Source organism: Gadus morhua, chromosome 13 (genome assembly GCF_902167405.1).
Source record: "Gadus morhua chromosome 13, gadMor3.0, whole genome shotgun sequence".
NCBI classification, from domain to species: Eukaryota; Metazoa; Chordata; class Actinopteri; order Gadiformes; family Gadidae; genus Gadus; species Gadus morhua.
The window spans coordinates 26,642,679-26,714,767 of record NC_044060.1 but is presented as its reverse complement, the minus strand read 5'-3'; the positions used below and the strand labels follow the sequence as shown (position 1 = coordinate 26,714,767).

At 43.9% G+C, this 72,089-nt stretch overlaps 1 protein-coding gene and 1 long non-coding RNA gene across 2 annotated transcripts; both read left to right on the top strand.

Annotated features, from left to right (window-relative positions):
• The first annotated feature begins 32,685 nt into the window (after positions 1-32,685).
• On the top strand, positions 32,686-36,850 carry LOC115557801 (uncharacterized). Its single transcript, XM_030375902.1, has 6 exons — positions 32,686-32,935; positions 33,374-33,464; positions 33,627-33,718; positions 33,936-34,038; positions 35,030-35,375; positions 35,707-36,850. Exons 1-6 carry the CDS (start codon positions 32,740-32,742, stop codon positions 36,277-36,279), a joined length of 1,401 nt encoding a protein of 466 aa, XP_030231762.1. The 5' UTR covers positions 32,686-32,739; the 3' UTR covers positions 36,280-36,850.
• Positions 36,851-48,584: 11,734 nt separating this feature from the next.
• LOC115557855 (uncharacterized) lies at positions 48,585-49,716 on the top strand. The gene is made up of 2 exons (XR_003979268.1): positions 48,585-48,746; positions 49,634-49,716. It is a non-coding gene; the product is annotated as an uncharacterized LOC115557855 (long non-coding RNA).
• Positions 49,717-72,089: the final 22,373 nt, after the last annotated feature.

Genomic DNA, 72,089 nt, shown 5'->3' with positions numbered 1-72,089 from the left:
TAGGACGTCATCATGCTTGATGACGTTTAGGACGTCATCACACAGACATTCCAAATCAGCTAGTGCTCGTTTTACACCAAACGCAAGTTTTAGCCACTGGGGGACCATCGGCAGGCTAGGGGAACTCATATTTATGTTAGAAAACCTCATAAAGTGAGGTTTTCTAACATAAATATGAGTTCCCCATGACATTTTCATGTCATGGGACCTTTTAAAGAATACATAAAATAGCATGTCATGGGACCTTTAAAAAAACAGAAAAATACTGTTTATTTGAATTTTCCTTTTGCCCTTTTTCGGCTTCAAAACCAAATCAGAAAAACCAAAAAACGACTGTTAATTGTTTTTTCTGATTTTGTTTTAAATCTGAATAGTCAAAGAACGAAGCATACACGGATTCAAATAGCTTTTTTGTTTATTTATAATTAATTTAGGTAAATAAGGCTACCAATTAGAGGTCACTTAGTGCACTGTGGCTGATTTACTTCATCTAGCGCCATCACTGAGTAAATTAAAAAAAAATTGAAACCATGGCATCACTATATTTTGAACCATGAAACATGAATTTTCTAATGTTGGACCTTGAAGTTTGACTGACTGTCATTTGTACTTACAGGATGATGGCCCAGGTTTTGCAACCAATGACGGAAGCTTTGAATGCTCAGGTGAGAAAGATGAGATAAAGAGTTTGTAGTAGTTGCGTAGAATATTATACTGAAAAATAATTCTTAAAGCTAAGGTATATAGTGGTATATATAGTGACTGAAAAGTCACGATTACTGCTTTTCTTTAAACCTGCGCTGTGTCATTGCATTTTGTAGACAACATGTAGAAAGATCAGGGGCCTCATTTATAAACGTTGGCTATGCCATTTCTCACACAAAAAATGTGATTTATAAAAACTTGATTTTGAGGTGGTGAATTGAAGCCAGATTATATAATGATCCTCTCACATTTAATTTCCCTTAATAACAAAAATTATGGATCCATGTTATCCTAAATATATTTAAATAACTGATGACATCATCAGTTATAGAAATCCAAGATGACCCATAACAGACCACTGATAGATTTCAATAATATATTGTAATATATCTCCAAGTATGACAGTTTTTGCAAAGACCATTTATGGTTGAATGTGGGTGTGTAGAGGATGAGATAGTTCTATCAACTATGAATAATTTGATGGTTACATGGAATTTTAAGTCCCATATCATGTTGAATTTAGTAACTACAGGTTTTGCCAAATGATGCCACTATTTTCAGCATTATTATCAAATACTTCAGGGAGTTTGTTGATTTGTTTTCCCAAATGGAGCATTCTCATGGGTTTTAGGCCTAGAACTACTTTAGGAGGGAAATAAAACAAATGGATGGAACATACAAATTTCACGAACAGCCTGAATTTGGCATTTGTTAGTTCATCTTGAACGGTATTAACATTTTCATCTTCTGTAATTTAGTTGCAGGTGCTGCTGATTTGTCAGGTGACTTCGATCCTGAACAGAAGAAAGAGGTAGGATATGTCATCATCTTTGGGTTCTTAAAATCGACAGGTACACCAATTACATGCATGTTTTTCTATGATAGAAATCAAAACAATGTATATACACACTGATACAATCTATAGACATTAAAGGACCCATGGCATGCTATTTTATGGATGCTTTAGTATAGGTGTTAGTGGGCCGCTAATACAGTACTTGAAGACGTTCAAGCTTTGGTGCAGAGTAACAGACACTACGAGCCAGTCCCACAATGAGTGCTCCACAAACGCGTTTTTTCTGTGTCTGTCCATTTAAATGCTAATGAGGAGGAGAGAGGCGGGTCCAGGTGGAGGGTGGGGGTGTGGCCCTGACCCGCGGTACCATGCGCTATTGTTTACAGTGGAACACTGAACATTCCTTGAGCTCTATATCTAAATATTATCATATTATATTTAGATATCTGTATAATATAATATATTATCATGGTCAAAAGCTGTTTGCGCCTCTGGATGATATTATGATTCTCAAACGACTGCTCTCGGGTTCTCAGACGCCCCTGGTTCTTCCATTTCCACGTCAATATTAATTACAGAATATGAACCACGAAATGGAGGAGAAAAGGATTGTTGCCCAGGATTGTCCGTCGGAGCCCCGCTGCAGCGGGGCTCCGACGGACAATCCTGGGCAACAATCCTTTTCTCCTCTGTGTCGCGGATCCCAATTCCTTCTCAACCAACCCGACGCAGTCTAGTCTTCACTAAATGGGAGCTTTATGCAAGCTTGCGTTATTGTGTTGCGTGTTATGCACCATAACACCAACAGCAGAACGGTTATCCAAATTACAAAGAACTTGCGTTACAGTGTGTGTATTCACACACACACACGTGGCGCTCCTACGGTCCTAGCTCATTGCGTCATTGGCGTGCCAAATTCTCTGGGCGGGCCAAGCAGAGAAAGGGGAGGTAACCTGGTCCTGTATGACGTCATACTTGACCGGAAGCCAAATCGAAGCGTTTCAGCAATCCTTTTTTATTTTACCAAAATCCCATTCAAAAAATTTATCGATTTTGAGACGAGGGAACTGCAATTCCCTTGTCTCGTCCCTGAGTGCTAACTCAGTTCCGGGTTTTAGGACTCATTCCTGGCACACACAATTGTGTGTGCCAGGAAACATACAAATGCCTCCAAACTGCTCATGTGCTTTAATCCAAGTAGAAGCCTACACATGCAGGGTTTACTTGAATATATGTCATTTACACCATGTTTTTGGCCACAAATGACCCAAGTTTTATGGGAGAATGCCGAAAACTTTTCCTGTGAATCTCTGGGAGGATTTATGGATTCAAAAGATTCACCCGACCTTCCATTAGTGTGAATGACTGCATTTTCATTTTCACTATTACTTTAAGAACACAATCACATTATGATTTTTGACCAATATGTTTCCAACCATATATTTCATAATCAAAACAAAACTGTGACATGGCATTTGAAATGGAATACAACTGTGATATTGTTAGAGCGACTACTGCAAGCCACCACAACAAATCGCGATGATACTAATCTTTGCAAATCTGCATTGAAGCTTTGAAGCAAACAAATAGCTGCTTTCATTTCTAGTGGACTTCAACTGTTTAAAAAGTGTTTTCTGATGTTTATTTTTCAGAAAATACACCAGTGTTCAAGTGACAGTGAGGGTACCGTTATCCTTGACCCCACTCCAGCTGATGTTTGCAAGGACACAAGCGTACCTGAGCTCAGAAGAACGGACAGTGTATTTGTAAGTTAATTTGCAAAACTTCACATGCTTTCATTTGAGTGTCTAAACTTGTCCTGTATTCAGGAAGAACTGTCTGACAGACATTTTTTTTGACACTTTGACAAGTCTAAAATACCATTACAATAATTGATAACTTTATTTGAAGGTGTCTACATAAGAGTGACACGACACCGTCATAACTACGACATGACACTGTCATAACTACGAGATGACACTGTCATGAACTTTTCATAAACGTTATGAACATGTTAGAAACGTTATATGAATGTTGTGTGTTCTCATTTTTGTATGTGTAACTGTTTAATGTCAAATGTTGTCTTATTTGCGTTTATGCCTTATTTGTGTATGTTGTCTTATTTGTGTTTAGGTCAAATGTAGTATGTTGTCTTTTTTGTGCAAATGGATAATTGTTGTCTATCTGTTTGTTGTATAAATCATAGAATAAAAAAATGATCACAAAAAAAACATGTTATAAACGTTTAAAAAGTATTTCTTAAAATCTAATTTAGCGTTTTTTGTTGTTGTTTTTTAGCTTACAAGACAAATGCTGCGATACTTAGAGGAATCCTCATCAGGTTTTGAGTTCAGTGAGGATGAATGGGTCCCTCAATCTGCTGAAGAAAGCGATAATGACACGTCAACTGTTGAAAGTTTAATTGAAGATATAAACAAACAGTGCAAGGATAAGAAGCCGAAGATGCCGAGATCATCTTCAGCTAACTCTCAGGATGTTGATGTAGAATGTCCAACCAGTCAAAGTCAAGTCAAAGAGAAGGCATATGACAAATGACAGTGACAGCAAAAGACAAACGACAGCAAAAGATATTAATCCTCACAAGGATAAGAAGAGGAAGGTACAGAAAATGCGTGAGACAGATTCTAGTTCTCTGGCTGAAAACGAAACTGGAGAATCCTCATCAGCTGATAGTTCTGATTTGAAGGTAATGACGCTAAAGAAGAAAGTGCATGGTGGCCGACTGTACACGAAAAGGTTCTACTGCTTGTTCTGCTCTAAATCTTTCTGCAAAATGGCACGTCATTTGGAATCCAAGCACAAAGATAAACCAGAAGTGGCAAGAGCAGTTACATTTCCAAAGGGTTCTAAAGAGAGCAGAATACAGTTCAGTTTATTGAGGAATAGAGGGAACCGTGTGCATAATAACCAGGTGCTTAAAAAAGGGAAAGGAGTAGTTATTCCCTGTCAACAATCCAGTGTACCTGTAAATCCCAGTGATTACATGCACTGTGTGAACTGTGAGGCTTACCTCAAGAGAAAATCACTTTGGAGGCACATGCAGAGATGTCACCTACAAAAAAAAGTCAAAGGTTTAAAGCCAGGAAAAACAAGAGTTCAGGCCCTTTGTGCGTATACTCAGCCAGTTCCAGACAGTGTGAATGCAAGATTTTGGAAACTGGTGCTTAACATGCAACAAGATGATGTTACAGATGTTGTCCGCAAAGAAGGAAGCAGACTGAAATTAGGGGAACACCTCTTCAATAAGCATGGGCATGATGTCACAAAACATGATTATATCAGACAAAAGATGCGGGAGACAGGGCGACTAGTTCTGCAAGGAAAGAAAAATGGCCAATTAAAGGTGGTGTCAGATTTCTTTGTACCAGCTAATTTCCCTCATGTGATAGAAGCAGTGAAGAATGTGGCTGGTTTCAATGAGGAAACAAACACATACAAAACACCATCGTTGGCGTTGAAGTTAGGCCACAACCTCAAGAAATTGGCAAACATAATTGAATGTGAATTAATGATCTCAGGTGGTGATGATGACATCAGCAATGTGCGGCTGTTCAAACAAATCTGTGACACTAAATGGAATGAGTGCGTGTCTTCCCAGGCCCTCAGGACTTTGAGTGAGGCTAAATGGAATGCACCACAACTTCTTCCCTTTGCTGAAGACGTGAAAAAAATGCACCAGTATCTTGACATAAAAAGGAAGGAGTGCCAAACAAACCTTGAAGAAGAACCAAATAAGAAGCACTGGGCAGAACTTGCAAAGACGACACTTTGTGAGGTGATCCTTTTTAATAGGAGAAGAGAAGGAGAAGTGTCCAAGATGTCCCTTGCTGCTTTTACATTGAGAGATACTTCTTTGACTCATCCAGATGTAGAGCTTGCTTTGTCTGACCTTGAGAAGAAGCTTTGCAAGCACTTCCATCGAATAGAGATTAGAGGCAAGCGAGGTAGAAAAGTCCCCATCCTCCTCACACCTGATATGCTGGCATCGATGGAGTTACTTGTCAAGACTCGCCGGAACTGCGATGTGCCTGATGAGAATCTGTTCATGTTTGGGAGACCACAAGCTCTCAGTCACTTCAGAGGATCAGATGTTGTTCGTCAGGTTGCTCAAAGCTGTGGGGCAAAACAGCCAGAAGCAATATCCTCTACTAAATTGCGGAAACACATTGCCACTATGTCCAAGGTCCTCAATTTAAAGGACAATGAAATGGATGACCTTGCTGACTTCCTCGGCCATGACATCAGAGTACATCGCCAGTATTATAGGCTACCTGAGGGGACATTACAGCTGGCGAAGATAAGTAAGATTCTTATGGCCCTGGAACGAGGACAGCTGTCTGAATTCAAAGGAAAGAATCTTGACCAGATCAACATTAATCCAGAAGGTAAAATAGGCCTGTGTAAATAACTGTGTAAATAACGAAATAAATATTTCTTTTTTTCTTTTACATGTGTAAATAACTATGCATTTATGTATGTATTGGCAATCAAGGGTTTACCTCGATAGAGAATGTTTGGGCGACTGCCAAAGAGATTTTATCAATTACTAAAGTTATAAATATACCAGTAGATTGAATTATGCAATGTGGTTTTACAACCAGAAGATTGTGCATGGAGCTCTTTTTGGTGGAAAGTAACTATTAAGACATTGTACCCTCTAGCATTGTATAGGGATGTGTTCATATTTGTCAGGCAGCCCCAGCTCCGTTTTCTTAAATGGTTTATGTTATTTGGTTATTTTCCATGTGGTTGCTTGTTTCCCAGAGAAAATGGCTGTCGACAGTGATGCATCAAGCATTGAAGATGAGGATGACATGACTGTGCCTCCACCTTCACCTACAAAATCATCAGCTTCATCTTCAAAAGCATCAGGTATGTACTGTAGGCAGCTATTGAGAGGGAATAAGCACACTAATGACTGTGTTCACTGTGTTGAAGATTCAATACTAAAAGAGAGGGTAAGGCTGTATATTAAGGTTGTTGTAATAAGCATTAGTTAATAGGTAATAAGTGCCTTATAAGAGGTTTATTAACATTATTGGTTTTATAAGACTATATACGTGTTAATAACACCATTATAATATAGTCAATACCAAATTATAAGACATTTATAAGAATTTATAAGAAACTTGTTAACAGTTTGTAGATGCTTAAGAACATTAATAAAAGCCTCATGAGTATCTTATAATTGCTCATAATAGCCTTACAAACAAATATTGAGTCAACTAACCCACCCATTATGTCATTGTCATGCCTTTACTAATCTTTTTTGTTGCTACTTATTACAAGGTTACATATACTACATATATTGAAGATCTTCTCAGATTTGCTCATGTTTTTAATAGATGGGTCAGATGAAAAGATGCCACTGGTTGGGGAGGTCTCCAGAGATTCACATACAACAAAAAGTAAGCTGTTCAAAGTTTTTGGCTGTACCGCTTAACAGCGATCAAGGACACCACTCAATATAATGCACTCCAGTACCCCACCACCTTTATCCACTATGATCTCAACAATAGACATGAAGTACAATGATCTTTCTGACAATGTCAACAAAAACTGAGAATGTAAAAGTAGCATTTATGGCAGAGCTGTTGTATTGGATTAAATTAGATTGCACAGGTGTAAATAATGAAGTGGCTGGTGAGTGTAGATTTTCTGCCATTTTGAGGGTGCACTCACACTAGGCCATCTGTACTGTGCCCAAGTCCGTTTCTCCTAACCTTGCTCAAGTACGATTCCCCCCCCCCCTATTGTTCTCTGGCCTGTGCTCACACTAGCAATCGCCTAGTGTGTCATCCAGCTCAGGTTGCGTAACCGTGCGTGTGCGCGTGTCGGCTCATTAGCATCTGTACCGTGGCCTGAGCACACCTCTCCCAAGTGTGCTCAGGCCACGGAATGGAAGTGGACTTGAGTACGGTTGGCGCACTCACACTTCCCAAACGATCTAGACTTCAGCACGGTAGAGGTTTGAATCGGACTTGGGCTTGGTACAGATGGCCTAGTGTGAGTGCACCCTGAGTTTGGTCCAAATCTGTTTTTTCACTAGTACTCCTACAAATTTTCAAGAACAGTAAATTAATGTCTTACTTTATTCAGGGTCATCACAAACCAAAAGAAAAAAATGGACCAAAGAAGAAATCCAGGCAGTGGAAAAAACCCTCATGTACCTTATCAGCTCTGGAAAGGTTCCTGGGAAAGAACAGTGTTTGAAGTGCATTGAGGCTTCACCAAATGCTCTTCAAGATAGGAAATGGGAGGGAGTCAAATTCTATGTCAAAAACCGCATAGATGCTTCAAAGCGAGAGAAACAAAGTGAAAGGTAAGCTTTGACTATTGCTTTCGGAAAGCTGGAAGATGTTTTTGTTTTTTGCTGGCGTTTTAAATGTTGAAATATACATGTGTTACGTCCCCCTGGTAACTCTTACCATGGCGGTCCCGCACCACACCCTGTGGTGGGGGGGGGGCACTGTTTTCCCACTGGGCCATTCGGCTTTTCCCTCTTTTCAGCAGGTGCACCTGATTGACTTATTGGAGGAAGACATCCCGCCTTTCGGTCCCTCATCTTTATCTTGTTGCATATTCTCACTACACCAGTCCATAACACACTACACATAGTTAAGCTGCCATTTACACTGATACTTAATTTCCTTGTTAGGGTTTTATACTTTCAATAAATACATAAGAACTTGTTCACTGCGTGTCTCCCGATTTTTTATGTCATGCTTGAGCCATGCGGTCATAACACATGTTAATTTAGAATATACATGTTAGTCTCAGCTAACACACTCAGTTGGTGTTTACAAAAATCTGTTTTTTTTAGATGACTACTATGTGAAACTTTACTTAAATATAGGTATTAGTGGGCCACAAACACTTACACAGTATTCAAACACGTCCCCAATATTCAGCCGTGGTGCAGAGTAACAGCCACTCCGAACCAGTCGCACATTGAGCTTCCCCCAAACGCGCTGTTTCGGTGGGCGTGTCAAGGCAGGTCAAGGAGGGGGGTGGGGGTGTGGCCCTGAGCAGCGCTCTGTTTACGGTGGATGTATCGCAATGGCTTGTAGAAACCCATATTATGCATAGATTGATGTGGAAGTGGAAGAACCAGAGACGTCGGAGAACCCGACGAAGTCCTTTGTGATTCATTATATCGTCTGGACGTGCACACAGCTTTTGGCGGTGAAAATATGTATTATTTCATATAGATATCTATGTATTCAATTATATTATTTAGATATAGAGCTCCAGGACTGTAACGCAAGTGTTGTATACTTCCATGTTATTTGGATAACTGTTCCGCTTTTGGAGTGATGGCGCATAACACGTTGGACTCTCGTCTCTGGTATTTCTACAACGAGACTCGTATTGGGGGTTATCTCAGCCAAGGTTGAGAATGAACTGGGGGAAAGGAACTTTGGCTTTGACTCCCTGAAGTACATGAACCACGACATGGAGGGGAAGGGATTGTTGGCCGCGAATGTATCCCGCTTGAGCCCTGCTTCCCGCCGCCTCGGCAGCGGTCAGCGCTAATCACCGCTAATCACCGAGGCGGTGGTCCATCGGCAGCAAGGCTCCGGCGGGAGTCGACCGCGGTCAACAATCCCTTTCTCCTCCATGTCGTGGTTCATGCCTACTTCAGGGAGTCAAACCCAAAGTTCCTTTACCCCAATTCATTCTCAACCATGGCTGAGATAACCCCCACTACGAGTCTCGTTGTGGAAATACCAGAGACGAGAGTCCGACGTATAACAAGGAAGTGTACAACACTTGCGTTACATTCCTGGAGCTCTACATCTAAATAATATCATATAATACATAGATATCTATATCAAATAATACATATTATCACGGCCAAAAGCTGTGTGCACGTCCAGACGATATAATGAATCACAAAGGACTTCGTCGGGTTCTCCGACGTCTCTGGTTCTTCCACTTCCACATCAATCTGTATTAGACAGAACCGCGCGCTGCCTGCTGCCTGCTGCCGGCGCGAGGCACCACCGCCGCGAAGCACCACCGCCCGGCAGCGGGCAGCCGGGCGGTGGTGCTTCGTGGCGGTGGTGCCTCGCGGCAACCGGCGGCAGGCAGCATGTCGCAGTTCATGTACTTTGATGTCGCTCTGCCATTGCATTCAAAATTCTGTAACTAGCCTGTTACTACGAACTTAGCAACTACCGTACACGTATTAGCATTTAGCACTAGCTCAATCACGACTCCTTCAGAATTTCTGTGGGTGGTTACGAACCAACCAAGTGGGCAGTGCCTTGAATAATAATTTGACAACGCTACGTAGCATTGTCACCTTATCCAGATCGGCTCATTTCTTCTGCCTTTTTCCTTGCATAGGCTATTGCGTACAGCAGACAAACTGCATAGATTTCAAAGTTACCACTATGTTATTTAACAAACAACAGTACCACTATGTTACCACTAGGCGCTCATAGAAAAAAGAGCAGAAAAAAATAAATACACACTTCCAGAACACCCAACCTCATGGGGACTGCAGTACCACTGTGTTACCACTAGAGGCGCAGAAATATACACACACACAGATTTTTGTCAGGATTGGTCCACATGGGGACTTTTTAGAAAACTGCATGGGCCATGTTTAAATACTGTTTAGGAGCCATTGGTGGGGCTTTGCCAGTGGGGACCTCATTTTTGGTCCCCACGGGGACATGAGTCCCCATGGGTCTGTGTGCATTCAGGTCAAAGTCCCCACGGGTATAGAGGAACAAGAACACACACACACACACACACACACACACACACACACTTACACACACACTTGACTAAGTACACGGTATGAGGTATAGGTCGAATCAATACCAGCGAAATTATTTAGGCTAAAAGCCCACTGCAAACACAGTAAACAACACATATAGGCCCTAAAGCTACTAAAGATAAAAATTGTATTTGTTAGTCACTCACCGTTTGACTTCTTTACGGGAAAAGTATTAGTCCTTGTATAACGTGCGCTTTATAATTTCACCTCTTGTGACCGTTCAAGCCCACAGCAACAGTCTGGCTTGGTGAATTGCACTGCTGGAACTTAGCCTACATCGTCTTTTATTTTTGGTTTCATGATCACACATGTGGAATTGTGCCTTGGCCTATTCGGCATATTGAACCGTCGGCCTAATGCGCCTCCTTTTTGAAAAGTCGGACAAACGGACCTTCGGACCAATGGGTTCCGTTTTCGGAACATTGAACCGTCGGCATAGTGGCATGTCGATCTAATGGGAAATATTTCGGACCATTAAGACGTCGGAACAATGAGGCGTCGGAATTACGGCATGGCACCTCCACGCCTGCCCAGTAAGTAAGTCACAACACATAGCCCAGGGGGTCCAGAATGCTGCAGGTAACGCATCCTTCAGATGCCCTACTAAGTGTATCTCCACGCGTGCCTATACAATTCCCCTCCTTTTGCTTCATAGAGCCGAGACTAAACCTTTACCAAATAAAGTGAGTTAAAAGCGATCCTGATTCGAGTACCTTTTCCAAAGAGCACGACAATATATATATATATATGTAAGGTCTGTCTCACTTGTATTCATTTTACTCTGAAATAACTTGATTGGAACCTTAGATGTTTGGGGATAAGCAGCACAGCAGTCAGGTATTTATTTAAAGCCATAACAAACTGCGTATTTTGTTTATTCAGGTAGATAAAATGTAAGTTTTTTCTTTTCAAAATGCCACCTCAAGCGTTTTATTTATTTATGTAATTTTTCCAGGAGAAGGAGGAGTGGGCAGCTGAAAGGAGTCGTAGTGAATCAAATGTTGTTTCGGCCCGGCCGAAACAACATCAGGGACGCCAGTGGTCTTTAGCTAGAAAATTCAACTCGCTTTTAGCTGATAGGTTTCTTTTCCCTCTGGTCTATGTTTATGAAACCTAGAAACGCCCCTGAACGTGGATACTACTCCCTTACGGAGTCGATGAACTAAGCGTAACTTAACAGGGATAACTTAGGAATTGTTGAACAAAGCGCAATAGTAGACGGATATTAATCCTAAAAAGTGTTGAAGAACTAATCACGGCTGAAGCAGTTGTTCAAAGTTACAATTTATCGTTACGGTTGCTAGTTCAGATACAAATTAGTGTGTAAATCTACAACTAATGTTCAACTAAGACTAGACTGAATAGCAAACTACAAACTGGAAAATGTACTTCCTGCAGAAAATGATGGCAGTGCTGTAGTGCAAAGTGAGGGGGGGAAATATGTTTTAATAAACCCACATTTTTAAAGATGTAAAGGAATGTTGAATATCTTTAATCAACTGAAAAGATTCCAACAGAGTTCAAAGGTCTAAATGGAGTAAACAATGTAAACATCTCGCTGTAAGCAGCGAGAAAGAGACACCATAAGGGTAGTGCGCAGATAGTAGAGTGCACTCTCTAGTTATGTTTACGTCAAAACCACAAATGCAACAAAGGGTAAATGCTGTGTATTATGGATACTCAAATTTTTGCAGCAGACCTCCTCAAAAACGGAATCTACTGAATCGTGTCCCAGAGCACGAATGTCAGACTTTATTCGTTCTACACAAAACGAAATGTAAACCAATGCATTTTGAATGGAAGCGTTTCTCAGACTATTTTCGTTCTGCCCTAAAATAAATGTAGACCCATGAATTTTTTGTGGAGCGTTTCTCAGAATATATATATAAATATGCTTATTTTTTATATACTGTATATATATATTTATATATTAAATATATATTAATATATATTTATTTATTGTGTGGATATACTTAAGCAATAGATCACGACAGGCTGTGGTATGTGCTCATTATACCACTGTTAAGGGGCGTTGTCCGGGCCCCGACGCGAAGCGGAGGGCCGGCGACCCCCTTCACAGTGGTATAATGAGCACATGCCACTGACTGAAGTGATCTATTGCTTTTATACAACGGTTACTGTTATGGCGAAACGAAAGTCATAGACACACTACATTTAAAAAGAAACCAAGAAAATCAAAGTTGCCGTTTTATTAAAGACTACCAAAAAGTAGTCCCTCCTGGCTGCCGCTATGCATCGACGGTCGCTATGCAACACACTTTAGCGTCCCTCCGAGAGAAGGCTCCGATAGAGCGGTTCGCCGGCAATTTATCCTATGGAGCAGTTCACTCGCCGATTTTAGGCTTCAGTGAACTGTGCTATATATTTTATACAACTGTTAAAATTATGGCAAAATGACTCCACACACACACACTAGTAAAAACACGGTTGTATTCTTTGACACTTTCCACTTCAAGGCTCGGAGTGATACTTTCACAAAATGATTGGGCGTCATAGCAGTTATGTATACGCTCATTATACAACAGTTAGGAACCAATCAGATCGCTGGATTCAGGCCCCCGTTGTATAAATATATATTAATATTATTATATACTGTGGCAACCCACTCCCCACCAGAGGGATCCGGGGGCGGGTGGTGGAGGGCGTGTACCGCCGCCATCCACTATCCAGAGACAGAGAGCACTTCTTTCCTCACCCTCATCAGCCAGATGGGAAACACCTGGCCAGGGAAAGGAAAGGAGCGGGCAGACACGTTAAAAGGGAGCCGAGGGCAGAGACCGTCAGACCTAGGAGGAGGAGGCGATCGACACGACCCCGGCTACGAGGCTCACGGAGACCCTAGCCAAGTGACATTTACCTTGTTCTTTTGCCTACCTTTGGAATAAACGCAGACTACGGCTTTAACCTGGCTTTCGTGTGTGGTACTTGCCGTGACGAACAGCCACTAACAGAACCGGGTTGCCACATATGGTGGAGAATGCAGGCAATTGGAACCCACTACAACCCACGGTGAAGTACCCACTATCATCATGCAGAACCCAGATGGGGCTGCCGCCGCCCAGCGTCAACAGCAAATCCAGGGGCAGGCCACCGCGATACAGCGGGACACTGCGGAGAGTCTGGCCCTGCTCCGCGAAGCGGTGCTCGGACTCACCCAGTACACCGTCCGCGACTCTCCGACCGCCGCCCCGACCAGCTGGCTCACTAAGCTAGGCCCAGATGACGACGTGGAGGCCTACTTAGAGGTGTTCGAGCGAACCGCCCGGAGGAAGAGCTGGCCGGAGGACCAGTGGGCCCACATCCTGTCGCCCTTCCTCACCGGACCCGCGCAGCAGGCGGGCCAGGACCTCTCGTCCGAGACCGCCGGCCAGTATCCCGCCCTCAAACAGGCTATACTGGCCTACTACAGGCACAACCTCGCGGCCAGGGCCCTACGTTTCCACGACTGGCAATTCGACATCCGGGGCGATACAAACGCAGATCGCTCAGCATGGCCGTCTGGTGAGAAGGTGGTTGGCGACCGGAGAGGGTCCCAGCCCACTGGACCGGGTTCTCATAGACAACACCATTCGCCAGCTTCCGCCAGACGCATGGAGGGTTCTGGCCCACCATCATCACAGTGGACGACCTCATCCGGCAGCTGGAGAACTGGCAGGTGGCCCAGCAGCTGAGAGCCATCTCCCGGACCATCCCGCAGCCTACAGAGTCCCGCGTTGCGTCGGTCTACGCGGATGAGGGGATGCGCTGACCCTGCCTGCTGGCCACCTGTTGGGCGCAGGGGGTGTCCGGGACCCCGACAATACCGGTGCGGGTCATGAACCGGGACACGCAGGCCCTCCTGGACACGGGCAGCGTGGTAACCCTTCTCCGTCCCGACTTGGCGGGGGGAAAGGAGGGGGGACTGATGGAGGTAGCCTGCGTACACGGGGACACCCGTACCTACGAGTCCTGCCATGTGGTTGTCCGGACTCCCTACGGTGTGTTCATGGCCCGGGCGGGGATAGTTCCCCACCTACCGGTACCACTCCTGATCGGGGGGGATTGCCCGATTTTCAATCGGCTGTGGAACCCGGAACGGGGACCCCGACCCTGGAGAGAGCCTCCCCGCCGAGCTGGGGGGATGGCTCGACCGGCCTACGGGGTTGCTGCGTCCGACGACCCCGGGGGAGATGACAGCCGAGGACCAGGGTTCCGAAGGGAACGGGCCCACACCACCGGGTTCCCCGATCCACACCGCAGGGGGGTCCGCCCAGTCCGGATTGCAGGGGCTTCCCCCAGGCACCACGGACACCTTAACGGCGTCCGAGCAGAACGACCCACCCGATAGTTCTCCGCTCACCGAGTTCTCGGACTTCCTACCGGCAGGGGGAGAAGGAACTACTCGGCCGGGCCAGTTCGCCAGCGCTCAACTGCAGGACGACGCCCTAAAGCATGCCTGGAGCCACGTCCTCGCCCACGACGGACAAACCCGGGATTCGGTGAGTTGCTTACCGCACCCACATTTCAGCACCAGGGGGGAACTGCTCTACAGGGTAGTGGAAAAAGAGGGGGAGGTGACGGAACAGTTAGTGGTCCCACGACCCTATGTCAGTAAAGTGCTCTTTAAGGCACACACACACCTCCTCGGAGCACATCTGGGCATGGACAAAACCCGGGACAGGGTCTTAGCACGGTTTTACTGGCAGGGGGTGAAGAGGGATGTGGAACGGCATTGCCAGGCGTGTCCCGAGTGTCAGCGGGTAGCCCCTAGGGCCACGGTCAGAAACCCCCTCATTCCCATGCCCATTATAGAGACCCCGTTCGACCGGATAGCCCTGGACATTGTGGGGCCCCTTCCCAAGACCAGCATGGGACACCGGTACATCCTGGTGCTGGTGGACTACGCCACCAGGTACCCAGAAGCCCTACCCCTACGCGCGGCCACAGCTAAGGCGGTAGCCAAGGAGCTTATGCTCCTCTTTAGCAGGGTGGGGATGGCCAGGGAGGTACTGACTGATCAGGGGTCATGTTTCATGTCTCGAGTGATGAAAGAGCTGCTTAGCCTTCTCCAGGTCAAGCGGCTCCGGACGTCGGTGTATCACCCCCAGACTGACGGCCTCGGGGAACAGTTCAACAAGACATTGAAACAAATGTTGAAAAAAGCCATGAGTGTCGACGGGTAGAACTGGGACCAGCTGCTACCCCATGTCCTGTTTGCAGTACGGGAGGTGCCCCAGGCCTCCACCGGGTTTTCCCCGTTCGAGCTGCTCTTTGGGAGAAGACCCCGGGGGATCTTGGACATCGCCAGGGAGGCGTGGGAGAGCCAGCCGTCCCCACGCTGGACCACGTGGAGCAGGTGAGGGACCGCATGGCCCAGGTGTGGCCCATCGTACGGGACCACCTACGGCAAGCACAGCAGGCCCAGGCGAGGGTTTACAAAAGGGGAGCCCAGCTGCGCACCTTCCATCCAGGGGACCTGGTACTGGTCCTGGTTCCCACGGCGGAATGTAAATTCTTAGCAAAGTGGCAGGGTCCCTTACGAGGTGGTCGAACGAGTGGGAGAGGTAAACTACCGGGTACGACAGCCCGGGAGACGTAAGCCCACCCAGCTGTATCACGTCGATATCCTGAAGCAGAGGAGGGGGGGAGTGAACCCTCCGGACCCGGCACCCCTGGCGTTGGGTTAGGGTTAGGGTAAGCAGAATCCCGGTAGTACCGGTGGGGGAGGACCTCAGCCCGGCACAGAAGCAGGACCTCGACGACATCGTGATGCAACACAGGGACGTATTTTCGGAGTTCCACGGGCGAACGTCGGCCGCCCACCATGCTATCCGGACAGCGCCAGGGGTAACGGTGAGAGTCCCTCCATACAGGGTCCCGGAAGCTCGGCGGAACGCCATCCAGGAGGAGGTAGGCCGAATGCTCAGGCTCCGGGTCATCGAAGAATCACGCAGCGCCTGGTCCAGCCCGGTCATCCTCGTGCCCAAACCGGAGGGGACGTTCAGGTTTTGCAATGACTTCCGGAGGCTGAACGAGGTGTCCGAGTTCGACGCCTACCCCATGCCCCGGGTGGACGAATTGATCGAGCGACTCGGACCAGCCCGGTACCTCACCACCCTGGACCTGACCAAGGGGTTCTGGCAGGTGCCATTGACCCGGACCGCCCGGGAGAAGACGGCGTTCGCGACACCGGGGGGCCTGTACCAGTACACCGTCCTTCCCTTCGGCGTCCACGGAGTTCCGGCCACCTTCCAGAGGATGATGGACCAGCTCCTACGGCCTCACCAGGCCTACGCTGTGGCCTATATCGATGCTATCATCATCCACAGCGACAGCTGGGATATCCACATCCGGAAGCTGCGGGCCGTACTGGGGGCGTTACGGAAGGCGGGCCACACCGCCAACCCGGCCAAATGCCAACTAGGCCTGGAGGAGACGGCCTACCTGTGGTACCAGGTAGGACGGGGGAACATCCGGCCGCAGGAGAGCAAGGTGGCTGCCATCCGAGACTGGCCCCGCCCTACATCATTCGGGTCGCTGTGGGGGGCCTTATGCTCAGAACCTGTGCTCGTAACCCCTGACTTTGCTTCTCCCCTCATAGTCCACACAGACGCCTCGGAAGTGGGGCTGGGAGGAGTACTTTCCCAGATCCAGGCTGGAGAGGAGCACCCAATCACGTACATTAGCCGAAAACTCCTGACAAAAGAGAGAAACTACTCCACCGTGGAGAAGGAGGCCCTGGCGATCCATTGGTCACTGGATAAACTACGGTACTTTCTTATAGGTCGGGAGTTTACCCTGGTCACCGACCATGCTCCACTGAAGTGGATGGTGGGCGCCAAGGAAACCAACGCCCGGGTGACCAGGTGGCTCCTGGCCCTCCAGGACTTCCAATTCAAGGTGGCCCACTGACCGGGAAAGGAGCACGCCAACGCCGATGCCCTGTCACGTCGGGATGTGTGCCTGGGTTGGAACCCAGGCGACCAGAGGCTTCATCAAGCGGTGAAGGAGTGTGGCAACCCGCTCCCCACCAGGGGGATCTGGGGGCGGCTGGTGGAGGGCGTGTACCGCTGCCATCCACTAGCCAGAGACGGAGAGCCCTACTTTCCTCACCCTCATCAGCCAGATGGGGAACACCTGGCCAGGGAAAGGAAAGGAGCGGGCGGACATGTTAAAAGGGAGCCGAGGACTCACTCGAGGGCAGAGACCGACAGACCTAGGAGGAGGAGGCGATCGACACGTCCCCGGCTACGAGGCTCACGGAGACCCTAGCCAAGTGACTTTTACCTTGTTCTTTTGGAATAAACGCAGATTACGGCTTTAACCTGCCTTTCGTGTGTGGTACTTGCCTTGACGAACAGCCACTAACAGAACCGGGTTGCCACAATACACATATATTTTTATTTATTTATTAAGTAGGGAGAGGCCCTCTTAAGCCCGTGTCTCAACAATCTGCTGATCGTCGCCGGAAAAGGCAGTCTGATCGGTCGGCTCCCGTCTCCCAGACACGGTCAAAAACGTGCGAAGAACACACTTGACCAATATTAAACACCCTATATGTTTATTTTATAATATACGGAGAGTCCCTCTTAAGCCCATCAGTTACTTGGCCCCGCAATGCATCACTGTGTCTCTCTATGGCTACCTCTCTCTACTTTCTCTCTATAAAAAAGTATAGCCTAGTTTTTATGTTATAAATACTTTAATATTGTCTGGTTATACCTGAACAACACTTCCCATGCAAAAAGTCCACCGTGTTAAGTGGTGTTGCTAGTAGGGCTGCAATGACGAAACAACTAGATTAACTTTTGTCCATCAAGTCCAGTCGTGGCATTAGAAAGGGGTTTGAATGAACGCTCCAGAAAAGGTGCCATAGTTTAAAAGGAAGAAGAAGAAATCAGACTATAACAATTGCGGTAGCAAGCGATAGCAGACAGTGGCAGCATGAGCAAGCAGGCAGCAGGAGAATGCGCGAGCAGCAGTACGGGCACCGAACAAACAAACAGCATTCAAAAGTCTTGGAATTGTTCAAACTAAACACGTTTAGCGATGCAGTAATTTGCAGATGAATGTAATGAATGAGCATTTGAAAATGAAACACCCTGGAGCTCCAAAATAATAATTTGGGACGGCTCTAGTTGCTACCCTCTTCGTTGTTTGGATTGGTGGAAGCGGTCAATGGTCCGATACAGATCTTGTTATAACGATAATTGAATAAAAGCTACATGGTCCAGGTCTTTTTTTTAACTATTCTATTCAATGGGCCTTCGTCCAAGTCACGTGACTGTCATGGTTGCTATAGTGGTTGCCATTGACCCCCCCCCGCACACAGGTATCGTGTACTATGTCGTATAGGCTTCGCCTTTTAAGGCTATCGCTATTGTGTTATCCCTAGGCGTGAGCCGTAGCACAGAAAAATGTCTGTGCTCACCAACAGCGGCCCACCAGCAGCGTGGGCCTCAATCACGTCCGCGGGCCTCATTCACGTCCGCAGTTCGCAGATATACGGGGGCGCCGGCGGACGTTCGGCTCCGATTTTCTTCAGCGTTCCCAGCATACTGAATGGATACGAACATGGACTCCAGGACGGTCAGCATCTGCAAGTCATGTAACACGGGTTACATCTTGCCTCATGACGGCCATGAAGTGTGCGAGGGCTGCCTGGGGCATGAACATGCCCTCTTGGCGCTCTCGCCGCTCTGCCTGTGTCAGCATTGTAAGACGCTGTCGGTGGAATGCCGACAGCGCAGGGCCGACAATGCTGCCGCCATCTCTGAAGGTGCCGACGACTTCACCGTCCCACTCGACCATGCCCTCTCCCTCCTCGCGAACTCGGAGTCGGACGACTCCAACCGCGGCGAGGAGGGGGCATCTCCCCCGGCTTCCCCTCTCCGGATGGAGGGGTCGGAGCCCAGGGCCGCAGCAGCATTGCCCGTCTCTGCCTCACTTCAAGTGGTTGGAGCTTTGGTGGCAGAGCTTCCGGGCATTATCACCAGGGCATGCCTCAGGCCCCCCGACGCCCGGACCAGCTGCATGGAATCTGGGGGCTTGAGGCCGCGACACACCCCCCCCGTCTCGACCCGATCTGGCCAATGTTTCCCGCCATCAGACCATACTTCAGTGGGGCTGCGGCGGAGCCCGGGAAGCTCGGAGCCCCAGTGAAAACGTTCATCCAGGTCACGAAGACGGAGGGTCTGACAGACCGGGGTTACAGGGCGGTACCGCCGCTGGATCCCGCTCTGTGTGTTGTCTTTGGAGTGGAGCCGGGGCTCAGCGGCCGCCGCCCCACTCCCAAAGACCAGCTGACGGCCAAGCTCACGGACAGGGCGCATCAGTGCATGATGCAGCAAGAGGCTGTCATGAACAACATCGCCCTGTTGGCACATGATATCTCCACCATGGTGGCCGACCCTCATCGTCTGGCCGAACGGGCAGTCGACGCGGCGAAAACTGCCGGCGTCATCCTCTGCCTCTGCTCCACCAGTGCGGTAACAGCGGCCAGGACGGCGGCATGGCAGCACCTCATCCAGAGGAACCTGTGGTTGCAGCAGACCACAGGCATCCCTGAGCCGATGAGGCGGCAGTTGTTGGAGTGTCCCATCAGCCCTGACGGGCTGTTCCGGCTCCGCCTGTCATCTATGGTGGACGAGATGCAGGCTGCGTCCGAGGAGGCAGAGAAATTCCGAAGACACGTCTCCCGCCCTCCGCCTCCACCCCGGCAGCAGCGCTCCGCCCCGGGTTCCCGTCGCCGCCATAGGCCGTAAGCCACGGTCACGGCGCGGCCGGCAGATCCTCCTTCTGCCCCCCCCAGCTTACCAGCCTCGCCCGGCTTACAAGCCCCGCCCGCCTCCGTCGCAAGCTGCGGCGAGCGGCCAGCAAGGGCCCCGGGCAACGGGCTCATGGGGCAATGCCCTGCCCCACAAGCGCCAGCAAAGGCTATAATGGGGCGAGGGAAAAGCGGGTGACGGCGAGGAAACAACGACTCTTTTAAGAGCCACCCACCTCTTTATTAAAGACGGCTGTTTCCTCCACACCCCCCAGTTAACGCCGGAGCCTATCGGCTCGGCCACAAATGTTTCACACGCGTCTCCCGCTACATATGGACAGGCCGTCGATAAACCTCGTATTATTGATCGAGCCAGCCCTTCATTGCTTTTTAAAAGGCAACCTCGCCCGGCTTACCAGCCCCGCCCCGCCTCCATCGCAGGCCGCGGCAAGCGGCCAGCAAAGGCCTCGGGCAGCGGGCTTGTTGGGTGGCGCCCCGCCCCACAAGCGCCGATTATTACGGGGCAAGGGAGGAGCGTCGAGACAGTCGCTAAAACGAGCTCTCTGTCTACGAATGACACGCAGCTCGTTCACAGTGTCAGCAGTCTGCTGCCCAGTCACAGTGTTATTCCTCCTTGCGCCATCAAGTTACACTCTGGTCACAAGCTTAGCAGGCAGGGCATGCCTCTGATAACGACACACACCCGGCCCTTTCGGGCAGAGCTCCCCATGGGCTGCGAGGAGGACTCCTCCCCTCGCAGCAGCGGCAGGGGCTCAAGCGTGGCTCGTTTCCATGACAACCGCATCAAAACAAGAGGCTGTACAGCCGCTTTCAGAGACAGGCTGATCAGCAAGGGTCACACCCTGCAGTTCACCCCCGTCCCGCCACGATTCAACGGGATTGTGGAAAAAACGCTGTTATCCAAGGATCAACAGCTGTCACTTTTGGCAGAGCCTCAGCAGCTTCTAGCGAAAAATTTGATTTCCACAGTCCCGAAGGGAGAGGAAATGCAGGGATTCTATTCCCGTTATTTCCTGGTACCAAAGAAAACAGGAGGGCTGAGACCGATTCTCGATCTAGCCCTTGTAGCGGCCGCGTTGTCAGAATCACACATTGCTACACCCCTTTCCAGTAAAACACACCTCCATTCAAGGCTTCCTTCGTCATCCACCCCCATTCATCTCCTACTTCAATGGAAATAGACTGCCCACCGATTCCGCGCATTTTAAAAGATCCGTCCTCCAGGCAGGAAAGGTGGTAGCGAGTGCAAGGCACCGGAAAAGGAGAGTCCGTTAAAAAGAAGTGGGACCACGGCGTTTCGTCGGCACGTCTTCGATTGCCTGCATGTGGATGTCGTCATTTCCCTACCGGACGTTGCTTCATGGGAACCTGCATCTCACAACTGACTGACTCTGACTCTGACTAACGTTATCCACTTCGGTACCGTGAGTACCCGGTGTGTATTTTTGTTTTGGGTGGGTTGTTGCTACACCGGGTCGAGAGACGCTGGTTATTGTGATTTATTTCCTTATTTTTCGCGGTAATACCTGAAACAGACTTTTCTATTGGAGTTCGCGGTAAAACCCGAAACAGACTTTTCCCCAAATGGATTAAAAATGGGATTAAACGAGGAACAGACAGACTGATGCGTACGCACGCTGTATTTATTTTCTTCTTGTTTGTACTGTACTGTGGATAATTATTATGCAATTATATTGTGAAAATCGCATTGCTGGATTGTCTTTGTGATTTATTGTTGCTCTCTGATCTGCCTAGTTATTAATTTGTGTGGGTTAACCAAGCTATTTTCGGTTATGTTTTATTTTACTTTGTCAGACTTGACTCTGACTGGCACCCTAACATTCAATTTAGTCCAACCCGCTACATCCTATTCAACAAATGCATCGTGGAGAGGCCTTTTCACATGCTAACAATCAGACGAGTGTTACAGTGTGTAAAACCAGGCGACTGGTTCACCTCAACAGATTTGAAGGACGCATACTTCCAAGTCACAGTGATCCCCAAACACAGGAAATTCCTGCGTTTCTCATTCCAAGGGTCACACTACCAGTACAACCATTCCCATTCGGCTATTCTCTAGCCCCGCGATGGTTTTCCAAGTGCGTGGAGACGGCTCTCCGGCCGCTGCACGCAACAGGAATGAGAGTACTGTTCTACTTGGACGATCTGCTTCTGATGGCTCGCTCCAAGGAGGAAGCAGCTATTCAAACAAAGAAGCTGGTAATCCACCTATCGAATTTAGGCTTCACCATGAATTGGAAGAAAAGCTCCCCCCTCCCCTCACAGAGTGTGATGTATTTGGGGGTAGAGCTGGAATCAGCTGTAATGAGAGCACGGCTCTCACAGCAGAGGATGGAGACTCTGTGGTCTCTCCTCCGCCGCTGTTCCCCGGGCAGCGTCGTGACTGCCTTCTCTGTCATGAGGCTGCTGGGCATGATGTCAGACCCGGTGCACCAACGGCGGCGCAAAGTGACCATTCCAGTGACCATCAGTGGGCCCCGATTTGACCCACTGGGGCGATCCCTGAACTCTCGCGAGAGGGATGCCGTTGGGCAGAGCAACGTCGCACATCTCAGTGTTCACGGATGCTTCTCTGTCGGGCTGGGGAGGAACATGCGATTTTCACATAGTGGGCGGCGTTTGGCCGTCCCCCGTGACCATGCATATAAACGCATTGGAGCTCCTCACTGTGATGAAAGTGGTCCAACACTTTGCCCCAATGTTGACAAATCAACACGTAATGATTTGCACGGACAACAGGTGGACAGCAGCATACATAAATCGCCAAGGGGGCGTGGGTCGGCACAGCTGCTGGGCATAGCGCGACAGCTGTTATGCTGTGCTCACACGCACTTGCTCTCCATCAGAGCAGCGTAAATCTCCGGTGTCCTGAACAGAGGGGCCGACATGATGTCGAGGGGGGGTCCCCGACCAGGAGACTGGACTCTGCACCACGATCTGATCAATCAGATATGGAGCGAGTTTGGAAAGCGGAGGTTGACCTATTCGCCACACGGGAGAACACACAGTGCGAGCTGTGGTTCTCTCTCAGTGCGAAGAACAATCCCCCACTCGGGGTGGATGCGGTCGCTCACAGACCGTGGCCGAACACACTCCTGTACGCTTTCCCCACGTCCCCCTGATTCCCCAAGTCTTGGACCGAGTCCAAGAGGAGCGGCTGTATATGATTCTCATGGCACCGCAACACACGAGTGCACCGTGGTTTCCCTGCCTCCAGCGTCTGCTCTCAGGGCTGCTGAAGGAACTCCCTTGGCGGCGGGACGCTCTCTCACAGGCAGTGGGAGCAATCATAGATTACCCAGAGATCGGCCAGCGTTTGAGGGCCTGGCCACTGAACGCGAGCGCCTAGAGAGTCTCAGCCTCTCCCAGGAGGTCGTACGAACCATTCAGGGTGCCAGAACTGACTCCACCAGAGCGTGGGGCTAAATGGGCGGCTTTCCAGAAATGGTGCACGGAGAGGGGTTATGATCCCATCTCCTGCCATTTGCCGCATGTGCTCTCTTTCCTCCAGACACTGATGGAAAGAGGGCTGGCCTTTAGCACGGTTTGACGTACACGGCTGCTGTTTTATCATGTCACGAAGGCTTCAGGGATAAAACTGTTTTTAGTCACCCCTCAATGAAGCGCTTCCTAAAAAGTGTGAGGAGAGAGAGATCCGTGACTCGCTCTCTCACTCCACAATGAGATTTAACGCTGGTGCTGCGCGCACTGGTTAAAGCCCCATTTGAGCCTCTTGACCGGGTGCCCCTCAAGTTTGTATCAGCCAAGACAGCTTTGCTGCTGGCCCTGACGTCAGCTAAGAGAGTGACCTGTCTGCACTCTCTGTATCCCCTTCTTGTCTTAGAATACAAGGGGACGGCAGTTCGGCCATATTACGCCTTAACCCGGCTTTTACACCTAGGAGTATTACTAGCTCGATCAGATCGAGAGTAATAACACTCAATGGTTTCTCTCCCCCTCCTCATCAATCTGAGGAGGAGGCAACAGCCCATCTCTTGTGCCCCGTACGCGGGCGTGCCTGTTATGTGAAGCGCACGGAGGCTCTGTGCAAATCTCAACAGTTATTTGTTCATTACAGAGAACATTCCCAGGGCCTCCACCTGAGGAAACAACGGCTGTCACATTGGCAGTGTGATGCTATCACACAGGCTTATATGTCAGCGGGGGCAGAGCCGCCTGAGACTATCAGAGCTCACTCGACCAGAGGAATATCGTCCTCTGTCGCTCTGTAAAGACGGATGCCTATGGAAGATATCTGCATAGCAGCGTCCTGGGCTTCCCAATGCTCTTTTATTAGGTTTTACCTAAGAAACATGTCGCACCTCTCTGACACACTCAGTTCTAGGTGCTTTGTCAGAGTGAGTGTGATTGTGTGAATATTCCCCTCACATATTAAACAATGTGAGGTGGAGTCAAATATCAGATACGTCAAATATGTGACTTACACATTAGAGCTGCTCGTTGATGACGTGCCGTTAGACGCATGACGTATGTTATGCTACGTCTGACGCATGATACTAGCGCGTATGTAGCTGTGTTTCTGGTACTGATCGGGACCAATGAGGCATAGACTATATCGTGCTTTGCCCTTTAACCCAATAGCGATAGCCTTAAAAGGCGAAGCCTATACGACATAGAACGATAGTTACGTATTGTAACGCTAGATTCTATGAGTAAAGGCGCAGCCTTTTAAGTGTCTGCCTCATTGACCTTTAAATAGCTGAAGAAACGCTGTTCATTGGGAGCAGAACGTCCGCCGGCGCACGTTATATGTGTGGACTGCGGACGTGATTGAGGCCCACACTGTTGGTGGGCGGGGATTACAAATTTTTCAGTGCTACGGCTCACGCCTAGGGAAAACCCAATTGCGATAGCCTTAAAAGGCTGCGCCTATACTCTATCTATAGAATCTAGAGTTACAATACGTAACTATTGTTTGTACTGCGGCCAAGCAGGACACTTTGCTGATCGATGCCCTGTAAAATTCAGAGCTCACCAGTAACTAGAAGCATAGAAGTGAGCTCCGTCGCAGACTCTGCCTCTCCCACAAGACCCACTCTACCCGGTGAGCTCCTGGTGCCTTCCGGTTCCCATCCCATTACTGCCCTTGTCGACTCAGGGGCCGACGAGAGCATCATGGATCGGTCCCTTGCCCTTCGGCTGGGACTCCACTCTGAGAATCGCGATCTCTGCCAGAGCCCTGGATGGACACGTGTTGGGGAGGGTAACTTCCCGAACCAATCCTGTGCACATGCTCCTATCGGGGGGTCACAGGGAGACCATCCGGTTCATGCTTCTGCCTACCCCTGGCCAACCTGTCATCCTGGGTCACTCCTGGCTTCTTAGGCAAAACCCCAATATTGACTGGTCTACCTGTTCTATCCGGGAGTGGGGAGTGACCTGTCTGCATTCCTGCCTTAAGACGCAATCATCGTCGCCTTCCCCCCTCGCTCCTGCTCCAGCCTCAGACATCTCCGGGGTCCCTGCAGTCTACCATGACCGGAGGGACGTCTTCAATGAGGCAAAGGCTACCTCCCTGCCTCCTCACTGTCCCTATGATTGCGCCATTGATCTCCGTCCGGGCATTTCACCCCCCAAGGGACATTTGTACTCCCTCTTCGCCCCCGAGCGACAAGCCATGGAGGAGTACTAGGGCTGCAGGATATATCGGCTATGTACGATATATCGATATAATTTCCAAGGGGATACAAGATTTGACAATATCGTTTATATCGATAATGCTTTAAAATGGTCAGTTTCCCGCTCAAGCGTCTACAGCGCTTGGCTTGGAGACTGTGAGCGCGACCCCTCCCCCTCTCACTCTGTCTTTCCGAACGTGCCGTGTGCAAAGACGCCTCATTCCCGCCCCCGCCGCCCCCTCACAACACAACAAGCATGGATGATACCCGTAAAGAAAACGAGACGGCGGCGGGAGACGAAATTGTTTCAAAGAGGAGAAACAACGGCTCCATAATATGGAAATAGTTTGGGTTTAAAAAAAACAGATGAGCAGCAGCTGCAGGTCATCTGTAGAGTGTAGCAAAATCGTTGCGACTAAAAGTGGAAGCACGACAAATCTGTTCCACCATTTACAGCAGCGGCACAAAGTGCAGTATGAGGAATGCGTAAAACTCTGTGGCTGTGCTGCTGCATCACCGGCCGCGACGGTTTCTTCTGCCCCGAAACCAGGGCCGGCGATTGGCAAATGTGTTGGGGGCGCCCTCTGGTGACACTCTTAATTAATTAATTTAAATATACGAAACAAGCGAAATGAAACCAAACATTTTCCCAAATGGAACGGAGAAGGGAGGGGGTGGGGGATTAAAGTTACAGCGCACTGAAACCCTCACCGTAGTACGCAGGACAATGCGACGAAGCCAATGCTCGTAATGGTAGCTAATGTGTGCAACCTACAGCTTTATATTGTTTTGCATAGGTGATTATTTTGTGAAGAAGGTGAAAAACGTCCCTTTTTTTTTTTAACATGTTCATTCAATTCTGTTGAAAATAATGATTCAAAATCACATGTTGTCATATGGACCTATGTTTTAATAAAAGTGCTTGCAACTTCTCACATGTGGCTTTTGACTTACATAAAAAACATCTAACCCACTCTATAGAAAATATCGAGATATATATCGTATATCGCCATTCAGCCAAAAAATATCGGGATATCATATTTTGCCCTGGAGTACATCCGGTCCTCCTTAGCAGCGGGGATCATCCGACCCTCTTTGTCGACCGTTCGGGCAGGTTTCTTCTTATCAGCAAGAAGGACAAGTCCCTACGGCCCTGCATCGATTACCGAGATCCGAACGACATCACAGTAAAGAGCCGTCACCCCCTTTCACTCTCCTCTGCCTTCGAGATGCTCCAGGGGGCAACGGTGTTCTCCAAGCTCGACCTTAGAAATACTTACCATCTGGTTCGAGTGAAAGACTGCATTCAACACCCCACCATGTCATTACGAGTACCCTTTGGTTTGACCAATGCCCCGGCAGTCTTCCAAGCGTTCGTCAATGACCTTCTGCGGGACATGTAATAAGTTTGTCTTCGTCTATCTGGAAGGCATCCTGATCTTCTCCCGCAACCTAGAGGAACATGTCACCAACATCCGGTCGGTTCTACGCCGCCTCACCTGCCTGCCACCCGGACCTCCCCTAATTAACCCAACCACCTTCACCTGTGCTCCCCCTATAACAGTCCTCTCCTTTCACTCAGTCCTTTCCAGATTGTCTCTTGTTTCATTCAGAGCTTTCCCGCAACTCCCGATTGACTTTGTCTACTCCACTCTGCCTGTTAACGAACACTCACCTGTCTGACCTCCTGCCGGCCGTCCAGTCCCTGTCGGTCTGTCTGCTGCTCTGTCCCCGTCACCTGATACACCTGCCTGACTTCCTGTTATCGACCCTTCGCCTGCCTGACCTCCCGCCTGACGTCGAGTCCCTGTCGGTCTGTCTGCTCTCCAGTTCCCGACTCCCGATCTGCTCTTCTGCCCTCCCGTTACCGACTCCTCGCCTGCTGACCCACGGCGATTCCCTGCCCACCTATCGGTGACTTACTGTCTGCTCTCTGCCTGCCCGATCCTGTACCAGAATAAATCCTTGAAACTGTTCTACAACTCTCTTCTGTCTGTGCACTTGGGTTCTGCATAACCCCCCCGTTACAGTTGTGGACCTTTATAAAGCCTCATGCAGCTGCTGAGAATGCACACGCAATTTAGTATTGCACACTATCCAACAGTTACAGTTCTGCATCGTGTAGGGTAAATATTTTCATTCTGACAATATTGCACATTGAGGTAGTTTTTTGGTGTGTGAAAAATAGTTGTGATTGTGTGTGTGTTTGTTGGTTTTGATGACTTCCTTTTATACCTTATTCATTTGCATAATTATTTTCTTTAATCTTTGAAGCCTGCAGTTGTTATTATATTGTAATACTTCTTTTAAGGTTTAATATTTATTGCAAAAATTTATGAAAATGTATCCTTAGGCCCTCCAAAAGATTAGCAGCGGGCCTGGGCTTATCTATTGTATGGGTCTGTAAAATGCTAATCAAATTAAACTTATTCATCAAGCACATTCAAAAACAATGTGGGGGGGATTTTATGTTTTATGTTGTAATGCACACCGTTTTTTAATGCCATTTTTATGCCTGTATGTGAAGTGTGTGTGTGATTGCAGTGACTTGGGTTGATTTGCGTGCAGCGTAAGGGTAATTGTAGTGGGTTAAGAGCCCCATCCGAGGTCCCTTTGCCTATGGTTGGTGTGATAGATAATATAATAATATTTAAGTTGAATTGTATACATTGAATTTTGCATCTGAATTTTGCATATTGAATTTTTTAACATTGAATATTAGATTTTGAACATTGAAAAATTACGGTGAAAAATTACGCATTGAAAATGGAAATAATTCAGAGGCAAAAAAAATCCAGACACGTTATTTCAATGCATAAATATTCAGGGCTTAAAATTCAATGGCTTTTTTTTTTCAAAATCCGATGAGACAGATATATTTCCATACGAACTGCATTGTGCTATCATATAACACTATTGACATTGAGGATAGTAACCATTTTCCGACAGTATAATCAAAATGATATAGAGCATGCTATTATTACTATTGTTAGTACTATTACTACTTTTGTTAGTAGGCCTACTATTATTCAGATAAAGCGAGGAGCCAAACAGTGCGCACCTGTCTAGTAGAACACATGCTGTGAGGTCCGCGTCTCTCTGTAGTCCTATCTCATCGAGATTCTCTCTCTTGGGAATGCTGCACTAATGTTTACTCTTGCATCTCTCCTCTTGTCAGATAATCTTCTTGGGTCGTTTGATTTACCCATACATTTGCACTTTACATGGACAGCTTCGCGATCTTACATATTCTGCTTTAATGATATGTGTAATCCTGTAATATTGTATTATAAGAACAGTGCGTGTTGAAAATGACAGCTGGGCCTATGGTGGAAAATAGGTAACCCTTCCTTTTACAGTCCCCTAATAACTAGGTATTTACCCGGTACATACATGGTAAATCATAGTGTATTACTGGGTTACCACTGGTAATAAGAAGGTAAATACAGAGGTAGTTACCCGGCAAATAAATGGTAAATCAAAGTGTATTACTGGGTAATTACCACTGGTAATAAGAAGGTAAATACAGAGGAATTATCCGGTAAATTATAGTGTATTACTGTGTAATTACCACTGGTAATAAGAAGGTAAACACAGAGGAATTACAGCTGAAGTACTAAGTAAAACCTCCACTATTACCCAACAACTCAACTAAGTAGCGTGTAGTTGTAACTGTTTTAGGTTGGTAATAACTCCGATATTGTGTTCTTCCTAGGAAATTAGGCAACCAATTCTTAGAAACACCCATTATCCAAGGTTTATGTTGTTAACAGCCCAAGGTTAATGATGTACTATCTAGAAATTAGCATAGTACTTTCCAATAAAATACTTTTTCTTAGTTATCATTCGTAGCTACACCCATTTAGAAAGGGTTTATTCGATTTACCACTATGGAATTACTTACCTGGTAACAACCTCTGCAGGAAGTTTTCCTCTAGTGTAATGGTACATCTTCTTAAATACTGGGTACAAAGCCGTGTTTCCATGGTATTACCAGGTTCTTACCATATCATTTACAATAGATACATTCCATTATCCATGCAGTCAACACAAACTTGCACCATGTACGTTCTGCGACGTTACCAAGTAAAACACGACAACTTACCCAGTAATTAAGCTGAATCTGTACTGTAAAAGGAAGCCTCGTTTGTTTCCATGGTATTACCATGTTCTTACCATATAATTTATAATAGATACATTCCATTGTCCATGCAGTCAACACAAGCTTGTACCATGTACGTTCTGCGACGTTACCAAGTAAAACACGACAATTTACCCAGTAATTAAGCTGAAACTGTACTGTAAAAGGTAGCCTCGTTTGTTTCCATGGTATTACCAGGTTCTTACCATATAATTTGTAATACATTATTCCCTTTTCCATGCAGTCAACACAAACTTGTACCATGTGCGTTCTGCGACGTTACCAAGTAAAACACGACAATTTACCCAGTAATTAAGCTGAAATTGTACTGTAAAAGGAAGCCTCGTTTGTTTCCATGGTATTACCAGGTTCTTACCATATAATTTGTAATACATTATTCCCTTTTCCATGCAGTCAACACAAACTTGTACCATGTACGTTCTGCAACGTTACCAAGTAAAACACGACAATTTACCCAGTAAGTAAGCTGAAACTGTACTGTGAAAGGAAGCCTAGTTTGTTTCCATGGTATTACCAGGCTCTTACCATATAATTTGTAATACATTATTCCCTTTTCCATGCAGTCAACACAAACTTGTACCATGTACGTTCTGCAACGTTACCAAGTAAAACACGACAATTTACCCAGTAATTAAGCTGAAACTGTACTGTAAAAGGAAGCATTGTTTGTTTCCATGGTATTAGCAGGTTCTTACCATATAATTTGTAATACATTATTCCCTTTTCCATGCAGTCAACACAAACTTGTACCATGTACGTTCTGCGACGTTACCAAGTAAAACACGACAATTTACCCAGTAAGTAAGCTGAAACTGTACTGTAAAAGGAAGCCTCGTTTGTTTCCATGGTATTACCAGGCTCTTACCATACAAGTTGTAACTGGTTATTCCCTTTTCCATGCAATCAACACAAACCATATATGTTCTGCAACATCGTTCCCCAGTAGTTAAGCACTTTAATTGTTGTTATAAAACCCCAAACCACTGTTGATGAAAGGCATATTAAAATTAAACAAAATCAAAGGCTTATCTTTCAAACAATGCATATCTCACAAACAGGCACTGAACACTGAAGAAATCGGACAAAAAAAAGAGCCGTCCACATCAACTCAATTTAAATGTTACTGATGGTGTTTTCATAAAACACATGACAGTGTTATGGCAAGTGACCACAATGAAGACTGTTTCAACCTCTACAATTTGAATAAGTGGTGAATGCCATGCAGCAATCTGCCTATGGGAGCATCTTTGTGGTGATTCGCAAACCAATGAGTCCACTCGATGAATGATAGATGACTCTTTAGTGTCTTCTCTGTGAGGTATCCCTGCAGTCTCCACATCTGGGATTTGAAGGCTGACCAAGACCTGACCAGGTACCTCCAAATCTCCCCTTCCATACTGTAATAAAGAATCAGAAGACAAGAAAATCAACATTAGGACTGTCAATTAATTAACATTTCTAGAACATGTAGAACTCAAAGATTATAGTAGTGTAGTTAACTGGCCATTGTGTTTGGTCATATTGAAAAGAGAAAAAGGCATAGCCATAAATACAGTTAATAGGACGGGAGGGGACTGGCTGTTAGCTCCGGTTAGCCCTTTAGCATTGAGCTAGCGGAGCTTCTGTCATTCAAATAACTCGGACATGTTGTTTAAAACCTATAACACCCAATTCATTAAAATATCCGGATTTAATCGGGCTCTCTCCCATAAGTACAGTTAATAGGACGGGAAGAGACAGCCTCTGTTAGCCCCGGTTAGCGCGATGCTAAAGAGCAGCTCTACCGGAGCATGCCACCTCAACAGGTGCAAGTTAGCCTCCGGTTTGATATTCGCCGGATATTCGGTTTACCACCCAATCAGATTCATCAACATAAGTGCAATACATTACGGGCTTAGTATGTTGAGGACGGTTTAGGACACCGTATCGCGAAAATCACAAACACATGTTGTCGCCATCGATGTCTGTGCAACAACGTCATTTACGTTCTGGCTGCTACCTGTTTTAGGGACCGTCAACAAGTTACACTCACCGACTGGTGACAGAGACGTTACCATGGAATTGTTTCTGGAAATAAATCATATAAAATAACATAAAAATCACAAAAAAATACATTTTGTCACCTGATTGTAGTAGTAGTTGCCAATGGTGGGCTGCTACTTACTGCAGGTAACTTTGCTAATATATTGCATTATTGTTAAACGGGATGCAATTAATAATTTCAAATATAGTTTAGTCGATTTTTGTCGAATATTAAACTATTAACTACATTATGATTAACTATATTGCAATATATTTGTGTGATTCATTTCCTGAAACAATTCCATGGTAACGTCTCTGCCACCAGTCGGTGAGTGTAATTTGTTGACGGTCCCTAAAACAGGTAGCAGCCAGAACGTAAATGACGTTGTTGCACAGACATTGATGGCGCCAACATGTGTTTGTGATTTTTCGCGATACGGTGTACTAAACCGTCATCAACATACTAAGCCCGTAATGTATTGCACTTATGTTAATGAATCCGATTGGGTGGTAAACCGAATATCAAACCGGAGGCTAACTTGCACCTGTTGAGGTGGCATGCTCCGGTAGAGCTGCTCTTTAGCATCGCGCTAACCGGGGCTGACAGAGCCTGTCTCTTCCCGTCCTATTAACTGTACTTATGGGAGATAGCCCGATTAAATCCGGATATTTTAATAAATTCGGTGGTATAGACGGGTTTCTGTGCAACGTCATCGCAGATGTGCGCGCGCAGTCAGGGGGCAGAAAGCGGGACATTTGTCATTTGTTTACCAGCGGAGTCAGCGGAGAACGAAAATGACAAGGAGCTGTTGTGCTGTAAACTGCACGAATCGGCAAAAGAATGGATGGAAACTGTTTAATATCCCGAGAGGATCTCATCCTTTTGCCAAGAGAAGAAGAAGATTGTGGCTCCAGGCCATTAAAAGGGCGGATTGGGGTCCCGAAGGTCCTAAAGGCGGCGAGAGTCTGTGCAGCGCCCACTTCGTTTCTGGTATGTTTGTCTTTTCCAACATACATGAGCTGGATAATGAGTAGGACTGCGTGTGATTTTACCATACTTAATGAGGATATATTAGTGTGATTTACTGACTAACTGGCCAACAAATTTGTCCGTCTTCTACTGAGTTTGTAAAGTTTAACGTTGGCTCGCGGTCGTAACCTATAAGTTTAGCTTTTGTTGTTACTGTAAGTACCAACATTAGCTGCATGGCTGGTGTAGGTTTCTTGGTTCAGACTGAAAGTCATACAAGAAAGTGTCTTCACAGTTCACACAGCTAATGTTACAGTGTACGATTTTCTTTAACTCTGAACCCCTAACTTAAATGCTTGTGCTATTGGTGCTCATTATGACTGAGCTCGTAAATTAGCAAATAGGTTAAAAAAGGTGAAAATAAACAATAAGCATAGCTAATCTCATTCTTTTTCTCAGGGTCACCGTCCATGGATTGTGATAGTCCAGATTATGTTCCATCCGTTTTTTCACACAGCAGCAACAGAGACATCTCGGGAAAGGTGGCAAGGTCAGTGTCATGTCATGTATTTGTAATTTTCTAATTTCTTGGTAGCTTGTTAATTATCTGAGCAAATAAGATATTCTTGTGTCTTTCTTTATTATGTTGTATTATCTCTTAATGTGTTGATTATTTTGGGTTTTTAACTTAACTCTACTCTGTTTGTCCTAGATATGAAAGAAAGAGAATAAGAGATGAAGATAAGGCCCCTGCTACCTGCCCCACAAGCCAGCCTGAAGCAGATACTGTAGATTCTTCTGAAGGTGTGCACAAGTCATACTATTAAGTGTGTGTTTGTGTTGGTTGGTTGGTTGGTGGTCAGGTGAGTAGAGTGACAGAGAACCAGACAGTCTGTCTGTGTGTGTGTGTGTGTGTGTGTGTGTGTGTGTGTGTGTGTGTGTGTGTGTGTGTGTGTGTGTGTCTGTGTATGAAAGCTGATGTGTTGCACATGAGTTAATTTATCTCCTTTTTGTGTTGTAGATGAATGTAAGTTTGTGTCCAGAAAAGAGATGCACCAACTCAACCTGCAGTACAACCAGCTCCGTGATGACTATGAAGCTCTGAAAAGAGAACTGTATGCCACATAGGGCTTTGACTTCGAACTTCGTGATTCGAATATAATTCGAATATCAAAAAAAATAAAAATAATTCGAACGAATATTAGGCAGCCCTTAATATTCGAACCTGTTATGGGCAGGCCAAGAGGGAGAGACGTCGGAGAACCCATGCAGTCTATTCATAATATTGTAATGACCACGGAAGAGGCAGTGAATGAAGTATTGATTAGACAGCGATTTATTAGAAACATAATAAACAGTTGGAACACGCAAGACCGGTAACCATAGCAACGCCGGTAAACAAACCTCGCAAAGCCCAATCAAGGGCCGAATCCGAATACTCATACTTATAGTATGCATTTTGTAGTACGCCACAAATATAGCGCGTCCGAATGCTCAGTGTGCATTGTGTAGCACGGAAAACGTTTCCGAATGCGTACTACCGCCACAGTATACAACGGTAGGTCACTACGTTACCAGACTACGGGTGTGGTAACGAACGAAGAAGAGATGGCTGACCCGACACTACCAACAGCGGCTTAGAAAGACGTCATAGAAAGCGGCGAAAAAAAGAGACATTAAAAAGAGTAAAAAAGTAAAGTAAGTAATTAAGTAAAAATACATTTTTAATTTAATAGCAACGATGACAAGATGGAAAACAGGTAACTTATCAAGGTAATTTTGCCGGCATCTGAGGGGAGACACGTCATCTCCAAACATCCGGTGGAGTTACGGCGGTGTTCGGAAGAGTTCAGAGGCGTTCTACGCATAGCTGTAGACCGTTCTAGGCGTTCTACGCATAGCTGTAGACCGTACTACAAGTGTAGTACGGTCAAGTAGTAGACACTGAACATAAATAGTATGTACTAAGTACTCGGATTCAGCCCAGGTATTACTGAAGGCATTTAATGGTCAAAATATTATTAATAAATATTCGAATATATTCGAATACTAATATTAATAAACAAACGAACTTCGAATATGATTTTTGGCCAAAAGTCAAAGCCCTAATGCCACACAGGAAGAAAATAAACATCTGAAGGAGCAACTGAAGCAGTCCAAGTTTGGGTTTGATTCCATAAAAGACACAAACGCTAAAATATTTTTTTTTACTGGTTTACAATCATTACAAATGGTTATGTGGCTGCTGGATATTGTAAAAAGAAGCACACTTGTGCTTAAGGGTGGGTTAAGTTGGGAGAACCACCTCCTTTTGGTTCTAATGAAAGTAAGACTTGGACTCACCAACAGAGACCTTGCCTACAGATTTGGGCTTCCATTCTCAACTGTATCAAAAATACTAAGAGACTGGATACCCATGTTGTCATCAATAGTGAAACCTTTGATAATGTGGCCTAGTAAGGCCTAAAAAAATTTTTTGTTTGGTTCCGGTTTCCGACCGACCCTGTCCATTTGTGTGCGACCCAAATTATTTTATGAGCTTTAAAAAAAAAAAAAAAAAAAAAAACGTTTTTTTTTTTTTTTTGATGCAAACTATAATTACGTTTTTGCACAGCACCTCTTCATTCTGTACAAGGATGAGCGCATTCTCTCGTTTATAAATGAAAACAACCTACTTATCATTCGCTGCCGCTGGAAAAAATAAAATAAAAAAATAAAATAAATTCCCTACCTACCCATGACCTCAACTGACAACCAACAGGAACCAAACTTTTTTTTTTTTTAGGCCTAAGGATGCAGTGAGAGCAAACATGCCAAAGTGTTTTAAACCCAAATTTAGGAATTGTCGATGTATTATAGACTGTACTGAAATCTTTATAGAAAGAACACACAATCTTAAAGCAAGGGCTGAAACCTGGTCAAATTATAAGCACCAAAACACAATGAAATATCTAATAGGAATCACACCAGCAGGAGCTATATCTTTTTTGTCTAGTGGGTGGGGAGGTCGTGCCTCTGACAAGGTAATAACTTTAGATTCTGGCTTTTTGGGTAAACTTGAGCATGGTGATGAGATCCTTGCAGATAGAGGTTTCCTTGTTAGAGAGGATTTGGCCAGTGTAGGAGCAACATTAAGAATACCAAGTTTCACGAAGGGGAAATCTCAGTTGCCAGGTTCTTGTGTTGACACTTCACGTCAGTTGTCAAGAGTCCGCATACATGTGGAACGAGTTATTGGTCAGCTTAAAACCTTTAAGATACTGAACACTGTCATACCCATCAGCCAAGTCGATATGCTAGATGACATTTTGACCATATGTGCTGGTCTTACGAACCTTAGGGGGGCTGTGGTGGCCCGGCGATAACTGTGTTCAGAGTCAAGGAGGTGTACATTATTTTCCATGATTGTGTCATGCTTTTAAGGGCTAATGAGGGCAATGGTGCTCACTTGCTACTTGCTCTCACTGTCTCTCTCACTTACTCATCACTCTCTTTCTCTCTGACTATAAAATTAATAACAGTTATGAATAACTAAATTTGATCAGACAGGATCATTCAGAGTACAAAAAGGTTGAGAACCACGCACGCAGAACTATTTCATTTATTTATGATAATGGAGAAACTGCGTTTAAAGCTGACATGGCAAATATTGAACATGAACTGAATGTTGTAAATGCAATATATTGAAGGCAATGCATTTACAATTAAATGTACATCTCAACAATGAATGAGTGTACATAATTAATACTATATGAACTCATTTAACATTTATACCTGGATTTTCTTTTTTTTTCTAGCTTTCAACTAAGTTTTGAGTATTATCATTGTCTGCCGAACTCAAACTGCACTTCTTTCTGGCGATGAACAATATATATCAGTGCTGTTTGTGATTTTACGTAAATGTACATTCAGAAAAAAATAAATGAACACTTAAAGTGTCAGATGTGTTGTTTGTTTGTTGTTGTGTTGACTGTAATGAAGTCAGTTCGATTTTGTCAGGTGTACCTATCCATCTTTGCTCATTACATCAGTTTTTTCTTAAATGCTGTTGTCCAGCATCCAGTATTTACCATTGTTGGATGTATCTATTTGCATCCACATTTCCATTTTTTGGAGTATCTGGTAATGTTCACACATGGATAGTGAAAGTTTTGGCAGCAGTCTGTGCACTTGATCATTTTGCCAAAGCTTGGCTTTTTGCAGTACAGACATTTGATCTCTTCTGCCAGGTCAGGGTCTTTGCAGCGGCAGACAAGTTCTGGGAGGAGGTGGTCCATGAAGAAAGATTCAGCCTTGGGAAGAGTTTCTTGTAGAAAGACCTCATCTCTCCGTAGCCGGCAAATGATGCTGCTTATCTTCGTCCACACCATGAAGTCACACATGTCCATTTGAGAAACATACATTTGTAACTGGATCTGTGAGTAATATGGGTGGGTGGGTCGCAGGTCATAGTTTCCATCAAGGCAAAAGGATGCATCAGTCTCTGACCCCTCTAGTCCCTCCCTGTACTTGTATGGACACTTTATCTCTAGCAGGCCTGTTCCACAGCAGTCACAGGAGAATACCCCATCAGGAGAAGCAGCCAGGTACGGCTCATCTGCTCTCACTGTTAGACCCACTGCTTTTACATTAAAGTTCATGTGTATTTTCTTCATTTCTGTTTCATAATTTTTACGTGCTGTGTCCTCCATTTGCTTTCCCCACATGACAGCGGGTACAGTAAGATCTGTGGCATCATATTGCATGATCAGTTTCATTACACTGTCAGCTGAGCTGTCTTTGCATTTAATAATTCTGTGAAAATTGCTGCCAGTTACGCGGCCCACTCTATGGAGTCCCCAGGTTGTGCACTTTGCCTGCTCTTTCGTAACATCCTGTAGGTGCTCTAGTCTGTCAGTTGTGCATTGCCCTCTCATTTTCTCATAGATCTTTTTACACTTCTCCTGGAGGTCAGCTGTCGACAGGTCCCTAGCAGATGGGTCAAACATGGCTGTCGGGCTCAGGTAGTTCACATCCTGGTTCAGATGCTGTGTCTGTGTCCGAGTCTGCAGCTGTGTTGATGGATGTGAATATAGCAGCTTCTGGACAAATGTTTTTGAGGGCCTGAAGATCTTCCGTTGTAATTGCTGAGTGAAGGAGGAAATGTATTTGTAAGGATTGTCACATAAGAGGGAGCAATTTAAAAAATAACATATAAAATAAGATTTAGGCTATGATTTTATTAAAATGCTTGATCTGTAAATATTGCGTTTAATTTATCCGTGCAGAAAAAAAATTGAAATTATTTGTGCATTATTACATAAATTCATTGTGCGAAATACTCGTCAATATTCGGGGGGTTTGTAGGCCTATTTCTTCCTCACTAGTTTTTATTTTTTATATGCGGATCGAGAGCGAGCGAGTATGCGAGAGAGAAACAGGTGCGCACCAGATTTCACGTTGCAGACCGACACCGGCAAAAACTGAAACAATTAGTTGAAGAGAGGAAAAACACAGAATATACAGAGGTTTATGCATTTATATGTCCAAGAGACGTCAGGACGTGAACGAGGGAGGATTGGATGGTGGCTCAGGTTTAGTGAAACTGTCACTGTCAGCAGCACATCTGTCAGCAGCTGCTCCAATCACACACGTCACAAACTTTATTTTGAATACAGATGTTGATTTTGGTAACAGTGACTTTGTTGCCCACACACATTGCGTATGTCGGCTTTTGTCTTATCCTCTGCAATCGCCTTTTATTTTTTTTGGGGGGGGGGGTATTTCGCACACTGCCTAAATTATACCAATATATAATAGGCTAATAGCCGTCACTCTCCTGAAGATTCAATCCACTGCGGACGGTTGTGCGTAATAGTTCACATGTATCAGCGCGTTCACTCTCATAGGCTACCTGGTATGTTTTGGGGCGTTGGTGTATGATGGACTTCAGGCAGCTCAGTCAGGTGTCGCTTTGGTCGGCTGAAGTTGATGTTTTTCAACTTTTGTTGCTCAACCCTTTTGCGGGACATGTCCTTCCACTTGTTTGGTTGGGAAGTGCAGGCGACCTCCTCCTCGGTGCGTCTGCGCCCTGTTAACTCAACCTAGCACATGATGGCTGCAGCATGGCTGCAACAAGAAGCAAGACTGGTGCGATGGATAGATCTATTAGTAAAAGTAAGTGAATTCAGAAGCTCACAATATCTGCTGTGTGAGACTTACCCTGCCATGCATGTGCAGTTAGCTGTCAGGATGTACCCTAGATCCCTGTGCACATACACCCAGGCATCATAAGGTTTTGCCTTCAGTCCCTGTCTCTGACTGGGCAGGATACCTGCCCTCAAAGCGCAAAACCCTGAACTTGTGTCAAAACATTTTAAGTTTTGCACATGACCACAAAGAACATAATTATATGCGTCCAAAGATTTGTATGCACGCAAACTGTCCTTAGTGTACACACTAGGCTTCTCAATCAGATAACTGTATATATCGGGCCATGTTATAGCTGGCCATTTGGACATATCTGCAATCCATTCCTCACTCGGAATACTATATGGGTCTGGTAATTTCTCACCAGTGCTGAGGACCAGTTTGTTAAGGTAATCGGTGCAGTCTGAGCTGCTGAGGCTGTTGATGTAATTAGTCTGAGCCATCTCTGTCAAGACCTAGCTAACAAGCTGTCAGACCTGTAGTGTAAAACTATATTTACAGTGACATTGGCGTTTTTTAAATGTTGGCAGGCCGTAAAGTAGCCTCGCCGTAAACATTTTTACTTTAACTTTGTTAGCGTTAACTAACATTACGACCGTGCTCCTGATATTGGAAACATCTAAAACAACCGTCAAAACCTGGTAAGTTGAGTGAAAATCATGGACATTTCAGTAAGTGTTTTTATGATTTGTGATGCAATGAAAAACAAAGCGATTTTTCAGTAAAATGACATTTTATTGCAACTGTGTCAGGGAGAACTTACAAGCAATACGGCATCTACATTGATATCAGTTCACTCCGAAGCAGGCTTTTGCCCCCTGGCTGCGCGCGCACCTAGTATTGTTTGTACACAAGAAACCCGTCTATAGGTTTTAAACATGTCCGAGTTATTTGAATGACAGAAGCTCCGCTAGCTCGATGCTAAAGGGCTAACCGGAGCTAACAGCCTGTCCCCTCCCGTCCTATTTACTGTATTTATGGCTATGCCTTTTTCTCTTTTCAATATGACCAAACACAATGGCCAGAGGACCAGCATCCTTTCTTAACTGATAAACAAAATAATCTTTGAGTTCTACATGTTCTAGAAATGTTCATTAATTGACTGTCCTAATGTTTATTTTCTTGTCATCTGATTCTTTATTACAGTATGCAGACATGCAAACGGCGCACTTTTTGGCACGAGTCGCTTTTTAATCATACATTTTGGGGCCCTGTGTGGTTCGTGCAGATCCGAAGAGTTTTCTTTTGGGGGGGGGGTGGTGCGTCAATCGGTGCGCGCGTACAGTACAGGTGTCAATATTCCGTAATCTGACTGACTGAGACCCCCCGTGCCTTCGAAGTAAAGAAAAGTGATTCCGGAAATGATTTTGCTAGGGGACCAATCAAAGCGCTTGCCGTCGCGTCGAAACATTGGATGCGCATGCGCACGGTAGAGCTTAGATCGGGCTCAGAAAATCAAGCCCGTCCCCGAGCCTGTGCACGTTCTGTCCGAGCCCGGCCCGACCCGACACATTAATTATGAGCCCTAGCCCGATTTCAACCCGACATTTATTTTAACACATATGTAACTTTGTAAACATTTGTTACTAGGCCTACTCAGCTAAATATATATGTAAGGGATAATGTATAGAACGCCGGTCATTATCGGGAAGATAAGCCCCGACAGGGCGAACAGTACACCGACGCGCAGCGAATGCCTCGCTTCGCCCTGAAGGGGCTTATTTTCGAAAATGACCGGCGACGTTCTATACATGATCCCGCTTATAACACTGCTACTTGCCAAAACTAAAAGAATAACTTTACATGGTGCGCCTTTTTACAATTTATTCGTTACCAGCATTCATTCATCATTTTTTCACAATGTCTTGTTTTTAAAAGATTTATGATGACTTTATGCTCTGTAAGGTGACCTTAGGTGCCTTGAAAGGCGCCTCTAAATTAAATTTATTATTATTATTATTATTCGTAGTGTTGATCAGCAGAGCAATAATAAATTGTCCGCAAAGACGGTGACGTCGCTTAGCAACAGAAGACACTGGGGTTAACAAGTCACCGGACTAGCTACCAAGGTGAACGGAGTGTTCCACGGCATTGAGAAGACCTGTGTAATAAAGGCCTATAATATTTCTCTTTATGGCATAGATTTCTCCTCAGATTAGGAAGCCACGACTGAGTGAATACAGTGAAGCATAACTTTCCACTGTCTGACTTTTTCAAAAAAATTGAGAAAAAAGGATGTGCTAAATACACACACTGCATTAAAGAAATTAATTATGCCAGCAGGGGTGTACATGCCCTGTATGCACACTGTAAGGCAGACATTCATCGGAGGAAAGTGACAACAACAATAACCACACAAAGTGTTGCACAGCTTCTCCGAAACCCTCTTCCATAAACCCCCTAAGCAGCAGATAAGATCAGGGACAGTGCCAGGCCTATACTGCCAGTACCTGTACCTGTGATCGCATATCCAATGCAGAGGTGCGTGTTTGTTTGTGTGTGAAAATAAATTAACTTAGTTTAAAAAGGCACTTTAACTGAGTAACTAATATATTTTTTATCTTTCTAGGCATATAGCATATAGCATAGGCCTTCTCATGATAATACGATATCATGCCATCATATTTTTTCCGACTTCGGGTAGCTCTCTCTTTTTTTGTCATACATGTGTTTGCATCCCTGAGTATGGAAGGGGAGATTTGGAGGTACCTGGTCAGGTCTTGGTCAGCCTTCAAATCCCAGATGTGGAGACTGCAGGGATACCTCACAGAGAAGACACTAAAGAGTCATCTCTCATTCATCGAGTGGACTCGTTGGTTTGCGAATGACCACAAAGATGCTCCCATAGGCAGATTGCTGCATGGCATTCACCACTTATTCAAATTGTAGAGGTTGAGGCAGTCTTCCTTGTGGTCACTTGCCATAACACTGTCATGTGTTTTATGAAAACACCATCAGTAACATTTAAATTGAGTTGGTGTGGACGGCTCTTTTTTTGTCAGATTTCTTCAGTGTTCAGTGCCTGTTTGTGAGATATGCATTGTTTGAAAGATAAGCCTTTGATTTTGTTTAATTTTAATATGCCTTTCATCAACAGTGGTTTGGGGTTTTATAACAACAATTAAAGTGCTTAACTACTGGTGAACGATGTTGCAGAACATATATGGTTTGTGTTGATTGCATGGAGAAGGGAATAACCAGTTACAACTTGTATGGTAAGAGCCTGGTAATACCATGGAAACAAACGAGGCTTCCTTTTACAGTACAGTTTCAGCTTACTTACTGGGTAAATTGTCGTGTTTTACTTGGTAACGTCGCAGAACGTACATGGTACAAGTTTGTGTTGACTGCATGGAAAAGGGAATAATGTATTACAAATTATATGGTAAGAACTTGGTAATACCATGGAAACAAACAAGGCTTCCTTTTACAGTACAGTTTCAGCTTAATTACTGGGTAAATGGTCGTGTTTTACTTGGTAATGTCGCAGAACGTACATGGTACAAGTTTGTGTTGACTGCATGGAAAAGGGAATAATGTATTACAAATTATATGGTAAGAACCTGGTAATACCATGGAAACAAATGAGGCTTCCTTTTACAGTACAGTTTCAGCTTAATTACTGGGTAAATTGTCGTGTTTACTTGGTAACGTCGCAGAACGTACATGGTACAAGATTGTGTTGACTGCATGGACAATGGAATGTATCTATTATAAATTATATGGTAAGAACCTGGTAATACCATGGAAACAAACAAGGCTTCCTTTTACAGTACAATTTCAGCTTACTTACTGGGTAAATTGTCGTGTTTTACTTGGTAATGTCGCAGAACGTATGTGGTACATGTTTATGTTGACTGCATGGATAATGGAATGTATCTATTATAAATTATATGGTAAGAACCTGGTAATACCATGGAAACAAACGGCTTCATACCCAGTATTTAAGAAGATGTACCATGACACTAGAGGAAAACCGATTCCTGCAGAGGTTGTTACCAGGTAAGTAATTCCATAGTGGTAAATCGAATAAACCCTTTCTAAATGGGTGTAGCTATGAATAATAACTAAGAAAAAGTATTTTATTGGAAAGTACTATGCTAATTTCTAGATAGTACCTCATTAAATTTGGGCTGTTACCAACATAAACCTTGGATAATAGGTGTTTCTAAGAATTGGTTGCCTAATTTCCTAGGAAGTTCACAATATCGGAGTCATTACCAACCTAAAACAGTTACAACTACACGCTAGTTGAGTTGACGGGTAATAGTGGAGGTTTTACTTGGTACATCAGCTGTAATTCCTCTGTATTTACCTTCTTATTACCAGTGGTAATTACACAGTAATACACTATAATTTACCGGTAACTACCTCTGTATTTACCTTCTTATTACCAGTGGTAATTACGAATTACCCAGTAATACACTATGATTCACCATGTATGTACCGGGTAAATACCTAGTAATTAGGGGACTGTAAAAGGAAGGGTTACCGGAAAATAATGGAGGCTTCTCGGATGTCTGGCTCACGTCACGGTGAGAGGGGAAGACGGGTAGGGCTTTGATGAGGAGAGGCCCTCCTGCGGTTCCCCCTACTTATGGTTTAGTTATATTCTGTGGGCTGGCTGAGTCCGCTCAGAAGTTGGAGTTAGTTAACTAGGCCCCGTCCACACAGAGCCGATTTTTTGGTGAAACCGCAAGTCTTGTGCGTTTCGGCCGACCGTCCAGACGGAGCCGGCGAATCCAGTGCCTGAAACCACACATTTCTGAAACCACCCTCGGATGTGGTTTCAAATCTATCCGGACCTATGCGTTTTCGTGTTTGGATTCGCGTGGACGTCTGAAACGCAAATGATGACGTCCTTAGCCCCCCACCAGCTGGAGACGTCAGAGTGGTGTTGAATTATTTTTATTATTAGGGCTCCGAGCAGTGAAGCTGCTTGGTCCCCTATTGTTTCTGAAAAGTTGTTTTTTTTACCTCAAATTCTGTAAAAGTTATACTGCAGCCTATACCGTAAGTTGAAAACTCTTGAAATGTTCAGGTATGGTTACCAATAACCCCCACTACCCATAAACCCATATTTGTGGTACTGCACCCAAAGGTGGCGCCATAGTAAAAAATCATGAATTAGGCTTATTTCTCCTCACCAGATTGATCTGGACATAAAATCTTTCATAATATCAATGTCTAGAATAAGATACATCTATAAAACCCTGGTCTTCTGCTCTAAAATTGTTTACTTTTCCCACAATTTCATAGAAAAGCCAAATGTTCACAGTCTCAACCCATTTTGCCTACATTACCATTTTGTTATTTTTTGACTACCATACGGCTATCATTAGATGGATACCATTAACAGTGCAATTTTTCAGATCTGTAGCCCTTAATTCTCTTGTGAAATGTGTGCTTGGAGTTTTCTTGTTGTTGTTGGCTTATCAATCGACATTTTCACCATGTAAGTGAGGCTTCATGCAGTTCAGGAATGTCAATGGCTCAACGGGATAATGCCGTGTGCTGGTGATCCTCAGGTTAAGAGTTTGTTTCCTGATTAGAGCATCATGAACAAGCCGAACATGACATTCTGTCATTGCCACTCATTTAAGAAACAAGAACATTGAACAGCACCTGAAATTCATCAGGCAATCAACATTCCGGCTCATTAGTTTCCAAGAATCGGACTCCCAAGACACACTATGGCATTAAGGGGAACTTCTTCGTTAACCATTTTTCCTTCATTTAACTCATATTGTCATATTTATGTTTCTTCAGTTGGTGTTCTTGACTACAAAGGTTCAATTTCCCCAGAATTTCAAAGATTTTTCAGGTATATGCTTTGAAGAAAGCCCTTAATTCACTTGAGAAATGTGTGCTTTGAGTTTTCTGGACGTTGTGTGCTTATCAATAGACATTTTGAGTTCAAGTTTATAAGTGGAAGATCTTTCCTTAAATACGACAATGATATTTTATATTTATATATTTTCCATTAGTGTGTTCTTGACTTTTAATTTTGCCCATTAATCACCGCTTGCGGTTATATTTTTATTTTTATTATTTCTGTAGCTTTATATAAAGCCCCTTGATGAATTTAATTACTAACTGTACATTAAAAAGTATTTCTGCTCAATTTAAAAGGTTGAAATTCCTCGTGACTGAATGTTTGTATACAGCGCGCAGGCTATATGCGCGCAGGCTTGATGCGCTCCACTTTTTTCTGTGGAGAGCCAGCGTCTTGAATATTTACTATAGCGTTTCTACAGCTCGATGCGGTTTCGCAATGACTCCGTCTTTACAGAGATATTCCTGAACCTCATAAAACGAAACCGGATCGTTTTTTGCCTGTTTCGGCTCCGTGTGGACGGCGCCCTAGTAGTCCATGCTTCTATTTAAGTCAGCTTTATGATTATGACTGTATATGCCACAGACAAATAAAGTGCTACACTTACCTATTACAACGCAAGTTTTACTGTTTAAATTAATAGTGGTTTTACAGGGCTCATCTCTTAAACACATCATAGATCAGGTTCACAAACAAGGCGATGAATGGATTTTAATTAAAGACCTCACACCTATAACTAATGTTTAAACCTGTAACTTCATGTAACATTACTGAATAGAATGTAATGTGAGAACCGTGGGAGGGAAGATAAATGTTAATGGGGAAAGGGGTGTGGTAGAAATTAATGAGTATATTCTATGGTAAACCATGATTATTATTAGGCCTTATATCTTAATGGTAGAAGACACATGATACCTGCAGAGCCTGGGGTCAGAACAGATGGTGGGACACAGATATGAGCAGGAAGCTACGGGGTTAAGCCATGTTGACCTCAGCGTTCAGCCTTGGGTCATCTTGGCTACGGGGTTAATGCATGCTGACCTCAGACTGATGTCCAAAATCACTTTGTTGAAAATGTGCTAAGACAAAGATTGATGTGGGCGGAAACCTCCATTGGAACAAAGGAATTGTTGAATGTATGTGAGTATAAAGAGAAGCTGGAATGCGTGGTCCAGCAGTGACTCTTAAGACCTACTCGGCTGTTATCGTTGTTGTTTTTCTTCACGATAAAGTCTTTTTTCAATTCTTGCTCCGGACCCCTCGATTTCTTTTACACTCTCTCTCTTGAATTAGTCTAAGTGTTTTATATCTCGTTAATCTTCAACATATTGGCGTCACGAACAGGATGCAAAGAGACAGCCCAACTGCCGGGCTGCAAGGCGGGGCGCGGACGGATCACACAACCAAGCGCACAAAATTATTCTCAGTAAGTTTGACTTACCACTAATTTAATGGTTGGTGGATCTGTTTTTGCCCCGTCTGAACGCTTGGTGAACGGGTAAAGTGTCTCTTCAGTCAAACAAACCTAAAGTTAAAGAGAGAGAGAGAGAGAGAGAGAGACGGGAGCTCCGGAAGAGATTGACGTGCGTGCACACATAGGCCATAGGCGCTCTGTGGTTCTAAATGACCAAGACGCTTTGTGGCTCCATTTTTTGATACGAGTTGTTGTTATTGGGTGTTTTGGTGTTTTGTTTAAATAGACCTACTATAAAGTCCTGTGGCTGTATTCTAGAGGATCGAATTAGTGGGAAAGTTCCAATAGGACAGTACAGGTCCGCAGGTCGATTGAAGTGCCTGTTGGATGTCCATCCCAGAGAGCTGGGTTGGAATTCATTTGAATTATTTGAGAAGGGCTTCCTTGGGATGCCGACTGGTGAATTTTAGGTTATTTGCTTGGACCAGTTGGACTGCAGTTCCTGCTCCATGCGGGGGGAATTTCTCATTTCGGTCTTGGCATCTTGAGAAAACGGGCTTCTCGCACTTTTGAATAGATACGTTTCTTGGTTGGAGTACCGTTTGAGTTGGTATTTTGAGGAGTCTCTTGTTTGTTCGTGATCTGGTCGAGTGTTTATGTGTTCAGCCATTATTTTGAAGGAATAGGCTAGTTGTTTGAAGCATCGTTTGAATGAGTTCAATGCCCTAAACGTGATTCAATTGAGCTGCAGATATTGGATCTGGAGGTGGGGCCAGTCTTTAATTCTGATCTTGGTGCTTTGTGGCAATGGTTTTTGTTCGAAATTCTGGTTGATTCATTATCCATCCGACTGTTCATGTGTTAACCAAAAGGCCAGTTTCTACGCTCGGTCAACCATATATTTGTAATTAATTACAAACAATTCTGACATTTTTCAATATAATATAAAAATTGTATGAATCGGTTTATTGTCTGTATTTAAATCGTGTTAGGGTTAAGTTACCTCGGAGATTTTTACGACCCGGTTTATTTTTTGTTGATTCTGTCATAAATAAATTAGGCGGACAGAGAATAGTTAATTTGTTTGAAGTAGTTGATAATCCTAAATAAATTAGACGGATAGAGAATAGTTAATTTGTTGAAGTACTGAATAAATGTGTAAATCTTCTTTGACTAAAACATAATCGCGCTGACTCTAACTGCATGTGCACGCGCAAAACACAGGGGACGAGCAGGAGCCTGCAAAGCAGGGAGGGAGACGAGCGCCGGGGAGGAGTTCACATTTGTAGCTTAGAGATAATAAAGTATTTAAACTAACTAGTAGAATAAACCCAAATAAATTGTATTAATAAATAGTGTATTTTAGAATAAAAAAAAAGAAAAAAAAAGAAAATAATAGAAATTAAAAACTAAGATTGTCAACAAGCTTGCATAGATTTGGATTGCTCTGATTATCGTCATGTACCGGTATACTATATAAACGTGGGGGGTTTGGGCATTGTAGTTGCTGCTGTTCGCAGCCACCACGCCCTGGAACCCATTAGTCCAATGTCCATTTGTTCACACTGTCTGCAATGGTTGTGGTTCACATGGGGAGGTCACCAGTTAAGAAAATAGGACCTCCTTCTGATGTCCGATTCTCACATTCCGGTCTCCTCTCTAGTTTCACTCCAATCTATCTCCCCATAGAGCATCCTCTCCCAGTCACCCGACTCCTCTATGCCAGACACCATGAGGGCCATCTCCTTAGAAAGCCTGGATGCTATTACGGATCTGACTATGGGAATGCAGCAGCAGAAGATCAGACCCATCGCTGTTAGTACTATTAGGAGCACTGCACCTATCTTTGCGAACATCATTCCCCACACACCAAACCTTGTTTCAAGCCATCCAAACATTCCCTGATCATGGCCTGCGTTTTCCTTTAACTCTTTTCTTAAACGTTTTAGGCTATTCATCGCAAGTGTGAATGATCCATCTGGAGCAGTATTATTTGGAATGAAGGTACAACACATTTCACCTATAAGAGCACAAACTCCCCCCTTTTCTGCTAAAAGCCAATCTAAGGCCGGTCTGTTCTGCCAAGCCACAGCGCTTGTGGCTGTCAGCTGTTCGCCCAAGGCGGATATTGCATCATCTGTGTAGTTAATAAACCTTTGTTGGTTGTAAAAGATATAATAGGCTACTTGCACAAGCACTTCCTGATTCGCCGTAATACAGCTCCTCAGCTTCCGGTTCCAAGATGGCAACGTTCTACACCCGGTGTTTACAGGAGCTGCCGACAATAAATATCACAGATGTGCATCGTTTATGTCGGGAAACAAAAACTCCGACAAGCAAATTGGAGAAGGGGTTTAGGCTGTATGCTTCGACCTACATTCAAAGCTACGAAGGTAAGAAAACGACGTCTAACAGACGCTAGCTACTGTCAAAGTCTAATCTGTCAGTTAACTGTCACTGTCAAACGTGTATTACGATGCAAAAAACAGCAAACGCCAACAAGATTTCTTAACGAGTGTTTTATATCAGCCTTGATGTTTGCCTGTTGTGTTGAGTAATAATAGTTTAAGTACAGCCACGGTTTTGTGCATATAAAAGTAACATTACTTAGCTACCTAACGTTTCTTTCCATGTAGTAACATGTTATAGATGTGATGATGCGAGTAACCCAGTACAATTGAAGCTTAATGAATTTGTATGTGTCATTTCATTCAGTGTCCAATAAAGACAAGCTGACAGTGCAGGTCAGCGTGAGAGCCTTGTGCTACAGGTCGATGGGGAAGAGCGAGGCACCACAGTTTGAGTCTAGGCAGGAAGCTGTGTTCATCCCTGTTCAGTGGTGTTTGTTCGGTTAAGCAGTAGCTAAGTGTAGTCCTCAAGGGCCACCAACTTGAATGTTTTTCATGTCTCCCTGTTTTTCACACACAATTTAATATAGTCAAGGTAATGAGTACAAGGCTACAACTTTTCAATAAACAAGATATTTATTGTCGTTTGCACAGCAGAAGTACAGGTACATTGGAATAATTGTGATTCTTGGAGTCCGCTTTAAAAAAAAAACATCTTTATTTTAAGAGGGAGAGAATATAATAGTAAGCATTCAGGGTGGTAGGTTTTTTCTAGCACCGTTGAAGTAATAATAATAATAATGCATTGAATTTATATAGCGCTTTTTCCTAGACACTCAAAGACGCTTTTACTTACCTTCATAAGAAACAAGTTGTTTTTTACACCCATGATGCTGAGGTTATATTTCTAATGATTTACCTTTTTCTCTTAGATCAAGCTTTGTGATTCAGCAGCCAAGGGATGAAAAAAGAAAGAGTTAATCTATGGGCTGGAGCAGCTGTCTCTGAGAGGAAACGAAAAAAAGTATAGCTCAAAAACAACAAATACAAATGCAATGGCATCACGTATAATTACATCTGTAACTACTTAAATAAAGTACTGTTGATGCACGTGCAGGTGCGACCACTTCTTTTTTCTGGACAGCTGATTTGGCTCTGGAAACACGGACCATCTTGTAGAGAAGGCTCAATCAAAGACCAAAAAGCTATCAGATGGTTGTAGCTGGCAAATCTATTCACAAAAGACATTGCATAAAAATGTTCAATTAGAAGTGTACATCAAAAGTATACATTGTTACCAAAATAATGTCAACAGTAACTACTAAGATTAAGATTTTATCGTATATACTGTATATATATATATATATATATATATATATTATGTAGCACGGTGACCTGTATTTCTTCCATATATCTGTTTCAGCTCCTATTTTCATCTCGTAGAATAATAACATGACTTTTTTCATCCATTTAAAAATAAACTTTTGTAGACTTGAAATGGAAACACGTCTCTGTAAGTCTTTACACAAATCTGTATTATAAATGTTGTTTGTTTTTGTACTATTGGTGTGGTCACATTCATATATATAAATTCTGATAAGACATGGACATCCCCAACTCCAATTACACCATCTCTCAACATGCCACTACTTGTGTCCTATTAATCATTCACAGACCTATTAAGAAATAATTTGGTGCAGTACTATAAATTAATCTGTAACATAAAGCTATTTTCTAACCAACAATGTCCCTGACTGACACATATCCCCGTCACGTAGGGACTAGGGCTAGGCTAAAAACAGACTAATACAAAAAATGTGACTGTGAAAAAGTGACTTCCCTTGTGTAAATTCGGATGTCTGCGTCGGAGCCAGCAAACCGCTGCAGTCCAAACTCTCGCTGGAGACGTAACTCCTGTAGCTCCTTTCTCAGCTCCTGTACTTCATTTGAGACGCTTTCAGCAGCGGATGCGGACATATCCATGGCAGTCGGTTCAAAGAGAGCAGTAGTCTTGATCGTTGAATAGGAGATCAACTTCATCTTCCGGAGGGGCAGTTTCGACGAACCGATCAACTCTCTCCCACACGCCGCGCCTTGGGGTTTCGACTGTATACTGGTTCCACTCAAAAAGGGTCGCTACGGCACCTTTTGCAAGTCTCCTTCGACCCTGAGGAGTAGTTGGCTCAATCAACTTGTCGGGACTAAAGTGTCTGCTACAGACCTTGGAGTGAGTGGTGATGACATATGCATCCCGGCTTATGTTCACAATCCATCGACTCCTCACGTCAGTTTGGCTCGGAAAGCCATGAAAACTTAATACCCCGTTGAATTTTGCTGACGCTGTACAGTGGGGGACACAGCAGTGCTCTGCGTAGGTTGTCTCCTGCCTCTGAAAAGGTCCAGTTTTTAGATGTTTGCGGTCTTGATCCATGTTTACAGTATTAAAGTCAGCAGGCTAGCGCGATAAACACACAGATCGGAAACAACCGAGCTGTATTATTTGAAACAGGAAGTACGTCACACAGCTTAGTGCATACACCCTATTGATCCATTCCGCATTTTTAGCAATTCCGATTGCTGGCAGTAGTGCCTCAAATCCTGCTGCTACTTCACTTCGTGCCTTAAATTTATCGGGTATTCCCCTGGGTTGTCCTATTTTATAATTTTTTATGTCCTCGTCTGGTTCGTATGCTCTCTTTCGCCTGTTTAGGTTATCTTTTTCTAAGTTACCGACAACATCTTTTATTGATGGTAATATTGCAATCTCTGTAACCACTTGGACTTTTGCGCATCGTCCTCTCCACATTTTAGCAAGTATGGGACGAAAAATGTTATTACTGCAAAGCCAAAACTGATCTGCCACCACTCTGTCCTGGCTCACGAATGCTCCATCACTCCACAGCATTGACATGTAGTTCTCTCTAGACTTCTGCTGAGAGCCTGGTAAAAGCTGAGCATTTTTAATCGCAGGTGGTTGAAATAACATTTGTTTCCCGTTTATATCGAATAGTGTGACATTCCAAATTATGTTACATTGTTCCTCTGGTATACTACCTACATCGCTGGCATTTTTGTTTCCTTCGTCATTTTGAAAGCATTCTAATCCCTCTTCAATTTGAAAATTTGTTTGTTTCGGTCGTGTTACTTCGCCTATTTCTTGTGATAGAGTTATATCAAATTCTCGGCATCTTTTCATAATTACATTCCATGGCTTTCCGTCATATTTATCTTCAAGATATTTGTTATGTTGACTCGATCCTAACAGCAGAAAACATTTAATTGAACATATGACATACTTTTTCTGATATGGAATACCTTCTGTCCGTGTTCTATTTAAATTGACCTCTATATCATACTCCTGCTGTGTCCGTTCTTTTAAGCAAAATTCAAAATCATATTTAGTATTTACGACATATATTGCATCCTGACGATTTTTGCTACACAAATAACAGCTGTCTGCCTCTATTTGTTTCCCCGTAAATTCGACCCACTTATACCAACTATTTGCTTTGGCTTGTCTGAACAACTGGTCAGAGGTTTTGAACCTGATGCACCCACTGGGATCAGGTTTATATTGTTTTAGGGTCCTAGCTGTCGAGCGGCGACCAATGCTTTTAGTTTTATTACCCTCCTGAAAAGTTGTCTGTTCTACAAGAGTCTCTTCAAGAGACATTGATGTCGATGTTAAGATCCTTGTCGCCATAGTTTCTGAATTTGCCATACATATTGCGGTTGCCAGTGTTTCTATATTATCCTCTTTAGACATTATCATTGTGGTCACCTCTACTTTTGCTAGTACTTTTGTCTGTATTATTTCACCCTGAGCAGTCGCTGCTGTACCATTTAGTTTTATTTTACCCTGAGCAGTTGCTGCTGTACCATTTGTTGTTAGTTTTTCTATTAGATCACTCATGACTGTTGTTATTTCTCGAATTGAAGTTACGTTAGGGGTTGCCTCTCCAATAGAAGTTACATTTGTGATTGCTAATATTGTTGTATACTCTCTAATAGAAGTTACATTTGTGATTGCTAATATTGTTGTATCCTCTCTAATAGAAGGTATATTAGTGACTGAAGGTTGTGCTAAATCCCTGATATCAGAAGTTTCATTAGTCTTACTTGCATCTAGAGTTGAATTTAATCTCTTAGTGGTTACCAACAAATTTATCCCATTATCTCTAACCGGAGGTTGATCTACTTTATCGGTGGCTGTGGTTATATTTACTTTGTCATTATCTGAAGATTTTAGTGGATTGCTTTGATCAATCTCAACGACCTTACCCGGTTGATTTTTGATTACACAAGGGTCTTCTGCTTCTAATGTAAAATTGAACGTTCTGTCTGACACTGCTTTAAAAAATATATATTCTCTCATATTCAATTTATACTTTCTGTTATAGTCCCATGTTTTTCCTGACGTTACTGTTAGACACCATTTCATTGAATTAAATTGGATATGTAATTCACACCGATCTTTCCTATGCGCATGTTCATAATTCTGGCGGAAGGTTAATGCACATAACGGTTGGTTATCCGACATAACAGTAAACACAAATTCATTAACTTGGTTCTGCGGTGGTACCTGAGCATATAAGACTATTTTCCCTTTCTTGTTAACTAGTCCTGAATGAGTTGGCGCCGGTTTGTCCTGTGTTCCTCTCTGGCTTCCTTCAGTACCAGCCCCTGATTCCTGGCTCTTCCAGGTCTGTGTTGTCTCCGTGGTTTCATCCTTCCTCGGGGTCTGTCCTTGTGCCAGCGGAATCTGGCACAACCCGCAAAGGATCAGGAACAGGCTCCCCGTTTTCAGCATCATCATGCTGCTGTATCTCTTGGCTCGACTGGATCTGGTCCTGGGGCAGCTGGTCAGCCCCAGGTGTGTCTGCGTCTGGCTCCTCCTCCTCACGCTCATCTCTGGCTTTGGGTTGAGCGGCTTTTGTGCAGTGGTTGAGATGATACCACGTGGCACTTCCTTCCACTTGGATGGCTGTTGGTGTTGCGTGGTGACTTTGTATGGTCCTTCTCTCCTGGGCTCGTTCCAGTTTCTCCTGAACACCCTGAGGTACACGTGGTCACCCGGCTCCACCCCCCTTGGTGGCTCCTCCTCCAACTTCCTGAACTCTGTCTTTCTCCTGTTGAAAAATAAGCCTGTGTATGCCAGTTAGTTGTCCCATATAGCGTCTTAATTCAGTTTCCAATTGTTCCAATGGAGGTCCTTTGTGAGGCCCTCGAATGACAGGTGAAGGCATGGGTCGACCCGTAAGCATTTCATGCGGGGTTAGATGCGTCGTTCTGTTAGCTTGCATGCGATAACTCATTAGTGCCAGCGGTAGTGCATCAATCCAATTCAAATTAGTACTTGCACAAATTTTGTTAATTTGTTTTGAGTGTCCCATTAACTCTTTCCACCATACCTTGTGATTGAGGATGGCAGACGCAGCCTAATCTTTGTTTGGCATGCGAATGCTGAATTACTTGTTTTAGTATTTTCTGAATAAAAGCAGCCCCATTGTCTGAACTTATTTCTGACGGAATTCCAAACCTTGGCATGACTTCTCTAGTTAGAAATGTAATCACTGTAGCTGCACTTTGGTCTTTTGATGGGACTGCTTCTACCCATCTGCTAAACCTGTCTATGATAACTAACATATACCTTTTACCACCTATACTCTTAATCATGTCAACATAGTCCATGACTAAATGTCTAAATGGTCCTTCAGGTGTAGGAATGTGTCCCAATGGAGTAGTGATTGTTTTTCTTACATTGTTTTTTGCACATACTCCACACTCATTTAGCTGGTTATCAATCATTGTTTGCAAGTATGGTGAAGAAAAACCTTGTTTTCTAATTCTCCTCAAAACCTCCCCCCTTGTGCAATGGTCAGAACCATGCGCATTAGTGATGAGGATCCCCAACAGTGCCGTAGGCGCCAACATCATCCCGTCATGAGTTCTCCATAACCCTGTGGAGGAGCGTATAGCACCTCTTTTCAGCCACATGTTCTGCTCATAGACACCAGCTTTCTCCTGCATGCGGACAATGTCGTCCTCACTACGCGCGGCCTCAGGCATGGATAATACTGACTGGATTGCCCTGCAACTGTCTGAAGCTACTTTTGCAGCCTCATCTGCAGCGCTATTACCTTTCGTGATATTATCAATGCCCTTTCTGTGCGCTCGAATTTTGATTATTGCCACTTGTTTTGGCAGCATCAACGCCGACATCAATTCCACAATCTGATTACAATGCAATATGGGGGATCCATCAGTTTTCTTAAACCCCCTCATTTTCCACACTGCCCCGAACAAATGACATACGCCATGCGCATATGCAGAGTCTGTGTAGATGTTCACCAATCTACCCGCACCCTCTTGACAGGCCGCTGTAAGAGCCTTCAACTCAGCCAACTGTGCTGAGCATGGCTGTGCGCACTGAGAACTACGAATAACGGCGTGTGGTCCGGATTCTGTCTAACCACTGCAAAACCTGTATGGTTACCCAAATGATCTCTGAAACATGATCCATCCACAAAGAAATCCTCTTCTGCCCCAACCATGGGCTCAGACAATAGATCAGGCCTTAGTTTAGTACAAGTGAGAGAATCAGCCACACAGTCATGTGGTGTCCCTTCAAAATCATGTGGAATTCTGTCTGCTGGATTCACCGTGAAACATTTTTCTATCGTTACATCTGGAAATGTTAGTAATGTCAAATAATCCAACAACCTAGCATCCGTTAACACTTTCCTTTCTCAATCAACTCTGTGATTTTGTGATGTGTCCGAATCGTCACCGGATACCCCATTGTGATGGATGAGGCCTTGTCATAGGCATATTGTACTGCAGCCAATCCTTGGTAACATGGTGGGTAGCCCTGTGCTACCGCATCCAACTTTGAGCTGTAGTATGCTATTGGTTGACTCCGCATACCAACACACAAGTCCTGCATTAACACTGCCGATGCATAGCCCTGACTCGTATTAGCTACATACAACAGGAACGGCTTGGTGTAATCTGGAATTGCCAATGTGCTTGCCCCTTGCATTTCACGTTTTATGCTTTTGAATGCCGCTGATGCATCTATATTCCATGTTAACCGAGCTTGTAGGTTAGTTGTTCCTGCCTCCTTCATGATGTCTCGCAATGACGCAGTTTTTAAAGCATAGTTCTCTATCCAATCTGAACTAAACCCTGTCATCCCCAAAAAGGTCATCATGTGTCTGACTGTTTCCGGTTTGGGTGCTTTACCAATCCCTTCCAGCTGACTAGGAGCTATGGTTTAAGTTTGATGTGCTACCAACCTGCCTAAATATTCAACCTCTGTCTGACAATATTGTAATTTCTTCTCCGACACCTTGTGTCTGCCTTTTTCCAATTTTCTTAATACAGACATGGAGTCCTCGTGACATTGTTCCATTGTGGGGGAACATATAAGAAGATCATCCACATACTGTATCAGAGTTCCATGCAATTCTAATTCCTCCAAATCATTTTTCAGCACTTGATTAAACAAATGTGGGGAATGTTTGAATCCTTGTGGCATCCTTGTGTATGTGTTTTGTTTACCTTTATACGTGAATGCAAATAGATATCTGCTTTCCTCCGCAAGCGGCACACTGAAAAATGCTCCACATAAGTCAATTACTGTAAAGTATTTAACATCTGGAGGGATGTTGGTCAGCAGCGTGTGTGGATTTGGAACTTCTGCTTGCAATCGGAATTGCTAAAAATGCGGAATGGATCAATTATATCTTTTACAACCAACAAAGGTTTATTAACTACACAGATGATGCATTATCCGCATTGGGTGAACAGCTGACAGCCACAAGCGCTGTGGCTTGGCAGAACAGACAGGCCTTAGATTGGCTTTTAGCAGAAAAGGGGGGAGTTTGTGCTCTTATAGGTGAAATGTGTTGTACCTTCATTCCAAATAATACTGCCCCAGATGGATCATTCACACTTGCGATGAATAGCCTAAAACGTTTAAGAAAAGAGTTAAAGGAAAACGCAGGCCATGATCAGGGAATGTTTGGATGGCTTGAAACAAGGTTTGGTATGTGGGGAATGATGTTCGCAAAGATAGGTGCAGTGCTCCTAATAGTACTAACAGCGATGGGTCTGATCTTCTGCTGCTGCATTCCCATAGTCAGATCCGTAATAGCATCCAGGCTTTCTAAGGAGATGGCCCTCATGGTGTCTGGCATAGAGGAGTCGGGTGACTGGGAGAGGATGCTCTATGGGGAGATAGATTGGAGTGAAACTAGAGAGGAGACCGGAATGTGAGAATCGGACATCAGAAGGAGGTCCTATTTTCTTAACTGTTGACCTCCCCATGTGAACCACAACCATTGCAGACAGTGTGAACAAATGGACATTGGACTAATGGGTTCCAGGGCGTGGTGGCTGCGAACAGCAGCAACTACAATGCCCAAACCCCCCACGTTTATGTAGTATACCGGTACATGACGATAATCAGAGCTATCCAAATCTATGCAAGCTTGTTGACAATCTTAGTTTTAAATTTCTATTATTTACTTATTTTTTGAAATGTCATTTTTTTGAGTTTCATATTTTTGTGTCATATATTCTGAAATGCTAATTTTCAATGCATGCTGAAAATACTATGTTATGTGTGAATTCTAGTTAGACATTTGATAGATCTTTTTTGCCTTATCCAGGTTGAGATTTCTGAACATGCTTAAAGGTTTTTAACGATGATCAAAATTAGTGCAAAATATGACCTAAACGACTGTTATGTTTTTATTATGATCTTATCAGACAAAAAAGGGGGGGTAACCCTTCCTTTTACAGTCCCCTAATTACTAGGTATTTACCCGGTACATACATGGTAAATCATAGTGTATTACTGGGTAATTGCCACTGGTAATAAGAAGGTAAATACAGAGGTAGTTACCCGGTAAATACATGGTAAATCATAGTGTATTACTGGGTAATTACCACTGGTAATAAGAAGGTAAATACAGAGGAATTATCCGGTAAATTATAGTGTATTACTGTGTAATTACCACTGGTAATAAGAAGGTAAATACAGAGGAATTAATGCTGAAGTACTAAGTAAAACCTCCACTATTACCCGTCAACTCAACTAAGTAGCGTGTAGTTGTAACTGTTTTAGGTTGGTAATAACTCAGATATTGTGTACTTCCTAGGAAATTAGGCAACCAATTCTTATAAACACCTATTATCCAAGGTTTATGTTGGTAACAGCCCAAATTTAATGATGTATCTAGGAATAAGCATAGTGCTTTCCAATAAAATACTTTTTCTTACTTATTATTCATAGCTACATCCATTTAGAAAGGGTTTATTCGATTTACCACTATGGAATTACTTACCTGGTAACAACCTCTGCAGGAACAGTTTTCCTCTAGTGTCATGGTACATCTTCTTAAATACTGGGTACAAAGCCGTTTGTTTCCATGGTATTACCAGGTTCTTACCATATAATTTATAATAGATTCCATTATCCATGCAGTCAACACAAACATGTACCATGTACGTTCTGCGACGTTACCAAGTAAAACACACTGCATGGAAAAGGGAATAATGTATTACAAATTATATGGTAAGAACCTGGTAATACCATGGAAACAAACGAGGCTTCCTTTTACAGCACAGTTTCAGCTTAATTACTGGGTAAATTGTCGTGTTTTACTTGGTAACGTCGCAGAACGTACATGGTACAAGTTTGTGTTGACTGCATGGAAAAGGGAATAATGTATTACAAATTATATGGTAAGAACCTGGTAATACCATGGAAACAAACGAGGCTTCCTTTTACAGTACAGTTTCAGCTTAATCACTGGGTAAATTGTCGTGTTTTACTTGGTAACGTCGCAGAACGTACATGGTACAAGTTTGTGTTGACTGCATGGAAAAGGGAATAATGTATTACAAATTATATGGTAAGAACCTGGTAATACCATGGAAACAAACGAGGCTTCCTTTTACAGCACAGTTTCAGCTTAATTACTGGGTAAATTGTCGTGTTTTACTTGGTAACGTCGCAGAACGTACATGGTACAAGTTTGTGTTGACTGCATGGAAAAGGGAATAATGTATTACAAATTATATGGTAAGAACCTGGTAATACCATGGAAATAAACGAGGCTTCCTTTTACAGTACAGTTTCAGCTTAATTACTGGGTAAATTGGTGTGTTTTACTTGGTAATGTCGCAGAACGTACATGGTACAAGTTTGTCTTGACTGCATGGATAATGGAATGTATCTATTATAAATTATATGGTAATACCATGGAAACAAACGGCTTTGTACCCAGTATTTAAGAAGATGTACCATAACATTAGAGGAAAACTGTTCCTGCAGAGGTTGTTACCAGGTAAGTAATTCCATAGTGGTAAGTCGAATAAACCCTTTCTAAATGGGTGCAGCTACGAATAATAACTAAGAAAAAGTATTTTATTGGAAAGCACTATGCTAATTTCTAGATAGTACATCATTAAACTTGGGCTGTTAACAACATAAACCTTGGATAATAGGTGTTTATAAGAATTGGTTGCCTAATTTCCTAGGAAGTACACAATATCGGAGTTATTACCAACCTAAAACAGTTACAACAACACGCTACTTAGTTGAGTTGATGGGTAATAGTGGAGGTTTTACTTAGTACATCAGCTGTAATTCCTCTGTATTTACCTTCTTATTACCATTGGTAATTACACAGTAATACACTATAATTTACCGGATAATTCCTCTGTATTTACCTTCTTATTACCAGTGGTAATTACCCAGTAATACACTATGATTTACCATGCATGTACTGGGTAAATACCTAGTAATTAGGGGACTGTAAAAGGAAGGGTTACCAAGGGGGGATGTGTGGTAGAAATTAATGAGTATATTCTATGGTAAACCATGATTATTATTAGGCCTTATATCTTAATGGTAGAAGACACATGATACCTGCAGAGCCTGGGGTCAGAACAGATGGTGGGACACAGATATGAGCAGGAAGCTACGGGTTTAAGCCATGTTGACCTCAGCCTTCAGCCATCTTGGCTACGGGGTTAATGCATGCTGACCTCAGACTGATGTCCAAAATCACTTTGTTGAAAATGTGCTAAGACAAAGATTGATGTGGGCGGAAACCTCCATTGGAACAAAGGAATTGTTGAATGTATGTGAGTATAAAGAGAAGCTGGAATGCGTGGTCCAGCAGTGACCTACTCGGCTGTTATCGTTGTTGTTTTTCTTCACGATAAAGTCTTTTTTCAATTCTTGCTCCGGACCCCTCGATTTCTATTACACTCTCTCTCTTGAATTAGTCTAAGTGTTTTATATCTCGGTTAATCTTCACCAGGGGAAGGCCTATAGTAGAGCATTGTGATTGGCCTAGGAGGTAACAGATTTTTGGGTTATCTCCCGGGACTCGGGCCGCGCTCTGAAATTCTTTGCAAACCAACTCAGGTTCTGTTGTTACTGCAATAAAGCATTGATCATTCAACCCTAGTCCTTCTCAACCTCTCATATTTTTTAGAGTGTTAGACTGTGGGTTTTATCCACGACAGCCCATCTGAAAATTATCTACCACAGTAGCCGAGCACTTGTATCCGTGTTCAAAACAATCATACTAAAAATAACTTTATGAGCAAGTTCAAAGTTGTTACCGTTCACATTACAGTGACTACCACAAAGTAAGGGTGGTAGCTGATGAGGGGGTTGAAATGGTTTTTAGTATATTCTCAATACAAAGTAACCTTCCCTCAACAATTGTCATGGTCTGTCTGTTTCCTTGTCTTGTTTTGGTGTGTTTCCTGTTTTACTTTGGTATCTCTGTCTTGTTTCTCCCCATGTCCGGTCAAGTTTCCCTCCTGTGTGATTACTGCTCCCTCCCCTAATGTGTTTCAGCTGTTACTCGTTGCGTGCCCTGTGTTTGGTATTTAAGCCCGATGCCGTGTTCCAATACCCGTACTTCCATGAGTATACTTAAAGGAAGTACACTATCTGCACTATCCGTACTCACTTGAGTACGCTACTTTTTTAGATGCGAGTGCTGTTCCAAATCGAGTACTCTTGCCGCTTTCACACCAAAAAGAACCGAGAGCCAGTTCCGGGCTGGTGCTAGGGCCAGTTCCAAACTGGTTCCAGCCTTACCCCAGTTAAGAACCGGTTGGTTTCACACCGGCCAGAGCCAGCCATGGAGCCGGCGTGAGCAACGTCATGACGTCACTGCAAACGTCTCCGCTAGTGAGCTTGGACAGAAGCATACGGCCGACATCTTTCTTTATTCTGGGTGGAAATAGTAACATAGTTACGCCATTAAATGCGTTTATGGAAACATTTTTAGCGAGAAATGTGCATTTTACTTTCCTAATGTTTGCTCGGTGAATGTGAAGGATGTTTGGTTTGATAGTTATGACGAAGAGGGATCGCTCCGTTCACTTGCATGGACATGGACTCATCTGGCTGCGTTGGCGCGTTGACGCGTTGAACCACCACACAATGATCAAGCGTCAGGTTAGGCGCGCAGAAGAACCCTCGCGCCAGTTTCAAACACAACAACAACAATTTCGTCTTCGATTCAATCCGTGTATGGTTCGTTCTTTGAATATTCCGATTTAAAACAAAATCAGAAAAAACAAAAAAGAACCATACACGGATTCACGTCCATTGTTTACTTCGGTGTTTTAAAAAATGCCGGTCTTCGTTGGTCTTCCTGTTTATGAAGGTACGGATAACTCCGCCCCCTGCCCCCGGCGTAAAAGCGGTTCTAGTTCTAGCCCAGCTCTAAAGCGGGGCCAGAGTTGAACCGGTTTTTAGGGGCCGGAGCCGGTTCTTTGGCGGTGTGAAACCAAAGCCCTGGCCCTAGCTCCGAACTGGCCCGGAACCGGCCCCGATTTTGCGGCGGTGTGAAAGGGGCATCTGTGGTGCACTTACCGGAAATGACGATCACGACTGCCGCCGTGGCTCCTCCCCCGCAATAAACATCCCGCTTTAAACGGTGAACTCTTTACGCCTAGCAGCTATAAAAAGCTATAAAAACTATAAAAACTACAAAATGACTATTAATGCAGGCTATGTGGAAAATGCGCCGACTTTGGCTCAGCCTGGCTCTGCCTCTTCCGCTACGTAGCTAAGATGGCTGCCGTTGAGTACGGGGAGTGTCCGGGACTCTCTAAATCGACGCCACTTCGACCTGGGCGGGACTTTACGTCCTACGTCACTCGCTATGGGTTTGCATGTGTGCACGTAGCCGTTTGTCTCAGGGATCTGTGCACGAACTCCCTTGCACTACAGATTACGAGCGTCAGTGTCGTACGCGATGGAGGGTGGGTGACATTCCTACAGTCTGTGATGATAGGCTATATTTCTACAAATGACTTACTATTACTAGCAATTAACATGACGAAACAACACGAACTAAGCTAACATTAGACTATAGCCATACCAGATAACGCCATACCAGCTAACCCTAACTATTTATATTAAACTCTGAACCATTTTGCAACAGGCAACTGTGTGTTGGTGCGTCTTATTGCTTCCCACGTCTGCGTCTGCATCTTTCCCACTCCTGGCTAATAGTTTCAGCTTTTGTACTGTATATCAGAAATGATCACCCTGTACCACACTGCTGACTTGTTGATGTTTTGTGAGCACTCATGCATTTCTCTAGGTATCTTAAGTTTCCTACTAGTCTGGAGTCATCAAAACTTTGGACTTTGTTATTGTAAGAAATATTGTGTTGCAAAAACACTTTGTGTCTTACCCTTAGCGTTACCCTAACCTTAACCCCAGTAACATTTCTTCATCATAAACTACAAGTTACGCAAAATGGCATACAAACATCCAGTCCAATATGAAAGAAAAAAGCTAGCTTCATTAAGGAATCGAACCCCTTATCCCCGCGTTAATGAGTTCTCTGACCACTAACCCATCAGGTCTTAGTACATGCGATTCAAGAGTTAACCACTTGACAATCTTTAAACTTCGGTTGCCTAGAAATTGTAAAGACAGTGATGTGTGTACATTGTGCGAGTATCCTATGAAGGTATTATTGTAGCAAAAGTCTTTAGCATCTGTAACTGCAGAATTTGAATGCGTACACTAAAGTCACAGTAAATTTGAAGTCGTATATATTTATTTTGCATGTGTACTCTAAAGTAACAAATGTGTGACAGTACATTTGTAGTCGTAAATATTTTTTATACCATTGTAAACACAAAATAGGGTCTACGAGTGCGCAAATCTGTGTTACAGGTGCACAAATCCTTTTGCTACAATTATTGCAGCGCAGTTGGTGCAAAACACATTCGCACACCCGTGTTTCATAATCTGAGAACATGCCCAAAAGGTGTGCATTCGTAAACCCAAATTTTAACTAATGCATCAGAAGTTGCACATCTGTGAACGCTATGTTAATTCAGCATTTTAATGAGCGAGCACAAAACCATTTTACAACTGCTCGAATCTGCTCCTGCAAGTCTCAGCTGTGTTTTTTTTTACAGGTTGTTTTGCACCACGTCTAGGTGGTAAATGTGTAGCAAAAGTATTCGTATCCGTAGATGACAGAGCGTCCGTGAGCGGGACAAAATAGTCCCGCCCATAATTTCCTAATCAAATGAAAATCGCCGGCAGGGATGCATTTCTCAAATTACACTGGGACCCACCGCGTGCCAGCCATGGAGCTATAAAGATCGCAGCATACTCAGCGCGGGATACGTTTCTTTCTGGAGAAGTGAAGAGGGCGTCCTACTGAACGGAGGTGGGTATCCTACATTATGTTAAATGAAATGACTTAGTTCAAGTGAATTCCCCCCAAAGTATTTCATCAACATGCCGCAAATGTCCTTCAATGTATTTTAATGGTCGCCATAACATAAATTCAGAAATGTTAATGCAATACTTTGGGGAGAATTCACTTGAACTAAGTCATTTCATTTAACATAATGTTGGATATCCACCTCCGTTCAGTAGGACGCCCTCTTCACTTCTCCAGAAAGAAACGTACCCGCGCTGAGTATGCTGCGATCTTTATAGCTCCATGGCTGGCACGCGGTGGGTCCCAGTCAGGGACGGCTGGTATAAATGGGCTAACAGGGCTAAGCCCTCCCTACCTTTTACAGTGAAAATGAAAAAAATATTATTAAAAACTTGGAACATATTGTTTTAAATTTTGGTAGAACCTAAAGGAGCAACAGCACCAAAAAGTGACAGAAAAACCCAGGATATATATATCTTCGTTTTTTTCCTGTGAATGGGCTAAATGTATTCAGCCCAAGCAGAGTAGCGTAAGCTTCCATTCAATTTTGAATGACAGGTATGGTGACACGCCCCCTTCATATGCTTCCCATTCGGGCTAAAGTCATTCAGCCCAAGCACAGTAGCGTAAGCGGCCATTTTATTGCGATTGACAGGTGTCGTGACACGCCCCCATTTGGGCTAATTTCATTTAGCCCAAGCGCAGTAGCGTAAGCTTCCATTGACGTTTGATTGACAGGTGCCCTGACACGCCCCCTTCATATGCTTCCCATTTGGGCTAAATTAGTTTAGCCCAAAGGCTGACCTAGCATAGTAGCTAGAGTACAGTGACCTTCGACTAATCACAGCACAGTAGCGCAAGTGCAGTATGGCGGGCGTTAGCATGAAAATGAACGAAGTGGATTATTTACTTTCTAATCGGTTTTCTTTAATGTCTTTGGAGGAAAAATTGGAAGTGAAAAGATTGGGGACACATCAACCAAACGATGTACAGATTTACTGTCAGAAGTGCGGTCAGAATATGGCCGGTAATAGTGCATTTGTAAGCGGGTCAACTACGTTTCGTATCGAAACATTAAAAAAGCTGTCTAAATAACCCAACATGACGTGTGTAGAGATAGTGGCCCCTCTCCAAGCTGCATTTCAGAGACAGGCAGTAACAATAAGGTTTTCTAAGGAATCGGAAATGATCTCATTTAATGTTGCATACAACATTGCCAAAGAGGAGTTGCCATTCTCAATTTAAATCCGAAATTATTCTCATGAAGAGAAATGGATTAAACATCAACCCGACGTATAGCAATGAGATGGCATGTGCACAATTCATTGCAGTAGGCCTAATGGGCGACACCTTAAAACAAAAGACAGCTGCGGACGTCGGAAACGCCACATAGGGCTACATGTCCTTCATGATTGACGGCGACACAGACGTCTCTACCAAAGAGTGTGTGATCGTCTACAGCCGCATTTTGCGCAAAGGGAGACCAGTCAACATTTGAATTGTGTAATACTTAAAGCACAAAAAAAGTTTTATTTTGCTTAATGATTTAGTTCGAAATGTTCAATTTCAGCTCAGTGAAGCACTTTAAACACCTTATTTTTATTTTTATTTATAATTGTGCTTCAAATAAAGACATGCCTTTCTCTACACCTTAATCTTGTTTAAAAATCATTCACATTATATGAAAGTTATGAACAGAGATATAAAGGTGACCTCATGGCGTCTGGAGCCCTGTGAAGTATTGATAAATGTAATGCATTCTTTAGCCCACCCACCCAAAATCTCCACCAGCAGTCACTGGTCCCAGTGTAATTTGAGAAATGCATCCCTGCCGGCGATTTTCATTGGATTAGGAAATTATGGGCGGGACTATTTTGTCCCGCCCACGGACGCTCTGGCATCTACGGATACGAATACTTTTGCTACACATTTACCACCTAGACATGGTGCAAAACAACCTGCAAAAAAACCCACAGCTGAGACTTGCAGGAGCAGATTCGAGCAGTTGTAAAATGGATTTGTGTTCGCTCATTAAAATGCTGAATTAACATAGCGTTCTTCTTTATCATTATATTTGTGAGGAAAGTTTTCACAGATGTGCATCTTCTGATGCATTAGTCAAATTTGGGTTTACGAATGCACACCTTTTGGGCATGTTCTCAGATTATGAAACACGGGTGGGCGAATGTGTTTTGCACCAACTGTGCTGCAATAATTGTAGCAAAAGGATTTGTGCACCTGTAACACAGATTTGCGTACTCGTAGACCCTATTTTGTGTTTACAATGGTATAAAAAAAATTTACGACTACAAATGTACTGTTACACATTTGTGACTTTAGAGTACACTTGCAAAATAAATATATAAGACTTCAAATTTACTGTGACTTTAGTGTACGCATTCAAATTCTGCAGTTACAGGTGCTAAAGACTTTTGCTACAATAATACCTTCATACTTTAAGCCACAAATGTACACCTCCATCGCACAAAAAATTGGGACTAGGAACTAACCTCTGTGTAATAAACATTTAAACAATTATCTATTGTATTTGATGTTGTAGGGTATCACAAAAAATAAATATAAGGAAAAGTAGGTGATATATTAGTGGTTATTAGCCACAGGTTAGCGATGATTCTTATTTCTCCCACAATGCATTGCATGACGTCACATAAGGTATTCTGCTTTTGGACGACAGCCGAAGCCGCTAGTGAGAGAGTGACAGTGTCGGATTATATAAGTAAATACATAGATAGAGATAGCCTAGATAGATAGATAGATAGAATAGCATAACATCGATAGATAGTGAGGGATAGCATAGCATAACATAACATAGATAGATAGTGAGGGATAGCATAGCATAGCATAACATAACATAGATAGCTGATAGATAGATAGAGAGAGAGTAGATATATAAGTAGATAAAATGGTTTACTACTGTATTTGTGGCGGGTGCAAGAACTGGTGGACATAGGGTCCATTGCTTCCCCAAGGACAAGGGGATCCTCCGAAGCTGGGTGCAATTTGTCAAGGTTAGGCGGGCAGATTTTTCAGCTAGCTCTGTTACCGCGTACTCAAGAATATGCAGCGCGCATTTCAAGGAGGAGGATTACCACTCAGGGGATGCCAAGATGGTCTCACTTGGTTTAAAGCATAAGAGGACGGCGAAGTGCATGCAAACCACTCTGCCTGCCCTGTCCCGAGGTCGACAGACGCCGTCTGCCGCAAGCAAGAGATTGCCACGGTAAGCATCATGCTATAGCTGCTAATTACAAGCTGCGCGTTTGCTAGCTCTGTGTGTATTTTGCATACTGTGTTCCCTTTGACACAGCCTCCACTACAAGAATGATCAGTCTGACATTATAAGAGCATATTTCGTGATTCACGAATATGAGCCAAAACAAAATTGCCCTGAAGTAAATGTCCATATCGTCATGAACGCTTCATGGCTAGTGTTTGGATCAGTGATCGTCATCATCAAGCGGCTTTCACAACTGTGTGTTTGCGTTTCGTGTTAGTGCTAGACTGCTACGGTTCTCTTTCACATATATTTGACCGTGACCGTGTCGCCAGGGCTGTAGTGGAGGCTAAACGCAAGTAAACGCAGTTTTTACCCACCTCTGAAATTTCAGAAACAGAGTTTATCAACACTAAACTGAGTTTAGCTACCTCCCAATACAGTGAGGCCCAATCCCATTTCTTTGCTCTGTCTCAACCCTAACCCTCATTGCTACCCCTCATTGCTACCCCTCATTGCTACCCCTAACCGATCCCCCACCAAATGGGACAACCCTACCCTGTGACGTCATCAAACCCTACCGTGTGACGTCATCAAACCCTACCATGTGACGTCATCATTAGTCGTCGACCGCGTTGATATACAGACGCGACGAGTATTACGCCGGTTCATTTCACAATACCTTCTTCAGCTGCAGTATTTTCTCTAGCTTTGGTGTTAAACATCTTTCTGAGTTTGAACGCCAATCGGAGCAATCCAAGAAGAAGAAGGACAGTATACCAAGGATGTCTTCGACGCATGGGAATGCTTGTGGATCGGTTTGAGGTATGTAGAACAGACTGTGCAACAAGTTTAGTTGTAGTTATCCTAGCCACAACATGCTAAATACTGACGTGAATTTCTTGGCTCAACCCCATTGTAATACATCATGCAATTTTAAAGAAAAAAAGACTGTCTGAATAGCGACACATGCATTGTATGTAACTACTAATGCGTTTGTGGTTCACCCCCCCACTAACAATCTCCAAACTATTTGGATCGTTTGGGGATGGGGATGGAAACGCCATGTATATCTGGAATTGTTTTCCCCGCAGTTGCAAGTTGTAAAAACTCATTTTCAGAGTGAATGATGTGAACTTATTTAATTTTCCAGACCGAGGGTCCGCAGTACTGCAAGCTGAATCCTAACGTGCCCATACTGCGGTTGTGGTTCAACGTCGAGCTTGAGCTGAAGCGGGACTTCCGCCTCAGCAGACGAGCCAAGCATGGTCTGCAGAGGCTTCTACGGAGGGACCAGGACCATGGTTGGGGTCAGGACCTCAAAGTCCTCATCTATGTGTACTGGCTGGCTCATGGACTTTCGTATCGGGTTGTATCCAGCGTGTTCAATGTGCCAAGATCCACAATCCATCGGATCGTCCACAGAGTGGCACACAGCATATGGGTCAACCTGAAGCGAGCCATCTGTTTCCCACACGCAGGAGAGCTTCAGGCAATTGGGAAAGGATTTGCCCAGATTTCAGGGAGCCCAGCCTTCGGCAATGTTGTGGGTGCAATAGATGGCTGCCACATCAGGATCAAACCCCCTCTGCTGCACAGAATTTACTATTTGAATTACAAAGGGTTCTTTTCGTTAAATATGCAGGCCATTTGTAATTCTGATGGTCGATTTCTTGATATATTTGTTGGCTACCCGGGGTCAGTTTATGACACAAGAATAATGAAAAACAGCAGTTTTTACACGTCAAAACGGTACCCTCCCCCTGGTTACATTCTTCTGGGTGATGGTGGTTATCCCTGTTTAAATACGCCCATCTGCCTAATAACCCCGTACAAAGAGCCCATTCGTGGAGAGGTACAGGGGCGTTTTAACTACTACCATTCAAGGGGGCGCAGCATCATTGAACGGGCGTTCGGAATGATGAAGACCCGATGGAGGTCGACCCTTTTCCGTGCCCTGGAGGTTCGCCCGTCTTTTGCCCCCCAATGTGTGCCTTGAAAATGGCGACATGCTAGAGCCAGATGCAGATGCGGAACTAGATATGCTTGACCCCCAACCTCCCCGTGGTCCCCTAGCAGATAACCAGACCCCTGGTAATGTAACAAGAGACAGACTGGCTGCCATTGTCTCGGGCAACGAGCAAGACCCATTCTAAATGTTTAACCTGAAATGGTATGTATATTTTGTAATTGACATTGACGGTATTAAAAAAATGATTTTTTTAATACTATTTGTCCCTCGTCATATACCTTATTTTGAATGTCACTTAGCTACATGTTAAAGGTGGTATTAGATAATAATCGGTTAAGAACAGAACACTTTAGAAGAAACACTTTATTTAAATAAGAAACACGCATCTAGAAATACACACGCCTAAAAATACACACACACGCATCTAAAAATACACACACACGCATCTAAAAATACACACACACACACTCAGCTTTTTTAGAGAATGGTGGAGAATCACATCTTCTCTACCATTCTTTCAAAAAGTGCGAGGAAGCGGTCTGTTTTGGCCTCGGTTTCTTTGTGGCGCTCCGCCAACTTTGCCTCGCGCTCCGCCAACTTTGCCTCGCTCTCCTCATGCCTCCTCTGCTCCCTGGCACTCTCCTCTAGAAAGAACTCCATGAGGGGATTCATACGGCGCCTTTTCACCTGGGTTTCGGGGCTTGGGGGTATGCTGCGGTGGAGAAAGAGGTGTCTGGGGTGGTAGAAGAGGTGCCTGTGGTGGAGGAGCATGAGGGAGAGGTAGGGGGGCTGGTGGCAGTGTACTCAACGATGTCCTGAAAGAAAACGAATAAGAAGGAATAAGGAATTATTTGCCAGAACTGGGTGATATGGCCATATGTTATGTACAATATATAATAGCTATGTACACAATATAGTACAGCCAAAAAATACATTGATTAACCATGTATTGGTGTGGATAAAAACCCACAATCTAATATTCCAATATGAGCGGTCGAGAAGGACTAGGTTTGAAATTACCAGTTGTATAAAGTAACAAAACCTGAGTTGTGTGCAAAGAACCAAAGGGCCTTGACACCGTACACCTCTTGTGTTTCCCACTACCGTTCCACATTTACTTAGCATACACTTAGTAATAATAATTTTCTCCCATGATATCCATTATCATACAATTTCATGCTTCATTTTGCATTACTTGGCAAATGTGAGTGTAGCTAATATGATAACTCACCAGTGTTGTGGGATCCTCACTGAATGAGGCCACTATCACCACAGGGTCTATGGATGGCCTGGACCCCAACACCTCATGCATATCGTCATAAAACTGCCATGAGGCAGCAGTCACTTCTCCCTCATCTGTCCCGGATCCTGTTTTGGGACTCTTCAGGTCCTGCAACAAAGATAAACCACCTCCAGTTAATTGTGATTGGAAAAAAAGGTTTAGATCATGGTCAAATTAACTTATGCATCTCCTCAAAACAATTAGACAATTACCTTGTAGCGTTTCTTCAGGTTCTCCCACTTCTTTGAGGCCTGCTGTGGGGTTACACGTCCCTCCAAACCCAGTTCTTTTACCAATTGCCTGTATCGTAAAAAAAAATTAAGGGTTAGTGATATTAATTAATGAAAAAGCCTAAAAAAACAATGACTGTTTGTGTGCGGTAAAGCAACTTTACTCACTCCCAAAGTGCTGTCGACGCACTTTTGGACCGGAGAAACTTGGCGTCGTTGATGGTCCTGAACGCTATCACTGTCCTCATTTCCTGAGGAGACCCTGGAACGATAAATGGAACGTATGATATCCAGATCACGCTAAACATGCAATCAAATGGGCGAAATGGGACATGAAAATAGGGCAAGTGTTGACATGGAACTATCCATGTTGCGGAGATCGCAAGCTAATTCGCTAACTAGCGATTAGTGCATGACAATTCAACCCGCGGTGGTTATGTATCTGGTTATAACGAATGTCTATAATGCATTGAAACTACATTTCGATACTGCAATGGTTATCAGAATTGTATTATCTTTATTAACGAAGGAATTACTTACATTTGTGGCTCGGTGACTTCCCGCATGCTGCCATCTCGCAGAGAATGTTTCTCAAATGGTTAATACCGGTGAACACCGGTTTATAAAAGGAACACATTCTCACATTGAACTCACATTGATCCACCGTTCTCTAAGCATTTTTAAAACGAATGACTGCATTACTTGGCAGGGGATAAATATAACACCAGGGGAGCTGCCGGGCTCATGTCGTATGATATCCAGATCTTCCATGTTCTAGTGACTCCAGGTTAAAAATAAGCTTTATACTAATATATTATATTAGTAATATTATAGAAGTAATGTTATATTTATCCCCTGCCAAGTAATGCAGTCATTCGTCGAGAGTCTGCGGCCGGGCTGCAGAGTATAATTAATAAAATAATTAATAGTTAATTACAGAGAAAACACTTCAATTTGTGTTTTTCCAATCCTGTCGCATGTTTTCGCCCTCCATCTGGTCTAGGATATTTCTTGATTTTCCGTTTTCTCGCAAGGTATTGTGGGAGCAAGTCAGAACTGAAGCGCTTTGAGGGTGCCCATCGAAAATCTCAATTTTGAGGAGATGTTAGCCCTCCCCCTTACCCCTCAAGCTACCTTAAAGTGGTATTGGGACGTTGCTCCACGGCGCGTGCACGCGCAACAGCGAGGGCTAGGGCTGAGATTTTCTTTGGAGCAAAGGAATGAGATTCAACCTAAATGCACTACCCTTGGTTGCGAATCACGGATCTAAGTATTCATAGTTTACCCACCTCTTATTTCACCACTACACCCTTGCATTTCTTTTTTATATACTTATATATACTATACTTTATACTAATATGCTTTTTTAGGGGTCCAAGCCAACAGGTTGGAACCCTATTGTTTTTGTAAGATTTTTTTTTATTAGGGGTCCAAGCCAACAGGTTGGAACCCTATTGTTTTTGTAAGGTTTTTTATTATAGGCCTACTACCCCCCGTGAAAGTGGGACTACAGCCCAAACCGTAAATGGTGCACACGCGCCAATTGCATCACTAGAACCAGGTCCGGCACCGCTACTCAGATAACAAAATCCAGACACGCCGGTCCAATCGACACCAAACTTTGCACACGACATCGTCAGACGCACACAAAAAAATTAATTTCAACACTTTTTTGATCCGACCTTCGACGACGAAACGGTAGCGTTTTGAATATTGGTATATTAGCTAAATTAGACGTGGAAAATCAAAAATCCAAAAAAATCCAAAAGTAGACATCGGATCGAGTCCAAATTGTACACACATGTTGGTGCTAACCTTACTGTCGTTGGAAAAAAATTCGGAAAATTTCGCCATTAGGGGGCACCATAAACGAGGAAATTGTATATCTTCTACAAAATTTCGCCGCGAAAACGCTACACTGACTTCTCGCT

Excerpts from the sequence above, each read along its gene's own strand:
- LOC115557801 (XM_030375902.1), top strand. The coding sequence starts at position 32,740 with ATGACAAGGAGCTGTTGTGCTGTAAACTGCACGAATCGGCAAAAGAAT. Across the intron at positions 33,465-33,626 it reads ATCTCGGGAAAGGTGGCAAG|ATATGAAAGAAAGAGAATAA; the intron begins GTCAGTGTCATG and ends TGTTTGTCCTAG. Across the intron at positions 35,376-35,706 it reads TGATAATGTGGCCTAGTAAG|GATGCAGTGAGAGCAAACAT; the intron begins GCCTAAAAAAAT and ends TTTAGGCCTAAG.